The 72,089-nt window shown below is 39.5% G+C and overlaps 4 protein-coding genes across 4 annotated transcripts; 1 reads left to right on the top strand and 3 right to left on the bottom strand.

The window, feature by feature from the left end:
• Positions 1–22,529: 22,529 nt before the first annotated feature.
• On the top strand, positions 22,530–23,619 carry LOC128735766 (uncharacterized). Its single transcript, XM_053830255.1, has 2 exons — positions 22,530–22,847; positions 22,909–23,619. The coding sequence occupies exons 1-2, from the start codon at positions 22,530–22,532 to the stop codon at positions 23,617–23,619; spliced, it is 1,029 nt and encodes a 342-aa protein (XP_053686230.1).
• An 11,859-nt stretch (positions 23,620–35,478) lies between these two features.
• On the bottom strand, positions 35,479–36,314 carry LOC128735765 (integumentary mucin C.1-like). The gene is made up of 2 exons (XM_053830254.1): positions 36,297–36,314; positions 35,479–36,177 (listed from the first exon to the last, which is right to left on the bottom strand). Exons 1-2 carry the CDS (start codon positions 36,312–36,314, stop codon positions 35,479–35,481), a joined length of 717 nt encoding a protein of 238 aa, XP_053686229.1.
• Positions 36,315–37,891: 1,577 nt separating this feature from the next.
• Positions 37,892–38,875, bottom strand: LOC128735764 (uncharacterized). Its single transcript, XM_053830253.1, has one exon. The coding sequence runs from the start codon at positions 38,873–38,875 to the stop codon at positions 37,892–37,894; it is 984 nt and encodes a 327-aa protein (XP_053686228.1).
• An 8,231-nt stretch (positions 38,876–47,106) lies between these two features.
• Positions 47,107–56,653, bottom strand: LOC128735763 (nematocyst expressed protein 4-like). Its single transcript, XM_053830252.1, has 2 exons — positions 55,688–56,653; positions 47,107–47,673 (listed from the first exon to the last, which is right to left on the bottom strand). Exons 1-2 carry the CDS (start codon positions 56,651–56,653, stop codon positions 47,107–47,109), a joined length of 1,533 nt encoding a protein of 510 aa, XP_053686227.1.
• Positions 56,654–72,089: the final 15,436 nt, after the last annotated feature.

Below are 72,089 nucleotides of genomic sequence, written 5' to 3'. Positions count from 1 at the left end.
ATTATACGAACATTTTCGCATTGTTGAAGAGCCTAATTAGTATGCTCAATTTAATACTCAAACCATTTGTACACCTGTGTTCTTCTAATATGCATGGAAAATAAAAAGCATGAAGATTTGTACTTAGGGTGCGAAAGTGTGGTTGATATCAAGGTGAATAAAGATAGGTGATATAGTTTTTGCATTTTGTAGAACAGCAGTGCGCGTGCTAACCATTCGCTTAGCAACCATCGACTTTGTCACATTTAGGGTAAAGAACTAGTTTTAAGCAGTCTAAGCGGGTCACTGTTTGTTTTACCTTATTACAAGCGATGGGTTGACTAAGTGGGGGATATCAGCATACCAATCTTCTTGCTATCTTTAGTTCTTCAAGCTGTTACCATTGGAAGACACTATTGTTGAGCTAAACTTTTGATTTTTCGCTTTAAAAGTTGGAGCGGCTGAATTAATTTTGAACAGACCGAACCCATTTTCACCCGGAAGGTGCTTTTTTAAGCAATCCTGAAATCTGAATTTTTTTACGTCCCCTTAAAAAATCCCTCGAACTTTTCCCCCTATTCAGTAAGTTCGCGTTCCTATCCGCGACCTACTAATCGGCATCTGATGCGTAATCGGTATAGCGTATCGGTATTGATGCGTAAAATGCCATCTGCCTAAATTGTTTATCGGGGCATACACTCACCGCATCGTTCGGCAAACAGTATTCGTCGTCTCTTTTATTCTCTGGTGTTCTTATGGGAAACTGCGAGTTTGACGTCTCACTCGCTGTTCATAAGGATGGTGGGAGAACAAAAGAGGTAAACATAGCAGTACAAACGCAGTAGCAGTCGGATCGACTCAGAACAGTGTTGTCAAAGCAAATAACATTGAAACACATCGTTGCTTTATTAAATCACTGAGAAAATCTTCGAAAATTATTGAAAAAGCTGTCTTTTGTGTTGTTTTTAATAAAGAAAAATTAATTATGAACATACATTTCTCTTGAAAGTATTGAACCACGTTTTCACCATAGGAGGTTTCAGTTAATTTCAAACTTAAAATTCTTATTTCCAGAACCGAAACAGTGTCTTGGCAACACGATATTTCATCAGTTGTGCTGCAGCTGCTGCTAGTGGTGAACAGGTTCCGTCAATTCAGAATTTGTTTTCAGTTTTGTTAGAAAATAATAAAACTTTCGGCTAGTGACAAAGCCTTAGGTAATAGAATAAAAGAGCGTGAATAATATGGTATGTGACAATTGAGTGCTTGACTTTTAGAGTGGTTGTAATCAGTGCTGAAAAATGTGATGGATTCGTTAGTAGCGAGATGGCGATTGCTGAAGAGCAGCTGAAAACTGTACGTTTTTGGACAACAATTTTTAATTCATCATATTTCTTGTCGGAAACCCAATAAATTGTGTTTGTGTGAATCAAATGTATGGTTAAGTGATTTGTGAAGATGATCCTATCAAAAGATTTTGAAAATATGAATAAAAAAGTGCATTTTCGGCTCATTTATGTTCAACTGATTAAAATAGGTGAGACTGCTTAACTCGTTCCTTACCCTACTTACCGGTCGGAAAAATTTCATTCCCGAACGTTAGGAGAGTGTCCCCGAAATGCGCACGAAACATATCACTCGATTCTGAACTATAGTTCTCATCAGTCGCGTCAGTTTATCTGGAAAACCATTTCTCAGCAAGATCTGTCGGATGGTAAAAGTCTGGTTCGTAGTTGCGTGGGCCTCCGAGAAACCCGCCTCATAATTCCCCACGAAACCCTGTACTATCGGTGATAACCGACGAAACAGGATCTGGGAGAGTACCTTGTAGGCGGCATTTACCAGCGTTATGCCACGATAGTTAGACACTCCTTCCAGCCATTCCTTCGGTAGCTTTTCCTCCTCCTAAATCTTCGAAATAACCCAGTATAGAGCCATTGCCAGCGTTTCTCTGCCATGTTTATAAAACTCTGTCGCTAAGCGGTCTTTACCAGCGGCTATGTTGATCTTCTGTAACCCGACTTCTCGTTTGACTTTTTCAAGATCAGGTGCCGGGACATTATTATTGTCCATGGGCACACTTAGGTAAACTTCCGTTCCGTTTTTTTCGGCAACTTCGCCATTTCGCAGAACTACTTCTACCTGTCGACCACCTCGTACTCGTTTGTGTTTAGATGCCCTCCCTAGTACCAAATCTATACCTATAAAAAAGGATTTCTGTCTGTCTGTCCTGTGTTCATTATAGAATCAAAAACTACTGAACCAATCGGCGTGAAAATTTGCATGTAGAGGTTTTTGGGGTCAGGAAAGGTTTTAGTGATGGTTAGAGACCCCTCCCCCCACTAAGAGGGGGGGGCTCCCATACAAATGAAACACAAATTTCTGCATAACTCGAGAACTAATCAAGCAAATAGAACCAAATTTGGCATGTGGGTGTTTTCGGTGACAAGAATTTATTCTAGGGTAATTTGAGACCCCTCCCCTCTTTATAAGGGGAATTATAACTCCTCTCCCCTTTAAGAGGGGGGTTTCCATACAAATTTCCTCATAACTCGAGAACTAATCAAGCAAATGGAACCAAATTTGGCATGTGAAGGTTTTCGAGGGCAAGAAAATTTTCTATGTTGAATTAGGACCCCTCCTCACTTTAAGAGGGGGGGCTTCTACACAAATGAAATACAAATTTCCTCATAATTCGAGAACTAATCAAGCAAATGGAACCATATTTGGCATGTGGGTGTTTTTGGAGGCAACCATTTTTCCCATGATGAATTAGGACTTCTTACCTTTTTAGGAGGGGGGGGGGGCTCCCATTCAAACGAAATACAAATTTGCTCATAACTTTAGAACTAATCAAGCAAATGGAACCAAATTTGGCATGTGAGAGTTTTAGATGGTAGAATTTTTTTTTCTGTGGTGTATTACGACCCCTTTCCCTTTTAAGAGGGTGGGCTCCCATACAAATGAAATACAAATTTCCTTATAATTTGAGTACTAATCTAGCAAATGGAACCAAATTTAGCATGTAGGAGATTTTTGAGTCTTGAATTTATTTTATGATAGTTAGAGACCTCTCACCCCTGTGGTAGGGGGATATGGACTCTCATACAAATAAAACAGAAATTTTTGCGAAACTCAAAAACTAATCCAACTCGAGAAATTCGAGACTCTTCCATAAAACATTAATCAATAACAAGACCACAAAAACTATCTATAGTAACACTAGATCATTCAGGACGAGCCGGTCGCGAGTGTTGCCGGTGACCCGCCGTCGGAGGCGCCGCCCACTGGGGGGCTTGCAAAACTCGAGATAGTGACAAAGATCATCCGAGATTCATGATTTATGTACAACACAGGTTAATTTGTGGCAATACGAAGTTTGTCGGGTCGGCTAGTATATTATATTAACAATATAGTTCACTCTTCTACAATCCCGAGGATACGACTACTAGCGCCATAGCGGCATAAAAGGTTACCAATGTACACCGTAAATTCGACACGTCTATCGGAAACAACTCAACTTTCAATATAGAGTTTAGCCAATTCTAGATAGAATTAACAAAAGGGTGAAGGTCGCAAATGTAAACAAAACAGGAGAGGGACCAGCTTAAGAAAATCAGCTCTCGCTCGGTTTGTTCGTGCCTGCGACATTCGCCATTTTGTTGGTTCTATCTTCAATTCACGATAAAGAAGCTCTATTGCTTTTGCACCCGTGAAATAAACCAAATCATCATGCCGTCAATTGACAGATAACCGACGCCTTTGTTTACATTTTGGACTATTTTCTTTTTCATTTATACCGCATATAGCGTGTGTGTTGCACGTTTTACAAGTATAACGGCTCTTCTAATTCAGTTATGCTGCTGTTTAAATAACAAACATGCTGTTTTAACACCAGAATCTATGCCCAGTACCAGTATGGTATGGATATAACGGCCTGCCGCACCTTTTTCTTACGTATTGGTTGCACGCTTAAAAATTTTTATTACAAAAAGCTTTTAGTCACCTTTTTGTCCGCAAGAGGGTGTTACTTTTGCGTCTCTGCGGATATATGTGGGATTTTTTGAAGTGAACTATATTGTTAATATAATATATTTGCTAGTACCTACATACGTCAGGTTGCGGTGTATAGCCCTTACGAGTTTGGTTCACTTTCTCGTAAACGCGTGTGATTAGTTCGGAATAGTTTTCTAATTCTCTGTCCTCCTTTTAACACCATTTACTCCTCAGGATGATGGTCAACTGGTTCCTTGCTCTCGCGTAGTTTCATTTTCGTATTGTCTTTCGTTCGGTGTGCACGTACCAATATTCGAGTTACGGTCGTTGATAATAAATAAATTACGAAACGGTACGCACTATTTTTCGTGACCCCAAACATCTCGCCGCAAAAAAAGGATTTGCATACTATACCCGTCGGGTTCGGCTTTTTTCCGAGTTTCGGGTCTGAAAACCCGGAACCCGACCATCTCTAGTGGGGAAGCCGATTGACGACGGTCGCGCTCTCAAGCCCTAGGATTAGACTTCCGTTTGGGTGCTGTTGTCATGTAGTTTCAGGTCACTCACAACCTAATCTAGGTATAGCGTCTACGGCTTCTAACCAATCGTGTTGTAACCAACTTTGCACTTCTTTTTACTTCTGCCTATCCACTTCATACTGTCACTATTTTTCCAACTTTTCTGTACTTTATGTACTTTATCCCTACTTTTCTACTTTTATGTACAATTGCTGATGGGGTCCACAATACTTTGGTTACCCTACTTTCAACGTGCAACGATCCTACTTGAGACTTGACTACAGAAGCACCGCCCAGCCAACATTCGATACAGCGACATACCGACATACCGGTACAGCGCGGCACAGAAAAGAAATAAGTATCGTCCAACAAAGTAGTATTTCAATGTCTGCTAATGCTGTTTCTGTTCCCTGAATTGCCGCGTTTATCGTGTCCACCTTCATTTGTGAATGACTCGGTTTCATACATTTATTAATATCCAATGGTCCGTTTTCCTGTATGTTTTCGAAATGCTTCACTACAGTTAATCACTTCTTGGTCTTCTTTGCATTATAAATTAACTAAGCGCCAAGAGCCAAGCTAGTGGTGGTCCAGAATTGTAACAAGTTTTTGACGTTGGACTACGTCTTTCAGGAAGGTAGCTGGTATAGGGGGTCATTCCAGAAAATCGAAAAATGCGAGTGTCGCGAAAAATGAAAGATTTCGAGTGCTAAAAGCTTAGTGTTTTCCGATCGATTTTCAACATTTTTGCAGCAATCGCTCGGAAAATCCTCTAGGCATCAACCCCAATAAAGAAACCTATTGATTTCAAGGTACACACTATTGAAAAATTGGATATAATGAATTATTGTCCAACTGGAAATTCTCGCTTCGTGATTGGTTGAAAGATTCTTTACGATGATCTAAACCTATATTAATTTGATATCTGTGCTTGGGAAGTAAGCCAAATCAAATGACACAGCTTCCTCGTCTTTACAAGATTTCCTAACATCACGATTAAACCTAGACCATTTTGATGTTTTTGCTTGGGAAGTATGCCAGAAAGAGTGATAAAGCCCCCTTGTGCCGACAAATTTCTTATGAACGCGATTAAAGCTAGTCCAATTTGGTGTCTGTGTTAGGGAAGTGTGCTAGAAAAAATAACTAAAGTCCATTGCCCCAACAGATTGCCAATTCTTTACGGCGAGACGATTAAACCTAGGCGAATTTGATATCTGTGTTGGAAAAATGCGGAACAGCTGCATTGTTCAGTTCTAATATGATTCTGTATCGATACGCATGTTTGCCGTTGCACTGGAAGTGTAGTGAAAAGATGTGCTGTTGATAAAATGGGATTGAATTGGTAAAATCTCTTCAACGTGGGGGAACCATCTATTTATATAAGAGGCGTATGTCTGTTGCCAAAACGAGGGGCGCGATATGTATTTTCGTGGTAATAATCGCCCACATTAAGCAAAGACTCAAAACAATCATACCAGATTACATTCAAGACGAGCAAAAGTAATGTAGTTGCACCTCATAGTTACATAGCGTTACCGTTACATAGCATACCTCCAATTTGCTCTCAATGGATTTGAAAAGCTAAAAAATTTCACAGATGGCATGTTCTGTCAAACACTCTCGACGAACGTCTATGACCGACTGTCAAACTGCCCTGCAATCTGATTGATTGACCTAAAAAGACTCAACTGCTCGAATGAACTGCCTGGCTCCACTACTCGATTGGACTATTCGAATCGGCTGCTCGACTCAACTGCTCAACCTGATTGCTCGATATAACTGCTCAACTAGACTACACGATTTGATTGCTCGACTCAACTGACAGCTTGATTCTACAGCTCGACTAGACTGCACGACTTTGCCCCTCAACCCGACTGCTTGACTCAACTGCTTGACTTAACTATTTGATTCGACAGCTCAACTTAACTGCTCGATTCAACTGCTTGACTGGACTACTCAACTGAACTGGTCGACTCAACTGCTCGACTTAACTGCTCGACTAGATTGCTCAACTCAACTGCTTAACTCAACTGCTCCACTACACTACTCGATTCAACTGCTCGACGGCATTACTCAATTCAACTGCTCGACGGGACTACTCGACTCGATTGCTCGACTCGACTCGACTGCTTGACTCGACTGCTCGAATGAACTGCTCGACTCAACTGTTCAATTTAACCGCTTGACCCGACTGCTTGACTAAACCATTCGATTCGACTGCTCGACTCAAGTGCTCAACTAGACTACTCGTTTTTACTGCTCGACTGGACTACTCGACTTAACTGCTCGACTGAACTACTCGATTTAACTGCTTGACTTGACCACTCGATTCAATTGCTCGACTCAACTGCTTGTCCGGACTGCTTGACTGAACAGCTTAATTTAACTGCTCGACTAGACTGCTCGATTTGACTGCTTGACTTGACTGTTCGACTCTACTGCTCGGCCCAACTGCTTGACTCGATTGCTTGATTCGACTGCTAGACTCGCCTGCTCAACTCGATTGCTTGTCGCGATATCACATGGGCGGTGTTAAATCAGACCGAACCAACCGGATCAGACTACATAAATGTTGCAAACAGCCAGAAGTTTTTATTCAGTCAAATAAAATCCAATACGATCATAAAAACTATTTATTTCAGTTCCCGGCTATGACTCTTTTTGGTACAACTTCTTAGAGCTATATTATGCAATATAGGAACTCAAAGAACTAATACAAAGATTAAACATCTTCGCAAACACTGGCCAATGGAATGTATCCGCAGTCTTCGGAATTCTGAACAACCATTTATATTTTCCGGATCGTAAGATTCGGGCTCAACTAGTTGGTAATAAAAACAATCTTTAATTTCTGTAAGTAGCAAAACAATAGTGTGTGTTCTTGATTTTGTTAAATTGTTTCCATATGCACATAGAAATAAATCTGAAATCTATTGAGAATTGAACGTTTACACTGTTACTACTTTGATAAATGTTACATACAACGGATGTAGCATGTATATATGCTGCATATAGCATGTATACATGAAGAATCGAATGATTACATGCATGGATACATGCTAACTTCATTACAAAGAGATTTACGTAGTCCTGCGTCACCTACATATGCGGTCGTGTCTTGTACACAACCCCTCTGATTTTTTTCTCACGCAAAAACCCAACAAATATTAGCAACTTCGTAGCCGCGACTCAAAGTAAATTGATATATACCAGGTATGTGACCATTTTTGTTGTCATATATACTTTGAACAAACACAACCATACTAGTTCTGAAGTTTTCATCGTGTTGTATGGAAAAATAATTTCTTTCTTAAAAATCACTTTTGATTTGCAAGGAAAGCCTATTATTTTCACTGAACCGAGTGTTTATGTACAGCAGATTGTTTTGAATGCTTATTTTTAGAGCCATGTCAAAGTGCCACGTACCAAATTGCTCGGAGAAAATTTCACGTAGCACGGCATCAAAAGGTCTTGGAAAAGCCGGGAAGGTGTCGTTTCATCGCTTCCCTACGGATATTAAAGTAAAAAGGAAATGGCTCAGGGTGTTGGGACAAGATTACTCGACTGATACCCGAAACATTTATATTTGTTCTCGACATTTTTTGCCCGAATGTTTCAAAATTCCTGACAGCCTTCTTTCGTCTTCTCAGCGTCGTCGGCTGAAACCTCACGGTATATTATTCGATATAATAATATAAGTTCCATTCTAAAGTTTGCATTTTATTCCATTTCAGCAATTCCTACGTTACAACTGCCTAGGTCAAGTAATTCCAATTCTGTTGCTACAAAAACAAAGCGCTGCGCCAGCAAGAGGCAAGAAGTTTTAAAACCAGCTATAAGCCAACTAAATCCACTGGAAACTGCGGAAACAATGTAGATCATTAAGATTATTTTTAACTGTGGTTCAATTTCATTTATTTTTAGTGCTGAGAATAGACGAAGTGAAATCTGTCCATTGCAAGAGGAACTCAACGAAATGAAACAGAAAATTTGCGAAAAGGATTTCAATTTAGCGGTTCTTAAACAGACGTGTAAATATCAAGCCGAGGAAAATATTTTTCTCAAAAAACAATTAACAGACCTGCAAGAGGTCCATAAAAGTGAAATAGATGATGCTACGTTTTCTCGCTTGAGCCAAAAACATACACCGAATCAGGTTCACTGTATTCTTGGCACGAAAAAAAAAGTCCATTGGACAGACCAAGAACTCTCCCAGGCATTCACACTAAGATATTTTAGTGCACCCGGTTATGAGTACTTAACAAAAAATCTGTCATATCCATTGCCTAAACTAAGCACTTTACGTCGGTATGCTTCGCGAATGGATATGCGTCAAGGTTTTTTGGAAACGGTTCTTGAAATCTCTAAGTCCAAAGCTAAGACCATGCCTGAAATAGAAAAAATTTGTGTATTAATGTACGATGAGATGTCATGCAGTGAAATTTTTGAATACGATAGAAAACACGACGATGTCGTAGGAGCGCATACAAAAATGCAGGTATAGTTTGTTTGCAGCTTGATTCGTACATAGTTACGATAAATAAACTTTTTCCAGGTCATGATGATACGTGGTTTATTTAGCAATTGGAAACAGCCGATATTTGTCGGATTCGATGTGAACATGAGCATCACATTACTTCTTGATGCTGTGACCAGGATATATAATGCTGGATTCGAAGTTGTAGCAACAGTATCTGACTGTGGAGCAAGCAACGTTGGAATCTGGACTGGCAACAACTTGAAGAAAGAAGAAACTTTCATACTCCATCCAATGACAAATCGCAAAATATATTTTTTCGCTGATGCTCCACATCTGCTTAAGCTGATTCGCAACTGGTTGTTAGATGCAGGGTTCCTGCTTTCAGATGGGAGTGTTATTAAACCCGATCCTTTGTGGGAGTTAATTAAAAATAGAGCAGAGATTTCGGAAACATTTTTTTTTTTTAAAGAAGAACATTTAACGTGTCAACGAAGTCAACGTCAAAATGTGGAGTAGGCAGCAAAAGTATGCTCCAGAAAATGCGCCATAGCTCTTCAGCGGAAAGTGGGAACTTCGGAGGCAATTCTGTTATCTCAATTTATTATGGTTGTAAACAACTGGTTTGACGTGCTAAATTCTCGAAGCACAAAAGACGTTCAAGTTTTAAAAAGCCCGTACGGGTTATATCACCGGGAACAAGACGAAGCGTTGGCTGCTATGTACGATTTAATGTTATCAGCAGTACCAACGAATAAAAAATCGATTCAGGTAGGTTCCCATGTATAGATGATTATAGAACTAATTTAATTTAACCTTAAAAAACTAGCTGTTCCAAAAAGCGTTGCTGATGTCAATCTGCTCTTTGCGCGGGTTATATTGTGACATGCATGAGAGGTTTGGCGTAAAATATATAATGACATCAAATCTAAATCAAGATGCCATCGAAAATTTATTTTCGGTGGTGCGTGCTCGAGGTGGAGGAAACGATCATCCTTCGCCTATGGAATGTCTACGTCGACTTAGAGTAATTATTTTAGGTAAAAGCCTCTCAACCGTTTCTGTTGGACAAACTACAAACGATAAGGTAACCGGAGAAGAATTCCTCACGTTGGATGCGCTACGCCCATCTAAGGTTTTAAAAGAGAATATATCTCCAGTTAATGATGGAAATCAAGTCTTTAATGAAGAAGACTTTGATAATTATTCCGACAACTTATTGTTGGAAAATAAGCAAATCGAATGGGTTGAAAACGAACGTGATGGATTTGATTATATAACAGGCGCTGTAGCAAGAAAATTCAGAGAACAATTTCCGTACGTGGGTGATTATACATACAAACAACGAGTATTTAGTACGTATACTCTTTTGGACCACGATTATACATACCCTAGAAGTTATGTTCAACATCTTTCGCTTGGAGGTCTTTTACAGCCTTCCGAAAAATGGCTGGAGCAAGCTCACCGTCTTGAGCAAGTTTTCAAGATTTACCACAGAACTGGTATTTCAAAGGAAAAACCTGATTTAATCCACCTAGTGGTGAAAGCAACCTTTGTTATACGGTCTTGCTTGCTATTTGAGATAGAAATCGACACGTCTTCGGAAAATAATTCATCTATTGGTTAACGTTGCATTGTGCGTTACGTAAAAATGTTTGGAAATTGAATAAGTTTACAAAATTTGAACAAAATAGAAGCACTTATAAATTTTGATAGTTCCTTTTCTCATGAAATTGCTGAGTAAGTTGTTACTAATGTGGATAAGTGCAAGTAAAAGTAAGTTGTAAGAAGAAATATTATTCTTTAACATATACATTGCGTAGTAAAGGTCTAGTTTATAAGTTTTTAAACTATGTATAATTTCCTGTAATGCCATTCTATTTGATTCACATCAATAAAGTTTTCTTGAATTAATTTCATCAATTTTTATTAACCTTCGGTTACTCACGCTGTTGTATTTTGTACAACATGTGTAGGTTTTTGATTGCCATATTGTTATATAGTTACAAATCATTGTTTAACTAACGTATGTTCTTCAATAAATTTGTTATGAGCAAAATGGCAGAATTATTCGATGCATTACTACTTATGTTAGGAAAATAGATGAGCATAAACCGACATCACAGAAACGAAGCAAGCAGCACGTAAGGTGTACCGCAGTTGACCCCAACTGGCATTTTCTCTCGTTTCTTCATATAGAAAAATGGTGTCTGTGTGCAGCAAAACTATCAGCAAATGTAAAATGTTTCAAATGTATCCGTGTGTTGGTAGTCGAATAATTTGGAGTTAAAATTAGGGTGTTTTTTTATAATCAAAGCTCTACAGATGCTAAACAAGCAGACATAGAGCTATACTATATTCAGCAATGTTGTGTATTTTTACTATTTGTACAATGAAAAAGTCATACAACTATTACAAAATGAGCTAAAATAGAAAAACTGATTTTACAAGTGCTTGTACAATAAATAAGATTTCTCTATCTTCGCTGAAGAGATAGAAGGTTACTGTCTTCAGTAAAATTTCTTATAATAATATGCTCTGAAACTTTGCAGAACACATCAATGTGTTATATTGAAACTGTAGGAAAATAATTTCTTTATTTCACTTTTAGGGGGATTAGTCAAAATTTAAATTCTACCAGACGATAGAGCATTCAATTTCAAAAAACTCTTCCAAAGGTTCGATAAACTTGAAACCAATTTTTCTTAGTCAAAACTCTAGTACGCACGTTTTCTTTGGTTTGGGGCTATTGTGCGCGCGAGTAACCGTGTTACAAATGTTGGAGCGAGTGTTCGAGGGTTAATATCTTTTGACCGGAAAAACCAATTCTTATGAAATTTTGCATATATATTCGTAGTGTCAAAACCTCTCGTTTGACATTAAAATAATTAAAATTAGGCAAATTAACTTGGTTAAAATTATTATAAATTATAGTAAATTTTGGTGTGGTGTATACGGTTGCTCATAACTTTCAAACTAAAAGTCCAATCAAAAAACAATTCAATAGTGATCTATCCGGCCATATTACCTTCCAAATGAAACTAATAGAGCATAAATCGGTTTGGCCATCTCTAAGAAACAGGCGATCATTTGGACCTTGTCAAAACAGGTTTTTTAAGCGTAACTTTTAAACTGAATATTGGTTTTCAATGAAACTTTGTAAAAAGTTAAACGATAGCAAGAGCTTTCATTTGATACTAAGATCAATAAAATTGGTTGGGTAGTTTCGGAAAAAACCGTGTCACGTAGCTTTCACATTTTTGCCTATAACTTTTAAACGAAACGTCGTACCACGAAACAATGGAATAGTAATATACTAGGCATAAATACCTTTCAAACAAAAGTAATAGCGGATGAATCGGTTCAGCCATCTCCGAGAAACAGGCGAATGAAAATGAGCTGCACACACATACATACACACACACACACACATACAGACATTGCTCAATTCGTCGAACCCTATCGATTGGTATATGACAATTGGCCCTCCGGGCCTTGGTTCTATTTCGCGTTTTTCGACCAATTTCTAAACCTTTGTTATATAGTATAACAAAGGTAAAACGTGTTGTGAAAACTGTTTCTGATTTAATGCACACAAAATGTCCTGATATTCCTATGGTACTGATATCATATTTCTGTCGTCTCCGTACACATATTCGAATCCGAACTCTAAATAATCAAATAAAAGAAAAAAAGCGGGCTAAGCTCTCTGCTCAACGTTTAATAAAGAAAGATAGATTGCCAAAGACTGTTTTGCAGAAAAAAATGCACAAAATTATAATGTGACTTGTAAAAATTTCAAATAAAATGTAAACTGTTATTATAACTCGTTAAAAGTTGAAGAAATCGGTATAATAGACCCGACTGTTTAATTGATCTTGATAAATGATTTTTTATTTCCTGATTTTTTTTGTATGCCAGAAGGGCGTTTGGTTAAAAGGCCACTGGACAGTCTTAAAAATCGTCTTTTGTGGCAGGCCCTGATTTAATATTGGAACAATTTATAAAACACGAAAAACTAGTCATCTTTATTTTTGTTATATAAATGAGTGCTATAAATATAAATGCTATTAAAATATATTCTTAACTTTGTACTGTTGAAGATCCACGATTTTTACCTTTGTTATACTATATAACAAAGGTTTAGAAATTGGTCGAAAAACGCGAAATAGAACCAAGGCCCGGAGGGCCAAGTGTCATATACCAATCGATAGGGTTCGACGAATTGAGCAATGTCTGTATGTGTGTGTGTGTGTGTGTGTATGTATGTGTGTGCAGCTCATTTTCAATCGCCTGTTTCTCGGAGATGGCTGAACCGACTCATCCGCTATTACTTTTGTTTGAAAGGTATTTATGCCTAGTATATATCACTATAAAGTTGTTTCGTGGTATGACGTTTCGTTTAAAAGTTATAGGCAAAAATGTGAAAACTACGTGACACGGTTTTTTCCGGAACTACACAACCAATTTTAATGATCTTAGTACCAAATGAAAGCTCTTGCTATTGCTAAACTTTTTACCAAATTTCATTGAAAACAAATATGCAGTTTAGAAGTTACGCTTAAAAAACCAGTTTTGACAAGGTCCAAATGATCGCCTGTTTCTCAGAGATGGCCAAACCGATTTATGCCCTATTAGTTTCATTTAAAAGGTAATATAGTCGGATAGATCACTATTGAATTGTTTTTTGATTGGACGTTTAATTTGAAAGTTATGAGCAACCGTATACACCACGCCAAAATTAACTTTAATTTATATTGATTTTAACCAAGATAATTAACCTAATTTCAATTATTTTAATACCAAACGAGAGGTTTTGGCACTACGAATATATATGAAAAATTGCATAAAAATTGGTTTTACCGGTAAAAAGATATTAACCCTCGAACACTCGCGCTAACTTTTGTAACACAGTTATTCGCGCTCACAATAGCCCAAAACTAAAAAAACGTGTGCACTAGAGTTTTGACTAGGAAAACTTGGTTTTAAGATTATCAAACCTTTGGAAGAGTTTTTTGAAATTGAATGCTCTATCGTCTGGTAGAATTTAAATTTTGACTAATACCCCTAAAAGTGAAATAAAAAAAATATTTTTCTTCAGTTTCAATATAACACATTGTTGAGTTCTGCAAAGTTTTAGAGCATATTATCACAAGAAATTTTGCTGAAGACAGTAACCTTCTATCTCTTCAGCGAAGATAGAGGAATCTTATTTATTGCATATGCATTTGTAAAATCAGTTTTTCTATTTTAGCGCTTTTTGCAATTATTGTATGACTTTTTCATGTATTACAAAGTTGTACAGAGAGTAAAAATACACAACTTTGCTGAATATAGTATACCTCTATGTTTGCTTGTTTAGGAACTGAAGAACTTTGATTGCAAAAAATACCCTAATTTTGATCTTGAATTACTCGACTACCAACAGACGGATACATTTTAAACATTTTACATTTGCTGATAGTTTTGCTGCATACAGACACCATTTTTCTATATGAAGAAACTAGAGAAAATTCCAGTTGGGGCCAATTGCGGTACACCTCACGTGCTGCTTGCTTCGTTTCTGTGATGGTCGGTTTATGCTGATCTATTTTCCTAACAATTTAAAGTATTAATGCATTGAATAATTCTGACATTTTGCTCATAGTTTACTGAAGAACATACGTTAGTTAAACAACGATTTGTAACTATATAACAATATGGCATTCAAAAACCTATACATGTTGTACAAAATACAACAGCGTGAGTAACCGAAGGTTAACAAAAATTGATGAAATTTATGCAAGAAAACTTTATTGATGTGAATCAAATAGAATGACATTACAGGAAATTATGCATAGTTTAAAAACCTATAAACTAGACCTTTACAACGCAATGTATATGTTAAAGAATAATATTTCTTCTTACAACTTACTTTTACTTGCACTTACCCACATTAGTAACAACTTACTCAGCAATTTCATGAGAAAAGGAACTATCAAAATTTATAAGTGCTCCTATTTTGTTCAAATTTTGTAAACTTATTCAATTTGCAAAAATTTTATGTAAACCAACGCACAATGCAACGTTAACCAATAGATGAATTATTTTCCGAAGACGTGTCGATTTCTATCTCAAATAGCAAGTAAGACCACATAACAAAGGTTCCTTTCACCACTAGGTGGATTAAATAAGGTTTTTCTTATAAATATAGTCGAATTAGTAATTTAGAATTAGGGTAAATGATTTTGAAATGGACCTAGTCGAATTCTGATCTTGAATGGACCTATTTTTAAATAAGAATTTTAGGATATAATTATCAAGTCTTTGTACTGTATTTAGCTTTTATGTTTATCTTTAATCATTTCTGAACGTAAATATACTAAAATTAAATTAATATTATAGCCAAAACTACTTTATTGCCGCGTATTTAAAAGTTGCTGTTTTTCAGCGTTTTGGCAGTCACCATAGAGTATTTTCAAACTGTTACTACCCGGAACCCTTCTGGTTTGAAATAAAACAATGCTCTTAAAATGATGCTAAAATATTTGTAATTTCGATTTAGGTATTTAAAAGTTCAGTAAAACCAGTAAAATCTTCAAATTCCTTAAAAATGTTAACCCCCTTTTTTGATCTTGAATGGACCTAGTATTGATTTTAGAATGGACCTAGTTTTGCGCTCCGAGACATCACTGCCGGTAGCTATCATTGCCTACCACCAACGAACACGCCGTTCTATATTCCATAAAACTGCTTGTTGTCACTATAGTATCTGCGTTTATAATTAATCTATAAGCACGGGATATTGAAAGTAGGCTTGATTTATAGCCTAAATAAAAACTTAATTATATTGATAAAACTAACTATCACTCATCCTTTTTTGTAGTTGCTTCATAGTGTTTGTACATTGTAGCCTCTAGTTTTGAAACTAAAAAGTCTTCCTAATTAGTTAGCTAACATATGTCATTTTATGCTTAAAATAATATAAACTTAATTTGTACAAAATCAGTATTGTACAAAAATTTTAACCATCATTGATTAAAAGATAAGATGGATCAAAAGATAAGAGGGATACTAACTGCCTTCTGTTAAGGGACTATGCCCCCTTTTCAATTTTTTAAAACCTAAATTTTTTAATTGATTGTTTCGAAAGATTAACATTTTGACCATATGTGTTTGAAGTCGTTTGCATGAATTCCAAATATTGACAAAGTTACAGCTATTTGTACCGCGCATGTCTGGAGCGATTAAACAACGAGTAAAAACTTCAACGTCGTTTTTCTCGAAACCAGGTTTTGAAAGTCGGTACCATAAATATCTCAAGAACGGCTCAAGCAATTCTTATGATTCTTTTTTTGTTTGAAAGCCAACAAACTTATCTAGTGTTTGACCCATCCTTTTCTTGATATTGTAATTTTTGTATTTTTTAGAAATGTTTAAAGTCAATTTTTTCGCTTAAAAACCATACTTTTATGTATCAATGTCCGCCATTTTGTTATGTGTTCGGATTCTAAAAAAGGATGGATCAAACACGAGATAATTAAATGTTCTTTCATGTCGTTTTGGAATTTTTCAATTCGGATAAGCCCCCAGCGCCAATCCATGGTATCGCAATTCATGGTTTTTTTGACCGACTATCTTCAAGGAGCCGTAGGGGCAAGGGGAAGAGGTTCCCTTATGAAAACAAAATCGGTCTTTTGGTCGATTGACAGATAGATTAAAAATCAGTTTAGTAAAATATTCAAAATCATGCAACCGGACTAACGTTGTAGTACGCGTCATCCATGGTCGTATCTTATACACAACCCCTCTGATTTTTTTTCTTGGGGATGTAAAGTTATCTTTAAGCACCTCTCCCCTCTGACTTGTGACAAAATTAATACCTCCTTGTCCACCGAAATTGAGTGACCCTGAGATCTAAAATATTCAACTGTACCAGATAGAAAATAGGAAGGTTCACCTATTTTCTATCTGGTACAGTTCTTCATCCACTATCATTTAAAATTAAAACCTAGTATCTAACCTTACCTTTAAACCTAGTAGAATTACCAAGTTTAATTTTTTCAAGCACCATTTACAGTATGATTTCGAATTTGACAACAGATGCGTGTCGCCTATGTTGCCAAAATCGAAACCGTGGCAAAACCTAGACCATTTTTTAACTGAAAAAATTGCATATAAATGTGTCAAAAATTGTATAATTACCACTAATTAACGAATTTTTCACGATTGCAACGGTTTTATATTCAAAATGTTCGACAGGGGCTGTCGCAAACCTTTAGATACTTTGCAGTAAGACGTAGTCCTACGTCAGTAAAAGTCTGACCTTTCGAAATATGTAGTCACTAAATAAAAATTCGAACCCCACTGTACTTGATAAACTACGTTTAATACAAGTTATATTACATATTTTTATTGAATGGTTTAAATTTTTAAAACTAATAGGCGACATAATTTTTTTATGACGTAGAAATCGTTTCAACCATATCTGAACAACAGGTAATAATAAATTCCCAATATACAAATGTCACACACAGATACATACTTAACGCAGATCAAGTCACTGAAACATTGTTCAATTGTTGGGCTGACATAAAAACAAGACCCTCGGCGACTGTGACTGATTTCAAATTTTTCAACCGACTTTCATACCTTTCTAACAGAGTATAAGAAAGGTAAAAGCTGTTCAACCTTGTGTCCTATTAATAAATAACAGTAGTGTAGTTGTACTATTAAAAAAAATTCTTTGTTATTATTTTGTTCATTTACATGGAAGAAACTATGACAAATTTAGGTCCATTTCAAAATCAAAAATAGGTCCAATTCAAGATCATGTTGGGTCCATTCAAGATCAAAAAAAGGCTTTGGCAAAAAACGATATATTTAATAAAAGTTTCATCAATTATACATTTTTAAAGTACTGATAATGTCGAAAAAAGGTGGTACTTTCCAACAAATATTAACATCACCACATATTATTTATAAATGACGAGTAAATTGAGCAGGAGTGCGAGTGGTGGTATTAAAAAGCGCTAAATAGGTCCATTCAAGATCAATTACCCTAATTTTGTTTTATTTTCCTTAGAAATCCCACCATATTTCAGAACTATTTCTTCTTCTTGCTACACATACTAATGCAATGCTCGATAGTCACATACCTGATATATATCAATTTACTTTGGCCGCGACTCGCGAATGTGGATACAATCTGGCAAAAGGAAAAGATTGTTGCTCACCTTTCTGTGACGTTTCACCTTCAGAACATAAATTTGGACTAGATTCAACGTTTAAAAATAGGTTGAAAGGAAGGGGTGATTTTATGCTTTAACAAAATTGTTTACTTTCAGGACATCAAACTAGACTAGGTTTGTCGCAGTCCTAAGAAATCTTGTTAGGACGACAGGTATCAGCATCTTTGACTCGAGCAGCACACTCCTCACAATCATGTGGAAGATTTGTGCCTTGCCCATCTTGCCCGTGTCATCATTTAAGTGATGAGGACGCGAAGGAAAACAGGAGGAATAGGAAGGAGTGGATGAGGAATTTGGACCAACACAAACATATACATACCGAGAGATTTTTGTACCCCCGAGGGGATACTGCAATCCTTGGTAGTTAACTTATCAATACCCCCTGGGGGGGTATACTCATGATAAATAAGAGCTTATAGCTCAATACCGCTTTAGCTAAGAAACATCAAAATGTCTCGTAATTTTAGTTTCCTAAAATCCGATGCATTTAAGACGTAGGATCCAAAGATCCTATGACGCAATTGTGCTACTGCAGGACAGTTGCAAATTACGTGATATGGTGTACCGTAGTCGGATTCACATAAATTACAATGAAACGATTCAGCACGCTGAATCGTAGCCATATGATAATTTAGTCTGCAGTGACCAGTCTGTGATCTGACAAGAATACTGCAATTTACCTTTGAGTGATGCAAAAGAAATTTCGCACCCTTCTCACAAGGCTTAACAATGAAACTTTTCGTTTGACGACAAGTTTCAAGATTTTCCCAATAACGTACATGTTCAGATGAAAACCAAGATCGAATCTTTTGTTGTATCCAACATACCACAATTGGTAAAGCCGGTTCCGGTCCGAAAACCGACTTTTCTGCTCCAGATCTTGCTAGTTCATCAGCCCATTCATTTCCGGTTATACCAGAATGGCCAGGAACCCAAACCAGATGAACGGCATTCAGAATATTTAGTTCTTCTAATTGGGTGTGGCAGGACGACAAGAATTTATCACTCTTTCTGGCATACTTCCCAAGCACAGATATCAAATTAGTATAAGTCTAAACTTCGTAAAGAATCTTCGACCTATTGCGACGAGGGGGTTTTGTTGCTTTTTTCTAAACAGTAATCGTAACTATTCAATACTCAAGCATTAATTTTTTTCGAAAATGATGGAGAAGATAAGGCAGAAGGGATCCGTAGTGGTGCTAATGTTTATTTGACCGTTAACTCAGTATAAGGCAGTAAGGTACAAAACATTTTGCAAACAACTTTAACTTAACTATTAGCCGTCAATCATTAAAATGATCTGAAAAATTATCGACTTGCAAAAATTTGGATTTCTCAACATGTAGCACCGTCAAGCCATTTTAACATAACAATTTTTTGATATCGTCAAAATGCATATATATGTAAATAGTGTTTGATATAAACGGGAGAATTTTGTTAATAACTGGGTGCGAGAGGGAGATACGGTTCGTTAATTGGGTGTTCGTTAGTTGGGCCATGCTCCAACTTGAATGTCAAAATTCTATTGAACTTTTGAGTTTAAAAATTTCAATCAACTGTCAGTCGGCCCAATTAGTGAATCAGCTGAAGTGCAGTCATGATCCAATGAACGGATTCAGGCTATACTCCGATTCTGGCACTGGTAAAAATATTTGTTTTTGGCATCACAAATTACACAAAATACATACCAAAAATACTATACAATTATTTAGCACTATTATTTACGTAACACTATTTTACGCCACACATACGTCAATATGGTGTGGAAGACAAGTCAAGGTTTCTTCGCAAAAACCCGCCTAAAGTAGTTCTACGCCAGCTACGCGGTTGTGTCTGGAATACAACCTTTCTGATATTTAAGAATATTCCTAGGACATCGCGCAATTTAGTAACATAACACATGGAACAAATGGAATTCTCTCTTTAGGAGAGGAAAATCAAAAGGTTACCATTCGTTAAGATAGTTTAGCTGGAAGGGAAAAATACAAATACAAAATTTATACGGCCGTCAAATGGGAATACTATCGGAAAAAAACGTTATAAAGGATAAAAGGCTTTCGAAGATTGTCAAAACGTACGATAAAGATAACATAATAAATTACCTCTCGCGTTACAATGATTTTAGTTTTTTTATCCTTGTTGGGGACCTTGGACCACTGCGACCAGTTCTTTGACCTATTGTGGTGTGTCCTCTTTTGCTGTATGCCTTTACTTATGAACAGCTACTATGTTGTTTAGTAATTGTTATTTTAATTGAAGGCATCATCCCAACACGGTAATATGTTGAGAATAAATTGTACTACGTTCTGAGGAGAACTAGCCCATATTTCCGAAGGCTCCAACAGTCTTTTATCAAGAAATTTGCCCCTTTTATTGAATAATGCCGTGCATTCGCACAGTATATGATGAGCACTTTCACACTCTAGATTGCAGAAACGACATCTATCATCATTAAGCTTTCCTATTACCTTCAGATGATATTTGCTTGGACAATGACCAGTAACCACTCCGCTAAAAGTACTCAAATCTTTTTTTGAAAGATTCGAAAGCTTTTGCGTGATTGAGGCATTTGGCTTAATAAACCGTTTTGCATGACTGGCTGATAGAGTATCATTCCAGTTCAATATGCCCTGATTCTCTTCCCATTTTTTCAGTTCCATCTTGCACGTACTATTGGATACCCCACAGAAAATGATTTTAGTTAGCTCTCAAGTTATTGACGTAGGACTACGTCTTGCCACAAGATGTCATTCAAATTTTCAAGTACAGAGGCAAGCGTCATGAAACAATGAAAAAGATTTTAAACATCAATAACTCGGCCAGTTCTGAATGATTTTTAATGATTTGTATATGAATCGATTCATAAAAGATGCAGCTATTGTATGGTAATTACTATAACATTGGCTTTAAGTAGATAACTAGTGAAAATCAACGACAAGTTTCATGTCCAAATTTCCCCATACATTTTCAGTATAATCATCTCACTTCCCAAGCAAAGACGACCATTAGACACACATCTTAGCTACTGAAATTCCAGTCATTTCTATTAATGAAAAACAAAGTTACCAAACTTCTTCGTTACAACAGGACGAATATTATTTTTTTCGCTTGATCCTAGAATAATATGATGTCTTGAAAATAAAACGATTTGAGAAAGTGCATAACGATACCACCACTTTGAACGCTTGTATGGATATGCTGATATAATATGTTCAAAACTTATGTCTTGTAAGAAAAGAGCGATGCAAATAATGTTTACCTTCTGTTTTATCTTCATGCTTTCTGATTTACTTAAGCTATTAGATGTAACCCAGAATCAAAAATGAATTGAAATGATTTTTTTTTATTCAATTGAAATGCACAATGTTAAATGTTACATATTTGATTGGCCATCGACCAATTGGCACAACAACACCAAATCGCAGGACAGGAGTTTTTCACCGAAAAAGACAATATCAAAATGGACGATCGTTAAAAAACCCGAAAATTCAAATCGATTTATGTCATTTGCTCAAAATTGTTGATTTCACAAAAAAAAGGTGAACTGCATATATAATTATAAGATCAAAACAATTTCGAAATAGATTTATGTGGTTTATACTGTGGGAATACTAGTTATCAATTTGCAACACTGGCTAAAAATATTTTACACTCAAGTCGCTTTTTACGCGCAGCATACGTCCCGCGTAAAAAAACCGCGTAAATTCCAAAAACCGCGTAAATTCCGAAAGCCGCGTAAAAAAACCGCGTGAATTCCGAAAACCGCGTAAAAAAATCCGCGTAAATTCCGAAAACCGCGTAAAAAAACGCGTAAATTCCGAAAAGCGCGTAAAAAAACGCGTAAATTCCGTAAACCGCGTAAAAAACCGCGTAAATTCCGAAAACCGCGTAAAAATAGTCGCGTAACAAAAACCGCATAAAAAGCGACTTCAGTGTACTGTTTTTCATTTATTTTGCTCAAAAAGTCAACCACCAATCAAGCTTTTCTCTTCAGCTCATGTCATGGGTATAGATACGACTTTCGTCAGTTCAACAATTGTCTACCGCCTGGGGTTTTTACCAAACATTGAAACAGTGTAAATAAATTCTTTCATACTCAAACTATGCTTATCAATTATAAAGTATCAACGATATGAATTAATATAACTCTGAAAAGCTTCAGTATGCGTCACACTAGCATGTGATCGCCATTAAGATATGAAGGTAAAAGCTTGTACCATTAATGGCGTTAATGCGCCATGAAACGGCAGTCAACGTATAAATATGGTTGAAAGTCAACAACAGAATTCAGTGGAAAGGAGAATTTCATTTGATTGTAAGACTGAAAAAATGATAACATTTTTGCTTTCGATTTTGGTAGTGTCGGCTGTGGCCGCGCGAGATCCACGTTGTGTGCAATATAAGCTAAATTCAGAAGCGATGACTTTACCACATAAAACTGATTGTAGAAAGTTCCACATTTGCGACATACAAGGAAATGCACTAGAAATGAAGTGTCCACCGAATACTTACTTCAGCGCTAACGATGGGGTTTGCTCCTTCGATAGTTCTGCATGCAATGATGCAGTGATCATGCCTGATGTCAAACCACAACCCGAAAAAGAAATTACAAATCAAGTCAACAGTGAACAAAGTCCTCTCGAGATAGTAAGTACATAACGTTGTACGAAATATTTATTATCATTCATCTAAATTCCATCATTTCTAGGCCTGCAAAAATTTGCCATCAGGCACAACCTTGCCATTGAAGGGAAATTGTATTTCGTACATAGTATGTCTACAAGCAAGACCGATCGTCGTGTCTTGCCCTGAAGGTCTAGCTTATGATAGTCGAAATAGAAAATGTGAATTTAAGGAAGCAGCTGACTGCTATGTGAACAGTGAACTCAATAATCAAATGAGACCATACGCAAACAATAATTTGCCTTCAGCGTCTGAAACGTTAACTGACAACGCCCCGCCAAGAGCAGAAAATCAACCATTCAAACCAGAGACCCTTAAGCCCAGTGTTCCGAGCGATGCAGATGTTCCTCAAAAGCCAATCGTACCCATACCGCATGTACCGATGGTACCTCTACCCATGCCACAGGTACCGATGGTACCTCTACCCATGCCGCAGGCACCGGTGGTACCTCTACCGGACCCCATCGAGCCAGTTATTATTGATACTCCCAATTACGGTGACAACAGTTATGAGTTCATGCCGTATCAACAGCAAATTACCCACAGCGATCCACGTTGCCTGAACCGAATTGATGACAATAATCCTATCCTGCTTTCTCATCCAACTGACTGCGAAAAGTACCTCGTATGCGTTGGCAATGTTGCCGTAGAGAAACAATGCCCCGTTGGCCATCAGTGGAGCACCGAACACAGCTGGTGCGATTTTCCGAACCGAGCTAAATGCAAACTGCAATAAGTTTCTTATATTGACAGTTATATTCTTCTTACAATAACATATAAAATATTTCTCTCAGAATGTCTTCGAACCATCTGGTTTAAATTGCAAATAAATGGAAATAATTACTATTTAAAAATAAGTTGGTGTTCGTATGTCATGATTTAACTCAAGAACGGATTGTCTTGATTGGTTGATTCTTTTTTTGTTCGTTTCCACTCCAGCCCGGAAAATAATTATTCCTTGATATGATCGGGAATAAAGCTACCGTGAGAGCTCGCCGACTGACATCACTAACCATAGAGCCACGAGAACCACCACCTCGTTACCATCACGCAATACCGATTTCCCTTCCGTACAGATAACGGTCCTTAATCCTAAGACTACATAGATACTGTTTGGAAAAACTCTTTGGTTGGCAAAGAGTGAACATGTGCAAATCTATCAACACTGTTCAATAACTTCTATCCCTAGTCCCTATCTCTACGTGATGCCGGTTGGGAAACGTAACCTTGGTTGTCACACGCAAACAGAGAAGGGGGGAACAGCGGCTCCCGCCACTCTAAGATGGCAGTCTCATCAGCAGAATAAGAACTTTAGGCTAACAACCTATTGTACCCAAAGTTTAAATACGTTACAGAAAATGAAACCAGATCTGAATTATTGGCAACGACAGCATTGCATGAAAACACGGACACGAATTGGAACATGGTATATACTGACCCTCGCCCAGCATGGTATGCTAGCTCAACTTGTAAGAGAAGCTAGCCACCTGAAGCTTGAAATCCTGGAACTGAGTAAAGCGCATTGGCCGGACTAGCGAATCCATACTAGCACGGTTGTTACAAAGTTGTTGTGGTACTATGACTAATGTCAGTCGTAGTCCGGTTGCTTGAACCAAATAGACCTATGGTGTGCATGCGAGGTAAAAATGATACACGAGAGAGAGAGAGAGAGAGAGAGAGAGAGAGAGAGAGAGAGAGTAGTTCGATTCCTACTAAGCCCAGGGGCACATACAGCGCTGATGAAGTGGGAACCGATAAATAAAAGAATAATCGTTGCCAGATTTAGAAGACAGGTTAGAAACCTTACTGCAATCCGGTTCTATGCGCCAAAAGATGCTACCTACCTGCAGGATGAAGAGAGTTTCTATAGTCACCTGGAAAGCGTAGTTGAGAAAATCCCGAAGGAAGAAAATCTGCTCCACTTGAGCGACTTCATAGCAAAGATTGGTTCAAGCAACGCGGATTTTGTACGTAACAAACGCAGCATTGATATTTCATCCGACCAAAATCCGTCGATTAGAGAATCCCGAAGAGCAAAGGACCTTTGTCGAACAAATTGAATCCCGAGCCTTGGAGTTGCCAACAGATGAAACTGTCGAAGAGCAATGGACCGGCATCAAGAATGTCTTCATCACGACCAGTGACGAAACCCTAGGAAAAGTGCATACCTTTGATGCGCACGGAGGAAGTGTTAAACTAGCTGGTAAGCGAGGCAAGAGAGCATGGATTAACTCCCTAGCCGAAGATAGAGAAACCGCCGATGATATCCGTTTTTTGTACGATGTTCTTAACCACCTTAGTGGTGCCAGGATGAAAACCAAGATGCCTCTAAAAAACAAAGCTGGTCAGTTAATGACTGGCCGTATAGAGCAGCCAAAGCGATGGACTAAACATTTTTAACAAGTCTTTTGAGTTTCAAATGTCGAAGACCAACAAAATCAGCAGCGCATGACGCCAACGCAGCGCCGACTGTGAGACGTCAACGCCGTGTCGACTGTGAGACGCCATTACTGGATGAAACTCAAGAAGCAATCAAAGGTATGAAGTCCAACAGAGCGCCTTGGACAGACTGCATTTCAGCCGAGATTCTCAGAGCTGATCCATCTTTGTCAGCCCAAATTATGCTTCAGCAATTCAGCAACATATGGTCAACCGCAACTTTTCCGGTGGACTGGATGCAGGGCATATTGGTTCCTAAGCAAGGTGACCTAACTGAAAGTGGTAACTGGCGTGGTATCGCATTGCTCAATATTACTCTTAAAGTGCTCAACCAGTTCCAGGAAAAGATCGACGCTACTCTCCGGTAAGCTGGATTTCGTGCTGACCGACTATGTATAAACTATTGTTGTAGGCCAACGCCAAACTATGCTTTATAGACAGAAATTCTACAACAAAGTTATTCTATAATAATCCTATTATATAACAATCTAAATGTATTTAACTAAATCTAAATTGTAACGATCTAAATCATAATTATCATGCATTAACGCCTAAATGTAGCCTTAACTAAACACTTAACTAAAGATCAAATGAAATTCACGCTGAATGTGACTTTTCTGTATTTGATAGTAAAGGTAACCCGATCATCATGATCGTGATCCCTTTATCGTTATCTCGAGAGATAGCAGCGTAGTGTACATGAGTCAGTCGAAATATAAATCTGATAGCGTACGTAGTAGTCATTTTGTGCGACAAAAAATGAAGCCGTGTTCGTGCGGAATAAGTTCTGCTATGCGGAATAAGTTATCAATCCGGTCAATTTGTGTTCGGATATCTTTCTAAGTGCTGGTGCGGCGTTTATTTTTTCCGGTTGCTATCGCGTGTTCCCGGCGCCAATTTATTAGCAAAGAAAGACCTTCGGTGGCCGACAAATCAATTCGATCGTGAACAACTATATCACAACGCACCGCATCATATTCGAGCAAAACGAATTCCACTACTCTCTTCTGCTGGTGTTCGTTGACTTCGAAAAAACGTTGGGCCGACTCAACCAAGAAAGTATTTGGTGCGCATATAGACGTAGAGGAGTTCCATCTCATCGAGGCTCAGTACGAGGGGACACGAGGCATACAGATGTTAGGCATACGGACGCAAGGCATAGTACGCTAGGCATACAGACGTCAGGCATAATGGATATGAGGCATACTGGATGGAAGGCATACCCCAAAAGGCATAATGGACGTGAGGCCGAATGGATGCAAGGCCGAATGGACGAGAGGCCGAATAAACGTGAGGCCGAATGGACGCGAGGCCGAATAGACATTAGATCACCTACACAACAATGAGAACTGAAGTGGCTAGTCAGCTTACTAGCCAGATGCTGCAAACGCTTTTAAGATGAGTCAGGGCGAACCGGTTCGCTTTCCTAGGACTACTGACCCTAGTTAGTTTTTCCTAGTCCTCGCATCGACGACAAAGCCGATTTCTGTTTTTTTTTCTAGCTAAAGACACAGTTGTGTTCTGCTGGCACAGGGTGCGTCACCTGGCTTTGCATTTCATTTCGAAATTTTAAACAGCGTGATAGATCCAATTAAAATCTTGGCCTAACGCGAATTTTATTTTCTGTGATTTTTTTGGTAACAGGGCTTTTGCGGAGGGTTTTATCACAGTAGCCTGAATACCACATGGCCGAAGGGCACTTGCCTAAATGTGACAGTAGCCCGAATGTAACACTAATCCGAATGTATGACAATTTTCCCAATAGAACGCTAAAAACATTTGAGGCATATTCGCCAATTCAATTAAATTGAAGTGACAAAAGTAAGCTCGGTTAACCGTGTTATGAGTTATGCTTGTCATAAGATATGGAACTTTTTTACCATGTTAGTACCGCACGTTCCCTAGATGATTCAGGGCGAGCCGGCCGCAGGCAACGGCGAGTGTTCGCCGGTGACCCGCCGTCCGAAGCGCCGGCCACTGCGGGGGGGCAGCCCCCCCGCAGAAATCACATCTGTTTAGGTCTACTCGTTTTCCTAGGTCTGCTGACCTCTAGTTAGTTTTCCCTAGTCCTCACATCGATTTAAGTTTTGGGAAATTTAAAGCGGCAAAGCCGCTTTTTGCGTCTATTACACTGAATAAGCGGTGATCTTTTGATTGAGCATTTATAAATTAGGTTAAAGCGGCGCTAGTTTTCAAATAAAGCTTACATAACAATTAATAACTTTAGTTAGATCACTGTTGTTGTGTGTCTTATTCTTGAGTATTCTTGGGATTCAATAAAACCGAAAGCAAGCCTGGGTGCTACACTCCGTTTCAAAACTTAATCTTAACCGTTTTTATACAACATACTTCACAGCCATCAGCTAAAAGTTAATAATTGCGTTTCTAATAGTAACATTCACGAAATCAGATATATTTTTATAAAAAAAAAAGTATTTTTAACTTTATTATTATAGACAACAAGTTGTCTTAGAGAGCGTAGTTGGGCTGCGAATATTTGATACTTTCAAAGGAATCATTTATGTTTAGAATTGGTATTCGATAAAATTATTACATCTATATAATTCTGGCGAGGCCGCATGAGGTTATGATGGTTGGTTGGTGCGTTCTCAATAGCTCATCTTACCTGTATATTAACTCTATAAGAAGCCATCATTGGGATAATATAAAATTCAGCACGAAGGATCGGTAATGAGTGACCTGAGAATAATCCCATCCTTAAGTAAAATGATTTTGTTTCTTCTAAGATTCGCTCATCAAGCAGATTCTGCAACCTGGCGGTTACGAAGCCCTTTATGTTACATTCGGACTTGTTATTCGGGCTAGTGAGCTTTGGGCTAATGGCATGGAATTGTTGCGGATGGTTACTTCTTACTTAATAAAAAAAATAAAATTTGGATATTAGAACATTAATACCCAACACTAGAGTGACTATATACAGAGTGGCGCCAAGTCATCCCAAATGTATGCAATGCGGTTTATCCTAGGTTTTTCACAAAAAAATCGAAAATGGAAAATGGCACCACTGATTATTTTCAGTGTTTTAACCTTCCTAATGCATTAGAAAAAAGTTACATATTATGCATTAAGGGTCGAAAACGACCCAAGTTTTGAAATTGCTCTCATTCATCCATTTTCAATCCGAATTTCGTTTTCTTTTTCTCGTTTGAAAGCTATGGCCAAAAACTAGCATCCAAAGTATGTTAGGGAATATTTGTTGACTGATGGCCACTTCTGCGTCGGTTCCGGAACACCCACTACCAGGTCCCGGGGAACATTTTTATATTTTGAGATAATTCATTTTGCGGCACATCAAATCACATTGGCTTGATAAAATAAGATTAATGGAAGTACAATGGGAACATTTTGGACCCAAGCGGCCATTTCCTCATTGGTTCTGGAACATCCGGTACCCGGTTTTTGAGGACAATTTTAAATTTTAGGATGATTTATCTTGCGACACGTCAAATTACATCAGCTTGATAACGTAAGACTATTGAAAGTATAATAAAGACATTTTGAAGGCAAATGGCTACATCAGCATTGGTCCCGGAACATCCGGTACCCGGGTTTTGGGGCCATTTTTGTATTTAGGATAACCCATCTTGCGACACATCAAATCACATCGGCTTGATTAAATAAGACTGATGAAAATAAAATAAGGTCATTTAGAAGCCAAATGGCCATTTTACCATCGGTTCCGCAACATCCGGTACCTGGTTCCGCGGGATATTTTTGGATTATGAAATAATTCATCTTGCGGCACATCAAATCACAACGCCTTGATCAAATAAAACAGTTACAAGAGCTATGGGAACCATTTGAAGACAAATGGCCATTTCATCATCGGTTCCGGAACATCGGGTGCACGGTTTATGAGAACATTTTTGGATAGGATAATTCATCATGCGCCACATCAAATCACATTGGCTTGATGAAATAACACTAATGGAAGTACAATGGAAAAATTTTGGAGCCAAAATTACCATTTCACCATCGGTTCCGGACTATCCGGTATCCGGGTTTTGGGGACATTTTTGGATTACAGGGTAATTCATCTGCCCCGAGTTACCCCGTTTTACGGTTCATTATAAATACCGGGTACCGGATTATATGCGACTGACGCCATTATACATTATATACTTCCATTATACATTATATATTATATACTTATAGACATTATACTTCCGTTGTTGTTATTTTATCAACGCGATGTGATTTGAGGTGCCGCATGGTGAATTATCTCAAAAGCCAAAAATGCCCCCCGAAACTGGTACCGGATGACCCAGTACCGATGGTAAAGTGGCCATTTGGCTTCTAAATGACATTGTTTTACTTCCATCAGTCTTATTTTATCAAGTCGATGTGATTTGATATGTCGCATTATGAGTTATCCTAAAATACAAAAATGTCCCCAAAAACCGGGTACCGGATGTTCCAGGACCGATGCTGATGTGGCCATTTGCCTTCAACATGTGTTTATTATACTTTAAATAGTCTTATGTTATCAAGCTGATGTAATTTGACGTGTCGCAAGATAAATCATCCTAAAATTTAAAATTGTCCTCAAAAACCGGGTACCGGATGTTCCAGAACCAATGAGGAAATGGCCGCTTGGGTCCAAAATGTTCCCATTGTACTTCCATTAATCTTATTTTATCAAGCCAATGTGATTTGATGTGGTTGGTAAACGGCTGGATAATGCGGAATATAGACCCCATAGTGGTCGTTAGCCTCTTATCCAGCCACTCCGATCCCGACCTCCTCGTGGTACCAGCCGGAATACGAGCAACCTTAGCGGAGATCGGGTAACCAACCCCGGTGGAAACTAAGGTCGTATACTAACCGGGAAGGAGGTAGTGAGTCTCGGCACTATAAGATGGCAGCCCCATCACGAGACTCGGTAGTGTTGCCCCAGTACGGCTACACACCTAAACAACACAAACTAACAACATTCAAGCATTTACGGAGCGGAATATTCGGCATCGACCTAGGCGACGGAATAAGGACGACGAATGGAGACTCGGGACTTGGAACTGCAGATCGCTAAATTTCGCAGGTTGCGAGCGGGTGCTGATTGAACAGCTGGAACCCCGCAAACTCGGCATCGTAGCTCTGCAGGAAATCTGTCGCAAAGGAGAGAAGGTATGGAAGATCCGTGGCGGAAAGGCCCAGTTTTACCAGAGCGGTGGCGCTACCAACGAACTGGGGACGGGCTTTGTAGTGTTGGGCGGAATGCAGGATCGCGTGATTGATTGGAAGGCGATCAACGAGAGAATGTGTGTACTGAGGATAAAGGGCCGTTTCTTCAATTATAGCATCATTAACGTGCACTGCCCGCACGAAGGTAGACCCGACGATGAGAAAGAAGCGTTCTACGCGAGGCTGGAGGCAACGTACGACAGCTGCTCGTCACGGGACATCAAGATCGTCATCGGGGATATGAACGCCCAGGTCGGTAGGGAAGAAATGTATAGACCGGTGGTAGGACCCCATAGCCTGCACACCGACACAAACGATAACGGCCAACGATGTATAAACTTCGCAGCTTCCCGAGGCCTGGTGATCCGAAGCACCTTTTTCCCGCGCAAGGATATCCACAAAGCCACCTGGAGATCACCTGACCAACGTACAATGAACCAAATTGACCACGTTCTCATAGAGGGCCGGTTCTTCTCTAACATCACGAACGTACGCTCCCGTCGGGGTGCGGATATTGATTCTGACCATTACCTAGTAGCAGTACATGTGCGCTCAAAGCTGTCCACCGTATACCGGACACGTCAAAGCCGCCCTCCTCGGCTGAACATCAGGCAGCTAGACAACCCACAAGCTGCCGAGAACTACGCGCGAGTACTGAATGAGGCACTGCCCTCTTCCGAGGAGTTAGGCGCTTCAAACCTCGAAGACGGTTGGGGCAGAATACGCTCGGCCATCGGAGAGGCCGTTACCGCGGCACTAGGTATTGAGCCTCGGAGTACACAAAATGATTGGTTTGATGGGGAATGCCAACAAGCGGTGGAAGAGAAAAAAAATGCTTGGAGAAATTATCTAAGTATTGCCACTAGAGAGAACCTGGCCAAGTACCGACGAGCTAGGAACCAGTTGACCACGATCCTGAGGAGAAAAAAGCGCCAAAAGGAGGACAGAGATCGTGAAGAATTAGAGCAACTATTCCGAGCTAATGACACGCGCAAGTTTTATGAGAAGGTGAACCAAACTCGAAAGTGCTACACACCGAAACCTGACGTGTGTAGGGACGAGGGAGGGAATCTAATTACAAACGAGCGCGAGGTGGTCGACAGGTGGAAGCAGTTCTTCGATGAACACCTCAATGGCGAAGTCGCAGAAGGAGGCGGAACGGAAATTAACCTAGGAGCGCCCATGGAAGATAGTGATGTCCTAGCACCTGATCTCCAAGAAGTCAAACGAGAAATCAGGCTGCTGAAGACCAATAAAGCCGCTGGGAAGGACCGCCTACCGGCAGAGCTTTATAAACATGGCGGAGAAACGCTAGCAAAGGCTTTACACTGGGTTATTTCTAGGATTTGGGAGGAGGAAAAGCTACCGGAGGAATGGATGGAAGGAGTGGTTTGTCCCATCTACAAAAAGGGTGATCGGCTAGACTGCTGCAACTATCGTGGTATAACGCTGGTAAACGCCGCCTACAAGGTACTCTCCCAGATCCTGTTACGCCGGCTGTCACCGATAGCACAAGGTTTCGTAGGGAATTATCAGGCGGGTTTCATGGGGGCTCGCGCAACTACGGACCAGATTTTTACTATCCGACAGATTTTGCAGAAATGTCGGGAATACAACGTGCCCACGCATCACATCTTTATTGATTTCAAAGCAGCATACGATACAGTCGATCGAGACAAGCTATGGCAGATAATGCACGAATACGGTTTTCCGGACAAACTGACGCGACTGATCAGAGCTACATTGGATCGAGTGATGTGTTTCGTACGCATCTCTGGGACACTCTCGAGTCCCTTCGAGACGCGACGAGGGTTGAGACAAGGTGACGGTCTATCCTGCATGCTGTTCAACATCGCTCTTGAGGGGGTGATCCGACGAGCGGGCATCGAAACGAGAGGCACGATTTTTACCAAGGGTAGCCAACTTCTAGGCTTTGCAGATGACTTCGATATCATTGCCAGGAACTTTGCGACGGCGGAGGCAATCTACGCCAGACTGAAAGCGGAGTCTAGGAGAATTGGGCTAAAAATAAATGCATAAATGCATGAATACATGAAAGGAAGAGGCTCAAAGGAAACAAATGCGTGCCTCCCACGGACGGTAACCGTTGACGGCGACGAACTGGAAGTGGTAGAGGAGTTCGTGTATTTGGGATCGCTGGTGACCGCGGACAACAACACTAGTAAGGAGATCCAGCGGCGCATCCAAGCGGGAAATCGGGCCTACTTTGCCCTTCGTAAAACGCTACGATCAGGAAGCATACGCCGCCGCACGAAGCTAACAATGTACAAAACCATTATTAGACCGGTAGTTCTTTATGGACTTGAAGCCGTGACGCTGCTGACGGAGGACATACGCGCCCTTGCCGTGTTTGAGCGGAAAGTGCTGCGGACGATATTTGGCGGAGTACAAACGGAAAGCGGAGAGTGGCGGAGGCGTATGAATCACGAGCTACAGGCACTGCTTGGGGAGACTCCCATCGTACATCTAGCGAAAGTTAGCAGGCTACGGTGGGCCGGACACGTCGTAAGGATGCCGGACGACAGTGCGACGAAAATAGTCCTCTTCAACAACCCCACCGGCACCAGGAACAGGGGGGCCCAACGTGCACGATGGCTCGACCAGGTCGAAAACGATTTGCGACTTCTGAGACGACTAGGAAATTGGCGACGAGTGGCCCAAGACCGAGTTGAATGGAGACGAGTGCTTGAAACAGCACGAGCCACCCCGGCTCTATGCTGCTGAAGAAGAAGAAGAAGTCTTATGTTATCAATGAGATGAAATTTGACGTGCCGCAATAGAAATCATCCTAAAATTCAAAAATGGCCTCAAAAACCAAGTACCGGATGTTCCGTAACCGATGGGGAAGTAGCCATTCGGGTCCAAAATGTCCCCATTGTACTTCCACTAGTCTTATTTTATCGAGCCAATGTGATTTGATGTGCCGCAAAATGAATTGTCTCAAAATATAAAAATGTTCCCCGGGACCTGGTAGTGGGTGTTCCGGAACCGACGCAGAAGTGGCCATCAGTCAACAAATATTCCCCAACATACCTTGGGTGCTAGTTTTTGGCCATATCTTTCAAACGAGGTAAAGAAAACGAAATTCGGATTGAAAATGGATGAATGAGAGCAATTTCAAAACTTGGGTCGTTTTCGACCCTTAATGCATAATATGTAACTTTTTTTGCTGTGGCTCTTCTAGATGTCGCTGAAAGCTGAAACTCCCCCACAATGCTAATTTTCCAAAGTTAGGAAAAGTCAGAAAATTTCAAGTCTCTAGCTCGTACCGTTACTGAGTATCAAGCTTTGTAAGTATGCTGATGGGTCGAAAACGACCCCAATGCACTAGGAAGGTTAAGTGACACTGTGTTTTATCCACCCCATCGGCAGGCAACCATGTTTTCGCCGCCAACATCTCGTATGTGCGAAAATGAGATAGCATGTCAGCACTGCGTTTCACTCAACTGCCAGTAGTCTGATTTGGGCCCGCTGTCAAATTTTGAGCTCAGGACATGCTATCGCTGACGTTCACTGCAGCTCGATATAGAGATGTCTATGGGGTGGTTTTATCAAAGAAGTCATTCCGTTTTTTGTTTTTGTAAACAAACGGTTGGTATATTACATTGAACCAATCGGTAATTGGATCAATTTTGGATTAACCGTGCTAGGCGTATGCTATATGCTTTGCTCTTGCTCTGCACATCTTTAGGCCATCGTATCTATTCTGCCTAGCATGCATTCGGCCTCGTGTCCATTCGGTCTCGTGTCCATTCGGCCTCGCATCCATCCGGCCTCGCGTCTATATGCCTTGTATCCGTATGCCTTATATCTATTATGCCTAGCGTACTATGCCTCTCGTCCGTATGCCTAACGTCCGTATGCCTAACGGGGTGTCATCCAGTACAAAGCGTTTTCATACAAGGTGTTACACAATGGCGTCTTGTCCGGCCCTTTAAGGGTAAGTACACGACTTGTATACACAAGGGCAACAAAGAAAAGGCAGACCCAGCGACTCATGACACACCTTAAACAGCGACATTCAGGCTGTTTACGAGAACCTGAAAGTCATGGCGTGTAACCCTCGACAGTGAAAATCTCTGATTTTATCTCTTTGCTCTGCCGGACCAGCGGACATGAACCAATAAGTAAGTAAGTAAGTAAGTAAGTAAGTAAGTAAGTAAGTAAGTAAGTAAGTAAGTAAGTAAGTAAGTAAGTAAGTAAGTAAGTAAGTAAGTAAGTAAGTAAGTAAGTAAGTAAGTAAGCAAGTAAGTTTGGAGAAAACCTAGTCACCGCTTCTGGAGCGGCAGGTATTTTCACGCACGTCGTTGGCAACATTAATACTTGCGCAAGAATCAGTCAGTGATCGACGGGGACGAATCGATCACAACCTTTGTGCTAAGATAGTGCATTAATTAAGGGTGCAACCGTAGGAAAACCATTTAGTTACAATAACACCAAAAGAACTCTGGTTTGGAGTAAGCCAAAAGCTACGTTTCATAATACTAACCAGACATACACCAATCCGGAAACCGACATTAAACGACTTCTTTCAATTCTGCTTTCAACATAAGTATTTTATTTCACTACAACTAAATGTGCTAACTATTGGTTCGGCATTCAAGTTTTTCAAAAAGTGACAGAGCCACGCACCAAAACAGATCAGTGATTATTTATTTTTTATTAATGGAATAGAGATTTTAAAATGGTTCCACACTCATTTACAGCTTTTCCAATGACGTACTGTTTTTCGAAACAATTTAGTTATTTTGAGATTTGCATGGACGCTTGTACAAAATGTTGAACCGAATCGAAACATGTAGATTCGGAATCTCGTCACTTACCCTCAGTTATCACTTCATTCAGACCAAAAAAATCCTCGACGTAAAACTTGTTTACTTCATCATTGTTCATCATTATTACATCTATAACACCAATACTACAATCACTACGATCATGGACATGCGGCATTGTCACAGTCGCACCCCGGAGGAATTGTAGGATCGCAGCCAGCGCATCTAGGCCACTCGCACCGGTTTTGTTGTACGCTCCAGTGAAGTCCCGCCGGACAGTGCATTTCGCAAGCGAATCCATGTGTACATTTAAGGAACATTCCACATTGGTCTGGATGGGGCAGTAAAACTGGCTCACATTCATTGCAGCTAATCGGGCAGCGGTCGTCGGGCTTGCATACCCCCGGTGGACATGTGGGACAACCCGGATCAGGTGTAGTTGAACTGATTGTCTCAGTGGTCGTAGTAATCGGGGTAGTTGTTGTAGTTGTGGTAGTTGGAGTGGTCGTAGTAATTGGAGTAGTTGTAGTAGTTGTGGTAGTTGGAGTGGTCGTAGTAATTGGAGTAGTTGTAGTAGTTGTGGTAGTTGGAGTGGTGGTAGTAATTGGAGTAGTTGTTGTAGTTGTGGTAGTTGGAGTAGTCGTAGTAATTGGAGTAGTTGTAGTAGTTGTGGTAGTTGGAGTAGTCGTAGTAAGTGGAGTAGTTGTAGTTGTTGTGGTAGTTGGAGTAGTCGTAGTAATTGGAGTAGTTGTTGTAGTTGTGGTAGTTGGAGTAGTCGTAGTAATTGGAGTAGTTGTAGTAGTTGTGGTAGTTGGAGTAGTCGTAGTAATTGGAGTAGTTGTAGTAGTATCAGGATCAAGCTTAATCAAAGAAAAAATAGTAATACGTTAATTCGGATAACAACAAAAACAAATAAGTAAATAATCATATGGTAAATTGATGCACAATATCGGAATTAATCCATACCATAGATCTGTACCATGTAACCAATAAACATTACCAATGCAATTCAAATGCAAGCTAATGAGCTTTCAACTCACCTTAAATGCTACATGAAAACTACTTTGGCGTAATATACACCTACTAAGCCTAGTATCGACCTAAAAAGAAATGGGCAAAAAGATAGTCCAAGAAATGCTAAAGAAAAGATTTTCCGTTTGCGATTTCTTTACCAGTATGCACCTCACAAGAAATATTATTTCACTTTCAGATGGCGCAGTTTTACATGCAAGTGAATTGAAACGTTACTTTTCCGTACGGAATAATATCCGGCACAATTATTACCACAATAAAAAATGCTAGATAATTGCTTGCCTTGTAGTTGTCAAAATTTCTTCGATAAACATAAACAGCAGGATTTTTACTTGAGCTGTTTTCTTTTCAGGTGGAAACTAGACTTAAACCCCACTTATAGTGCAGACAATGCTTATTAGCTGCTGATTACCGACAAGAGAAATTTAAAAGGAATCATGGATGACAGACTAACAGACGGATACCTCACTCGCATGTCCAGTTAGCGAAATCATTAAAAGTGGCGATCAACTATTACCAACGTAACAGAAATGTTCGGGGAGGGACGCCAAAAAAGTTGTCAGCGCTTTGAAGCGTAACCCCAATCTCTTCGTCCGAGAGTTCATAAGCAAGCGGGGAGTGCATTGAGCTAATAAAAAATTCGAACTGTCGTCTTATAAGAAGATAGCGGTGGCGGCAAGAACACGATCCCGGAAGCTGTACACCTCGATACTGATGAAGTTCAATTGCATGGTGGTGGACGACGAAACCTACGTTAAGGCAAACTTCAAACAGCTTTCTAGATAAAAGTTTTAAATGGCAACCAGAAGTCACAGTTCGCTAAGAAATATTTGGTTTGGCAGGTTAACTGTACCTACGGCTTGAAAAGGAACAATTTTATAGCAACGGAACCGTCAAACAGGAATAAAAACCATGAAATGGTATGCATCCATTAACGTGCAGGAGGTGCCCAAGGACAAGCGCGCTCCCAACAACTTTTGAAATCGAGAAGTAGTTTAAGGCGATATGACATAGTGGACGAGATGACAACATGACATGAGTTCAATCCGGATTCAATCACCTTTAAATCCGGATTCGAATTTTTTTGTATATTTTATATTGAGTAAACCTCAAACCGAAACCAAATCTTGTTCTTAACAGCCGTACTATGTGCGATGTGTGTTTCAACTAAACCTTTTAAAAAAAACTGAAATGATTGTTTATATCTCATAGCAGTTATTTTGTAATTAGGAAGCATTTAAATGCGACCAAGACTTAAAAACCCCTACTTTGGGTTTAAATAATTCCTTTTTGAATTAGTTTACTTGAATTTCATAACAATTGCTACAGTTGAAAGGCGAGGTCATACCGCTAGTTCGATCAAGCCAAACTGTTTGTTACTGTTGTGACAGTCCTGATATGTAGCCTAGTTTGTAACCAATATCAAAACGTGTCGCAAATTTGATGTTATCTTGCAATGTCTCCTGATGGGGACTCAAAGTTACTCGCAAAGAATAAAGCGTTGTGATCCAATGACCTAACTAGAAAACTATACATGCTCAACTATCCAGTACTTACAGGTGTCGTATCCGGTGTAGGAGTCTGGGTCTCGCATTCCACATCTTCGTTGCATTCATTGGCCTCAGGATCAAACTCGAGCCCTTCCGGACATTCAACCATGCAAATGTGTCCCTCGACGCACTCCCAAAAGACATCACATCGCTCCTCGTCTGGGAATCGGATAGGATTATTCGGGTCATCATCTAGCGGGCAGCGCTCATCCGGTACGCAAACGGGACAATCTGGACGTTCTGTTTCTACGCAATCAGATCGGTAACGCTCCACACATCGTCCGAGGGCTGTACTCCACCAAAGATCTGGCGGACATTGCATGAAACATGCGCATCCTTCATTACATTGGAGGAATGCATCACATTTGCTGGGATGGGGTAACATGATTCCTACTTCAATTTCACACTCAAGCGGACAACGTTTATCTGGAATGCAATTTGACGGACAATCGCCATCATCACCACCACCACCACCACCTCCGCCTCCACCACCGCCACCGCTAGTACAATCAACGTTTTCAGGCCAGTCGCACACGTTACTATCGGTGTTGAACAGTGTATTTCCCGGACATGTAAATAACACTGGACCAGATGGAGAACAATGATAGAACATATTGCACTGCTCCGGATGCCTTAATTTTGTTCCTAAACGTTCATCGTTACAAATAGTACTGGTCGTCAATACACCCTCGGTAGCTTCCATTATATTCCAGGATGAGTACAATTCTGAATCGAGTGCAGACTCTACGTCGCAGTCATGGTACATAGCAAAATCACAAACTAAGGTTTTGGGATTGAAGAAACTTCGCTCCGGGCATTCAAACACTACAGAGACATTTTTTCCGCATTCGACGAATTTTCGACAATCCGACCAATGGTTTCTAATCGATCCTTTCCCGCAAACTCCTGCCGTTTCCGCACTAACGATGATAGAAGCCGCCAGTACCAAGGCATACAATGCCTTCTTTAATAACATCACGTTTTCTGATTACCTTACGTATTTAAATATTTGTATTTAAATTTTTTTCGTGTTTTAGTCGCTAGCCACAATTGCTCTACTATTTATCTGCTTTACAGATAGAAGGCATTTTATAGAAATATGCCACCCAGCCAGTGAGTATCACAGAATCTGGATAGTGTAATTAGGTTGTTAACTGTCAAACTCATGCGATGCAATCGAATTTCTCCAAACACATGTAAGTAGGGGAATGTGCTGTGCTTAAAGTATTTGAAAATTTAGGAAAAACTCACCTAATGTTGAGAAAAAATCTTCACTGTTACTGTTTTATAACTCCGGTTTATTGTGTGGGATATTTCGGCACCAACTTTTCAAAAGGGCCTAGCTGCAAAATGTAAACAAACCCAGCGATAGTTCATTTCTGCTGGACAAGCATAGTAAAAGAAACTCTCACCCGGTTTGTTTATATTTAGCAGTTAGATCTGTTTGAAAAATTAGTGCCGATTTGACGAATACATGTTAGTACATTACGCTTACATTATAGTACAGCCTGAGAGAAAGTTTACTACAGTATGACACGCAATAGAAAAGTACAATCGTACAGTTGAAAACAATTGGATAAGAATACTATCAACAAAAATCATTATAGTTTATCAAACAAATAAATTTATATTTAAGCTACCTAATAAAAACCATTCCAAGTAAATCTTTGTGGTACAAAAGCAAACAAATATTATGATAATGTAAACTGGTTTGTTTTACAAGTAGAATACCACAGCTTAGCGTTCTTTGAAGCCTAGGTACACTTCATAGCCCTACATACTTTCCAAAAAGGCATAAATCGATGAGATCATTTTGTGCATCTGCCAATGACGATTGTGAAAATAATTTCTAGAATTTGCGGTAACTGGAATGGTGATTTTGAATCACCACTTTCTAATGCAATTGTGTTTGTGTATTCCATATAATTCAATTCGAGCATTAATTTCTTTGCCATGATTCTTCACTTTTATGTGTGCGACGAAATGTAAATACACGTAGGCATATCAAGGGAAGGGACAATGAAGTGCATTTGAATTTTTTATTACTTAGCATAGCGACATGGGAACTGTTATTTGATATTATCATAGTTTTAATTGAATTGGATGGGAACATACGTTGATTAATTTGGCCATCAAACGACAAACAGATCCGGGAATTTTTAATTCCAGTGCAGTGACCGATATATTGTAAGGTATAGCATGTATTGAAAGAATATCGACTATGTGGTTATCAATAATCTTAAAATTGAGAATGTAAACTTTCTTTTTTTTATGTACGAGTAATAACATAAATCGAAGTAACGAATCCAATATTCGAAAATTGGATAAAGCTGGACGAATATGATAAACGGGGTACGTTACAAGAATGCCAGATAAGTACGGCGAGCAAGATGGTTAGACCAGTTGAAAAGAGATCTGGCGGCAAGTAAACAGTGTTCAAGAAATTGTAGAGCGGCAGCCCACAACCGAGTTAATTGGAGAAAATTGGTTCATCAGACTATGTCTGAAGACCCCCATATACGTACGCATATGTTGGATTGGAAATGAACAAAATGTTAGCGGCATTCAGGGCGAACGCCGAGCCCCACATCTTCTTTTGCCAGCTTGGTTCATGGTACTCACAGACAGCCGAACGTGTTATCCAAACATGAATTCTCCCACATTTTCGGCCAACATATTCGTACGTCTAAGGGGGCCTTTAGTACGGAAAATCAACTAAATGAAATAAAAGAATAAATAAGATAAACCACTCACACCAAATCGGATTGGTCGCTCTGAAATGGATAGTCTGATGGTGGCCTAAAATAAAATAACTCTCCTATTACTTAGCCAGATAAAATAAAACGGATAGCAGTATTCGCCGTGATTATATAACATTTCGCCGAATGGAATACCATTTCGTGAAAAACCTTACGCGGAATGTACCATTTCACGGAAAACCTTTTTGTGGAATGCACCATTTCGCAGGGGTGATTCTCTTCTTACTCGCTGTCGCTCGTTCGGACCCAAATGGAGGAAAGTAATAGAGGTCAGTACACCTAGGAAAACAAATAAACCTAGACAGTGATGATTTTCGTGGGGCGGCTGCACCCCCCCGCAGTGGCCGGCGCTTTCGACGGCGGGTCGCCGACAACACTCGCGGCCTGCGCCCGTCTCGCCCTGAAGCATCTAGTGTTACTATAGATAGTTTTTGGTGGTCTTACACGATAAAATAATTTTCGAAATTCTCTAGCGTCTTCTGTAATGAAACACTTACTTCAAGCCAAATCGACACTGCTGCTAACAATGTTATTCCTACCGGTCGCGCAATCTCATCTATTGATTTTGACGACCGTGTCGTACTCTCTGCAACTGCCAAAATGAAGCATTCGATTTCTCCCGGCCCCGACGGAATCCCTGCAATACTTATAAAACATTGTATAACTGGTTTGCTTGCACCCATCTCACATCTGTTTCGCCTATCTCTGGCCAGCGGACGTTTTCCTGAAGCATGGAAACAAGCCTATATGTTCCCAGTTTTCAAAAAGGGAGATCGAACAAAAGTCGATAACTACAGGGGAATATCACATCCCTGGCACGAACGTCATTCTCATACATTTTTCTTGAAGCCGTTTGAGCCAGGCTTGCTGGCTCGATTTTTCGTCAAATTTGACAGCAGCTGTAAGAATTACACAATCATACGGTTTTATGCTTCAGAAAATTTGTTGCATTTGGGATGTAGATAATGATACATGTTTGTTTTTGTCTGTTATCGGCAACATAAAAAAGGAAAAATTCTGACTTTTGATAGTCTTATTTTTTACCATAAACGAAAGATGGGAAACAACACGCTGCATTCGTCATATTGCGCAGCATTGAATACATGCGTTGTCTCGTATAAATTTTGTTTCAAAATTTGTTGTCTACCTCTATTACCACCACTATCGGAGGGCGGCTTCAGCTGACAGCTATCGTGACAGGGATCTGGGGAATATCTGCCTTATGAGCTGTATCGAAGCTGTTCGAGTTAGTAATCATCGAGCCAATCTTCTTCCATTGCCAACAAACGTTAGCCAACGAGCAGCACGGTTTCCTCCCAAAGCGATCCTGCGCTACGAATTTGCTTTGTTTCACTAGTTACGTGACTGATAGCTTCACTGAACGTTCGCAAACTGACGCAATATATACTGATCTCTCCGCTGCCTTCGACAAAGTCAACCATCGTATTGCCGTCGCCAAGCTGGACCGCCTCGGATTCTGTGGGAGCTTGCTGAACTGGTTTACATCCTATCTGACAGGACGAACTCTCCGAGTGAGGATCGGCCAGGAGATCTCGGATCCATTCTCCGCCTCGTCTGGGATTGCACAAGGCAGCCATCTGGGTCCGCTGGTCTTCTTGCTCTATTTTAATGATGTACATAACTTGCTCGATTGCCCGCGACTGGCGTTTACAGACGACCTGAAGTTTTTCTCGAAAATCAACTGCATCGGCGATGCTCATCTCCTCCAGAAACAATTGACATTTTCGCGCATTGGTGTGAACTAAACCGCATGCTACTCAACCGTCAAAATGCTCAGTAGTGACGTTTACCAGGAAACTGCAGCCACTGAACTTTGTTTACAGCCTTGATTCAACCCCGATCCCACGAGTCGATCACGTGAAGGACCTTGGCGTAATACTGGACTGCCGTCTCACCTATAAACAGCACATGTCGTTCATTGTGTCTAGAGCCTCTAGAATGCTCGGTCTAATTATTCGCATGACAAGAGAATTCCGAAACATACAATGCCTTACCGCCTTATACTGCTCATTAGTGCGATCTCCTCTTGAATACTGCTCGTCGGTGTGGAATCCACACTACAACAACGCTGTTTTACGGATCGAAAATATCCAACGTAGATTCGTTCACTATGCTCTACGCCTTCTACCTTGGAGACAACCTATGCAGGTCACTCCTTATGAGGAACGTTGTCAACTTCTTCGACTCGACACACTCCAGCTTCGCCGTGATACCTCTCGTGCAATGACTGTCGCAGACGTTTTAACAGCCCGTATCGACTGCCCAGACATCCTCCAGTTGATAAACATAAACGCCCCCTCCAGAACTTTAAGGATGGTTCCAACACTACGTCTACCGCTCCGACGAACCAACTATGGTGCCAACAGTGCGATTATAGGCTTACAAAAAGTTTTCAACAGAGTGTCAGCCGTTTTCGACTATCATTTGTCCCGTAACGTGCAACGCACAAAAATTATTTTAATATTAAGACGACTCTTTTATCATTAGGGCAACTGTTTTTTTTTCATACGGTCACGTCTTTGTACATTCCATTGCAATGCGGACCAAGGATGGAACTTTGAAGAACTTCTGCCGTGACCCTTGCACAGTTTTGTTCAACTGACGTATTGTAGACCAACACTCGATTCTGAAAATATCTCCTCAGAATTCAGCACAGATAGTCGAGGACTCACATTTTATGCAGTGCTACGGCGATTGCTTCCCAGATGGCACTGTTGAAGGCGTTCTTGACGTCTACCGTTATCATGGCGTTATAGCGATCTCGCCGCCACTTCTGCGTTGCCGGTTTCTCGGCTTTCCAGACTGTTTCCGGAAGTTTTCCGAGAGTGTCCAGCAAACATATAGGCCTTTCAGTTTTCTAGGCGTGATTTTGTCACAAGCTCTCGCTAGCTTTTGTCAACTCATCTGCGTTGCAGACTAAAAGTCTATTCTCTGTTCGAAGTACTTCAACAAAAACATCGCTGTTGAAAACAACCCGAGTTAGAATTATTTTCTTCTGGACTAGCATAGAGAAAGAAGCGCTGGTACCGAATAGCCGAAGCACAGAAGGCCGAATCATGAAAGGCCGAATCACCAAAGGCCGAATCACGATTAGCCGAATCATGAAAGGCCGAATTTTTTTCGGAATGCCTAAATAACTACTCAATAAAAATAAGAATTGACAAGCATTCAACTACTAACTTTAATGAAACAAAATAAGCAACACAACTATATACTATAGGGTATAGATGATTGAAAGTTCTTTCTTCCCCTAAGCGCAAATGCAAGACCTGTTTACCGTGTCAGTAGCAAAAGTTTCCTAGGTGATTCAGGGCGAGACGGCCGCAGGCAGCAAGTGTGCGCCGGTGATCCGCCGTCAGAAGCGGCGGCCTCCGCGGGGAGGGGGGGGGGGGGGTTCAGCCCCCCCGCAGAAACCACTACTATTTGAGTGCATGCATTTTCCTAGGTTTAACCCCTCTATGATCTGCATCATTTTTAGCACCCGAAAATTTACTAAAATGGCCATAACTTATTTATATTTCAATATTTTTTCACCAAATTTGGGAATTTTCCCGACAATCTTATTTATTTTTATAATCTCTACAAATCATGGCCACATGTCGCATGGTTCCGGAGTTATTCCGGTGTTTCTTGGGGGACCGTGACATCCCTTTTTTAGATAATGTTGCCAAATATTTGAAATTTGTTTGAAACATGTTGATTTTCTTTTACAGATCATCGACTGTGGTCATATTAGTTACATTGCTGCAGTTACAAGCCGCGGTGCGCAACATCAGGATCAGGGAGACACTAGGAATCCGAAACCGGTTCTCATAGAAGGACATTTCAGCATCAGTAAAATATGTCATGTCGCATATCAAAAAACATCCGCACTCGACAAAATAGCGATTAGTGATCATCTCATGTCTCTGTCCTGGACAAGTTCCTTCGAAATCCGTACCTGCATGGATCAGAGATTAAAATCTCCCCGAGCCCGGAAGTGGCTATATGGCCTCTGAGAGGCATCAGATGGTCACTAATCGCTATTTTGTCGAATGCAGATGTTTTTTGATATGCGACATGAAATATTTTACTGATGCTGAAATGTCCCTCTATGAGAACCGGTTCCGGATTCCTAGTGTCTCGCTGATCCCGATGTTGCGCACCGCGGCTTGTAACTGCAGCAATGTAACTATTATGACTACAGTCGATGATCTGTAAAAGAAAATCAACATGTTTCAAACAAATTTCAAATATTTAGCAACATTATCTAAAAAAGGGATGTCACGGTCCCCCAAAGAACACCGGAATAACTCCGGAACCATGCGACATGTGACCATGATTTGTAGATCTTATGAAAATAGAAAAGATTTTCGGGAAAATTCCCGAATTTGGTGAAAAAATATTGAGAGATAAAAAAGTTACGGCCATTTTAGTAAATTTTCGGGTGCTGAAAATGATGTAGACCTTAGAGGGGTTAAACTGGTTAGGGATTATCCCTACTATCCCAAATATGAAGTTCGGCCATTCGAGCTCCGGCTTTTTGTGATTTGGCTATTCGTGATTCGGCCATTAGATATACAGTGGTAACCCGATTTTGTCACTCCCCGATTTTATCACTCCCCGATTTTGTCACCCCCGATTTTGTCACGGTTTTGACCCGATTTTGTCACCCCCGATTTTGTCACGTTTTTTACCCGATTTTGTCACGCTTTTGATTTATCAAAAACTTGGTTTGAAAATCATTTTGAAACATGTCAAATGTGTTAAAACACTGTGAAAAGAACTGTGTTGATTATCGTGGAGTTTTTACAAAAGTTGTTTCTTATCTCCACAACTATAATAGCTAGAAGGTCACTTTCTTTGGCAAAGTTCTTTATAACAATCTTCTCAAAAATGTTGTAGAACATTGTTTTGCTCTATCTCTTACTGCTTGAAAAATAAATTTTCTATCTTACTTTTAGGGGGGTTAATCAAAGAATCTTTCACACCATAAGAAAGAGCTTTTTATGCTATGAAATTTCTATGAACATAGTTAACCAGTATAATCAACCATTTCGGCGAAATTAAAAAACGCGTGTTTTCATACCTGTGGGGCTGCTGTGAACAGGTAACAAATGTCCACAGAGAGGTAGATGTAAGTGCGAAATGTCCTAAAAGTAATCAGAATGAAATATATGTAGTTCGTTCTAAGTTATCTGCAAAAAAATAAAAATTGAAAAAATACCCGATTTTGTCACTGTCCCGTTTTTGTCACCCCTAAATTCATCATGGGGGTGACAAAATCGGGTCATTACTGTATTATGCCATTTGTTATTTCGGCCTTTTGTGTTTCGGCCATTCGTAGGTAATCTGAGAAAGAAATCCTCACTCGGTTTATTTACATTTTGCAGTTTATACCTTTTTGAAAAGTTGGTGCCGGATTATTTATTTTTTTAGGAAACTATACCTATAAAAATTAATTTCTGTCTGTCTGTCCGGTCAGTGTGAAAATTTTCATGCAGGGGTTTTTGGAGCCGGGGAAGGTTCTTATGATACCCCTTCTAAGAGGGGTGGGCTCCCATACAAATAAAACACAAATTTACTCATAACTCGAGAACTAATCAAGCAAATTGAACCAAATTTGGCATGTGGGGGATTCAGCAGGCAGGATTTTTTTCTTTGGCGAATTATGACCCCTTCTTCCTTTAAAAGGGAGAGCTTCCAAAAATTTACAATCACAGCGAATATTGCTATCAGCTTTATTTTATCTGGCTAAACAATGCAATGGGGGAGTTGTTTTCTACTTTACGATTTATGTACAACACAGTTTATATTGTGGCAATACGAAGTTTGTCGGTTCAGTTAGTGTAAAAAGTTTTTTTTAATTAACCCTCCGCTCTCCCCCACACCAAAACGCTTTCGTGGTAATGGACACTCAATCACTAATTAATCACTAAAGCTGAAAATATAATTTATTAAAATGTCGGTACTCGAGTATTCTTTACAAACCAACGTAGGATATAATTCTCATTCTAGAACAAAATCCGGATCAATGCACTAGGTAGATTAATTCCTTTCGACTAGTTTCAACTAGCTGCAACTAAACTACTACTAAGTACCGTAAAACGGTGTAACATTGATAATCGGAGCAACAATGATCAGTCCAAGCAAATTGGCAGAAGTTGTTTATTTACCATATTTATGAGTAGAGTCTAACTGCTTTTTTATGTTGAAATATTTATGAAAATTGTAACCCGAATATAAGACGTAAATATGTTGAAATATAATTCGGTTTAGAAAAGAGCAATATCTTCGATATATTTCAAAAAATCTCTTCTGCTGCTATATTTCACAAAATTACATTTAAGTCTAGGAACGTTGGGATTTGGGTCGAAAAAGTCAACAGTAAACCAAAAACTTGCTTACTTTCATCATTATTTCTAAGTCATTACTACAATTAATATAATCATGGACAAATGCCACATTCGCATCCCGGTGGAATTGTTGGATCGCAGCCAGCGCAACTGGCCCATTCGCAACGGTTGAGTAGTACGCTCCAGTGAAGTCCCGCCGGGCAGTGCATTTCACAAGCAAATCCATGTGTACATTTGAGGAACATTTCGCAATTATCTGGATGCGGTAGTAATACGGGGTCGCATTCATTACAGCTGATGGGACATCGGTCATCGGGTTTGCAGACCCCCGGTGGGCATATGGGACAACCTGGATCTGGTGTAGTTGGTGGAGCGGGGGTTGGTGGGGCAGGTGTTGGTGGTGCAGGAGTTGGTGGGGCAGGGGTAGGAGGTGCAGGAGTTGGCGGGGCGGGAGTTGGTGGTGCAGGAGTAGGTGGGGCAGGAGTAGGAGGTGCAGGTGTTGGTGGAGCGGGGGTTGGTGGTGCTGGTGTTGGTGGAGCGGGGGTTGGTGGTGCTGGTGTTGGTGGAGCGGGGGTTGGTGGTGCTGGTGTTGGTGGAGCGGGGGTTGGTGGTGCTGGTGTTGGTGGGGCTGGGGTAGATGGTTCAATTGTTGGATCAGTCTTAAAAAAATGATAAAGAAATATATTAATTATTATATTACTTATTCTGATGAGTTATTTGATATATTCATGTTCTGAATAGTATACTATGTATAGTCTGCAATGTACCCGTTTCATGCAAGTATATAAAAATATAGGGTATTGTCGTTATCGTCGGGCCACTGTTATGGTCGGGCCATCACGATTTTACAGTTTTAGTAACTCATGATATCTATGATACAACCATTGTAAAACTTCTTACTGTGATAGCTAACTTTCGACAATATTGTGAGTTTCAATCGTGTATTCAAAACACCTGTACTGAATTCATTGACTAAATCTGACAGAAAAAGTTTTCCAGGCGCAATGAACTTTTCTTCAAGAAATAATTCATTAAATGCAATTAACGAGATAAATTTTGAAAATGTATGAAATGTGTTGTTTGGGAAAGCTAAGGTGAAATACTAGAAAAGCGCTATTTCCCTACTAGCACGGTTGTTACAAAGTAGTTGTGGTAACCGAAATGTGACTAATTTTAGTCGTAATTCAGTTGCTTCAACTAAATGGACCTAAAGTATGCTACTTGGGTTGTAAAGGTCGGGCCACTTGAGTAGTCATGGGTGGGCCACCATAATTTTAAGCGTAGAAGCGCAATAATCGCTAGAGAATGTCAGTCACGTAAAATGTGATGAAATAAAGCAAAATTAATACGATAAAAACCTAGATTTTTGTTGATTTTTTCAATGTAGTTGTACACTTCGGAAAAGGCGATTGTAGCAGTATTGATTTTACAAGATCGCCAAAATTTCGCAAAAATGCAATTAAAAATAAGGTATTTGTACCTATATGAGCCGTTGTTCACGGAATTCAGTCTTTCCATGTCTCTATATAGAATTTCAATACGTATGTCTTAGATTTTCTGCGGTGGCCCAACCTGTGCCGAACTGTGCCGAATATCGAACTAAATTGTCTAAATAATGAACCATGAAATACTATATTGGAACTACACTCAAGTACTTATATTTTTACCATATATACCCCAATGAACTAAAAGACCTAACTAGGAAACAAAACACCATTTATGAGAAAAAACATGTAACTTGTTTTTTGGAAAGCGAGGAAAGGTCTGGTGCCTAGAATGTTAAATTGGATGAACTGGAAAACTTTGGTATACAGGCTAAAAATGTATTGGGCCGTTCAATGGCAGGTGGGGCTCACACTCACGCGCTTTCAGTTGGTACCCGAATGTTTTACTGACTTAACAACTACCTTTAGATGAGGTGGTGTAATACCTAGTTCTGTGTCTCCAACTGCCCTACCGCACTTACTAAGTAGATAACAGTCTATCTTCTCGGCAGCAGAAACAATATATGTTCTATATGAAATGGGAATGTTATACGAGTAGCGGCAGTATGGGCCTTATGGTTTTCTGCGGCCACCAGCTGTGTTGAAGTTTTATTACTACAATCGCAAGCTTGAATTTAGCCAATCGGGGAGCCAGCGCCTTTTTAATCAAAAATCGGCATCTTTGCAATACCACTTGTCCTGTTCTAGTCATGGACCAGGAATAGGCAAAACAAATATACGGGTCATTCCACGGGAAATTTACAGTCAAAATTTTTTTTCTCTTCGGAATATTTTTTTTACGTTCTTTGTTCAAAAAAAATCGACACGTATTTTTGTATTGCGATGTTACTGTTGGAATTCGCAAGATATGATTTTTTAAAGTATTGTAATCCGAAAAAATCACTATTTTTTAAATACTGATTGTAAACGTAGTTTGTAATATCAAAAAATGACTTTCTACCAGATGTGTTCACTATTCCACAGGCTTTCAAAATTGGTATACCATACCTCCTCTCGATTGTTTTTCAATAGTTAAATAGTGCATTTTTATAAACAATTGCAATTTTTTCAAAGTTGGAACTTTTTTTTCTCGATTTTTTTTACTTTAAAATATTTGTTCATCTTTCTCGAAGAAGCATGCAAAATTTGGAAATGGAGAAATGAAAACTCTAGAAGTTATGAATTTTTATATCGAAGCGCGCACGTTAATGCAAACGAGCGGACGAACACGCGTGCTTCAACGACACGTTACACTTAATAGCATCAAAGGCGGCCTCGTTATGAAGCTGCCCGTGGGTTAGAACATCGATTGAGCTTTACTGCTCGCTTCACATTAACACACGCGCTGAGACATAAAAATTCATAACTTCTAGAGTTTTAATTTCTCCATTTCCAAATTTTGCATGCTTCTTCGAGAAAGATGAACAAATATTTTAAAGTAGACTAATCTCAAGATTTTAGTCTTGACCTTGGAATGAGGTCATACATATATTAATATTTTTTTTGAAACGATGGTTCTACAATTGATGAAGGGACGGTAGGGGAAAGAAATGAAAATTTTGGTGAAGGAGGGGAAAGAGCGGAAAGGAAGGGGGGGGGGTATTGGTAGCTATGCTTGACAAGTAGTCATTTTGACTCCTACCTTTTGTCCAATACTGGAAGGTGCATGAGTCGAATCAAGCTGTAATCTGAGATTATAACCGGATTCGAACCCACAACACCCTCCAGGGCATGTGGTTCGCTGGTACTTGTACCTTTGAACCATAGAGGCGCTGGACAAAAGGAGACCGCAAAATCCACTTCTCAAGGATAGCTACGCGTGTTGGTTGTGTTATCGACACATATTGTGCCGCTTCCTGCATCAATTGCAGATTACCACCGAGCGAGAAGTTTTAATCTAACTACTATTTACTTTCAGGACGACGACACTGTGCCGGCCCTTACGACTTGCAAGGTACTGCACGTGACGCTGTTCGTCCGTCAGCGTATGTTAGCCGCGTTTCTCGGCGCGGGTTTTCGAGGGAAGGCCCCGTTCCTATGTAATAGACTAATCTCAAGATTTTAGTCTTGACCTTGGAATGAGGTCATACATATATTAATATTTTTTTTGAAACGATGGTTCTACAATTGATGAAGGGACGGTAGGGGAAAGAAATGAAAATTTTGGTGAAGGAGGGGAAAGAGCGGAAAGGAAGGGGGGGGGGGGGGTATTGGTAGCTATGCTTGACAAGTAGTCATTTTGACTCCTACCTTTTGTCCAATACTGGAAGGTGCATGAGTCGAATCAAGCTGTAATCTGAGATTATAACCGGATTCGAACCCACAACACCCTCCAGGGCATGTGGTTCGCTGGTACTTGTACCTTTGAACCATAGAGGCGCTGGACAAAAGGAGACCGCAAAATCCACTTCTCAAGGATAGCTACGCGTGTTGGTTGTGTTATCGACACATATTGTGCCGCTTCCTGCATCAATTGCAGATTACCACCGAGCGAGAAGTTTTAATCTAACTACTATTTACTTTCAGGACGACGACACTGTGCCGGCCCTTACGACTTGCAAGGTACTGCACGTGACGCTGTTCGTCCGTCAGCGTATGTTAGCCGCGTTTCTCGGCGCGGGTTTTCGAGGGAAGGCCCCGTTCCTATGTAATAGACTAATCTCAAGATTTTAGTCTTGACCTTGGAATGAGGTCATACATATATTAATATTTTTTTTGAAACGATGGTTCTACAATTGATGAAGGGACGGTAGGGGAAAGAAATGAAAATTTTGGTGAAGGAGGGGAAAGAGCCGAAAGGAAGGGGGGGGGGTATTGGTAGCTATGCTTGACAAGTAGTCATTTTGACTCCTACCTTTTGTCCAATACTGGAAGGTGCATGAGTCGAATCAAGCTGTAATCTGAGATTATAACCGGATTCGAACCCACAACACCCTCCAGGGCATGTGGTTCGCTGGTACTTGTACCTTTGAACCATAGAGGCGCTGGACAAAAGGAGACCGCAAAATCCACTTCTCAAGGATAGCTACGCGTGTTGGTTGTGTTATCGACACATATTGTGCCGCTTCCTGCATCAATTGCAGATTACCACCGAGCGAGAAGTTTTAATCTAACTACTATTTACTTTCAGGACGACGACACTGTGCCGGCCCTTACGACTTGCAAGGTACTGCACGTGACGCTGTTCGTCCGTCAGCGTATGTTAGCCGCGTTTCTCGGCGCGGGTTTTCGAGGGAAGGCCCCGTTCCTATGTAATAGACTAATCTCAAGATTTTAGTCTTGACCTTGGAATGAGGTCATACATATATTAATATTTTTTTTTGAAACGATGGTTCTACAATTGATGAAGGGACGGTAGGGGAAAGAAATGAAAATTTTGGTGAAGGAGGGGAAAGAGCGGAAAGGAAGGGGGGGGGGGGGGGTATTGGTAGCTATGCTTGACAAGTAGTCATTTTGACTCCTACCTTTTGTCCAATACTGGAAGGTGCATGAGTCGAATCAAGCTGTAATCTGAGATTATAACCGGATTCGAACCCACAACACCCTCCAGGGCATGTGGTTCGCTGGTACTTGTACCTTTGAACCATAGAGGCGCTGGACAAAAGGAGACCGCAAAATCCACTTCTCAAGGATAGCTACGCGTGTTGGTTGTGTTATCGACACATATTGTGCCGCTTCCTGCATCAATTGCAGATTACCACCGAGCGAGAAGTTTTAATCTAACTACTATTTACTTTCAGGACGACGACACTGTGCCGGCCCTTACGACTTGCAAGGTACTGCACGTGACGCTGTTCGTCCGTCAGCGTATGTTAGCCGCGTTTCTCGGCGCGGGTTTTCGAGGGAAGGCCCCGTTCCTATGTAATAGACTAATCTCAAGATTTTAGTCTTGACCTTGGAATGAGGTCATACATATATTAATATTTTTTTTTTGAAACGATGGTTCTACAATTGATGAAGGGACGGTAGGGGAAAGAAATGAAAATTTTGGTGAAGGAGGGGAAAGAGCGGAAAGGAAGGGGGGGGGGGGGGGTATTGGTAGCTATGCTTGACAAGTAGTCATTTTGACTCCTACCTTTTGTCCAATACTGGAAGGTGCATGAGTCGAATCAAGCTGTAATCTGAGATTATAACCGGATTCGAACCCACAACACCCTCCAGGGCATGTGGTTCGCTGGTACTTGTACCTTTGAACCATAGAGGCGCTGGACAAAAGGAGACCGCAAAATCCACTTCTCAAGGATAGCTACGCGTGTTGGTTGTGTTATCGACACATATTGTGCCGCTTCCTGCATCAATTGCAGATTACCACCGAGCGAGAAGTTTTAATCTAACTACTATTTACTTTCAGGACGACGACACTGTGCCGGCCCTTACGACTTGCAAGGTACTGCACGTGACGCTGTTCGTCCGTCAGCGTATGTTAGCCGCGTTTCTCGGCGCGGGTTTTCGAGGGAAGGCCCCGTTCCTATGTAATAGACTAATCTCAAGATTTTAGTCTTGACCTTGGAATGAGGTCATACTTCACCAAAATTTTCATTTCTTTCCCCTACCGTCCCTTCATCAATTGTAGAACCATCGTTTCAAAAAAAAATATTAATATATGTATGACCTCATTCCAAGGTCAAGACTAAAATCTTGAGATTAGTCTATTACATAGGAACGGGGCCTTCCCTCGAAAACCCGCGCCGAGAAACGCGGCTAACATACGCTGACGGACGAACAGCGTCACGTGCAGTACCTTGCAAGTCGTAAGGGCCGGCACAGTGTCGTCGTCCTGAAAGTAAATAGTAGTTAGATTAAAACTTCTCGCTCGGTGGTAATCTGCAATTGATGCAGGAAGCGGCACAATATGTGTCGATAACACAACCAACACGCGTAGCTATCCTTGAGAAGTGGATTTTGCGGTCTCCTTTTGTCCAGCGCCTCTATGGTTCAAAGGTACAAGTACCAGCGAACCACATGCCCTGGAGGGTGTTGTGGGTTCGAATCCGGTTATAATCTCAGATTACAGCTTGATTCGACTCATGCACCTTCCAGTATTGGACAAAAGGTAGGAGTCAAAATGACTACTTGTCAAGCATAGCTACCAATACCCCCCCCCCCTTCCTTTCCGCTCTTTCCCCTCCTTCACCAAAATTTTCATTTCTTTCCCCTACCGTCCCTTCATCAATTGTAGAACCATCGTTTCAAAAAAAAATATTAATATATGTATGACCTCATTCCAAGGTCAAGACTAAAATCTTGAGATTAGTCTATTACATAGGAACGGGGCCTTCCCTCGAAAACCCGCGCCGAGAAACGCGGCTAACATACGCTGACGGACGAACAGCGTCACGTGCAGTACCTTGCAAGTCGTAAGGGCCGGCACAGTGTCGTCGTCCTGAAAGTAAATAGTAGTTAGATTAAAACTTCTCGCTCGGTGGTAATCTGCAATTGATGCAGGAAGCGGCACAATATGTGTCGATAACACAACCAACACGCGTAGCTATCCTTGAGAAGTGGATTTTGCGGTCTCCTTTTGTCCAGCGCCTCTATGGTTCAAAGGTACAAGTACCAGCGAACCACATGCCCTGGAGGGTGTTGTGGGTTCGAATCCGGTTATAATCTCAGATTACAGCTTGATTCGACTCATGCACCTTCCAGTATTGGACAAAAGGTAGGAGTCAAAATGACTACTTGTCAAGCATAGCTACCAATACCCCCCCCCCCCTTCCTTTCCGCTCTTTCCCCTCCTTCACCAAAATTTTCATTTCTTTCCCCTACCGTCCCTTCATCAATTGTAGAACCATCGTTTCAAAAAAAAAATATTAATATATGTATGACCTCATTCCAAGGTCAAGACTAAAATCTTGAGATTAGTCTATTACATAGGAACGGGGCCTTCCCTCGAAAACCCGCGCCGAGAAACGCGGCTAACATACGCTGACGGACGAACAGCGTCACGTGCAGTACCTTGCAAGTCGTAAGGGCCGGCACAGTGTCGTCGTCCTGAAAGTAAATAGTAGTTAGATTAAAACTTCTCGCTCGGTGGTAATCTGCAATTGATGCAGGAAGCGGCACAATATGTGTCGATAACACAACCAACACGCGTAGCTATCCTTGAGAAGTGGATTTTGCGGTCTCCTTTTGTCCAGCGCCTCTATGGTTCAAAGGTACAAGTACCAGCGAACCACATGCCCTGGAGGGTGTTGTGGGTTCGAATCCGGTTATAATCTCAGATTACAGCTTGATTCGACTCATGCACCTTCCAGTATTGGACAAAAGGTAGGAGTCAAAATGACTACTTGTCAAGCATAGCTACCAATACCCCCCCCCCCCCCTTCCTTTCCGCTCTTTCCCCTCCTTCACCAAAATTTTCATTTCTTTCCCCTACCGTCCCTTCATCAATTGTAGAACCATCGTTTCAAAAAAAATATTTTAAAGTAAAAAAAATCGAGAAAAAAAAGTTCCAACTTTGAAAAAATTGCAATTGTTTATAAAAATGCACTATTTAACTATTGAAAAACAATCGAGAGAAGGTATGGTACACCAATTTTGAAAGCCTGTGGAATAGTGAACACATCTGATAGAAAGTCATTTTTTGATATTACAAACTACGTTTACAATCAGTATTTAAAAAATAGTGATTTTTTCGGATTACAATACTTTAAAAAATCATATCTTGCGAATTCCAACAGTAACATCGAAATACAAAAATACGTGTCGATTTTTTTTGAACAAAGAACGTAAAAATAATATTCCGAAGAGAAAAAAAATTTTGACTGTAAATTTCCCGTGGAATGACCCATACATATACATGCATCACATATGTACAACCAAAAAATTCACGAGTTTGAATGACATGTGTGAATTAAAATAGTTTTAATAAAACTTTTGTATACTTTATAAAATAAAAGTAAATGTTACTTTGAAATTATTGAAATTCACTTCAAGTTTGATATAATACCACCGTTCAAAGATTTAGCATAAGTACAGCAACCCTTGCAAAGCCAAAGTGCAAAGTTCTACATTCCGCTTTCGGAACTTCTGTTATTCATTCGACAGCTTTCGGAGTTGGCTGATTAAGTACAGGACAATTGCGTGGGTAGTTGACACCTACAGTTTCTTCCAGTGGAGATTTAAACATGCGATGATGGGTTTTTTAGACCAGTGTACATTACTGATTATTCAGTTGCCTTATACTTACTGGAATCGAAGGAGGCGTTACAGTGATCACGCATCCCCACTCAATATCGCACACTTGTGTTTCGGGATTAAACTCGAGCCCTTCCGGACATTCAACGATACAAATATGTCCCTCGACGCACTCTTTGTAAGCATCGCACCGGTCAGGGTGGGGAAATCGGATCGGATTATTCGGATCATCATCCAATGGGCAGCGCTCATCCGGTACGCAAACGGGACACTCAGGACGTTCTAGTTCTACGCAATCAGATCGGTATCGCTCCACACATCGTCCAAGTGCTGTACTCCACCAAAGATCTTGCGGACAATTAGTGAAACAAGCGCATCCTTCATTACATTGAAGGAATGCATCGCATTTACTGGGATGGGGTAATTTGATTCCTACTTCAATTTCGCACTCAAGCGGACAACGTTTATCTGGAATGCAATTCGCCGGACAATCGCCGTCATCACCACCACCACCACCACCACCACCGCCGCCACCGCCACCACTAGTACAATCGACGTTTTCAGGCCACTCGCACACGTTACTATCGGTGTTGAACAGAGTGTTTCCCGGACAGGTAAATAATACCGGACCAGAAGGAGAACAATGATAGAACATATTGCAATGATCAGGATGTCGTATTTTCGTTCCTAAACGTTCATCATTGCAAATGGTGCTGGTAGTTAATACTCCCGCGGCAGCTTCCATCATATTCCAGGATGAGTATAGGTCCCGATCTGTCGAAGATTCTACAACACACTCATGGAACATTGCAAAATCACAAACTAGTGTTGTGGGATTGAAAAAACTTCGCTCCGGGCATTGGAACACTACAGAGAGCTTTTCTCCACACTCGACATATTTGTTACAATCTGACCAATGACTTCTAGCCGGTGCATTGCCACAAATTCCTGCTGATTTTACGGCGCCGAAGACAGACACGGCTAACACGAAAGTGTACCATGTCTTTTCTAGTAGCATTCCGCGTTTTAAACTGGTTTGTTTATATTTATTTAAAAAAATTTACACTTTGACCAAATACACAACAGTTCCTATACTAGTCAGCTACGCTGGAGAATAAGGATTTTATAGAAAAATTGACACCAGACTAGGTGATATCTCTGAATGTTGACCGTGTAATTGGGTTGTTACCTGTCAAGTTCGTGTGATATTATCTAAATTCCTTAGACATGCGTAACTAGAAGAAATTACTGTACCTACGTAATTCATTTGATATATATAGCGATGCAAGACTCGAAAAATCTACGCTACTCTGTATAAATCTATGATACGGCTTTTAAACTAATTTGAACCAACTATATCTTTTTGTTCAAAAAATCTATTTTTACATGTTTTTTTAAGTTTATTTAGAATTTTATAACCTTTCCTCTTTTTACCAATTTTTAATGAACTTGACACGAAAATTTTTGTAAACATTTTATTATTTGATGATAAAGAAAGTGAACAGATTTTATACACCCATGCATACACATACACCACACATATAGCTACACAGAGAAACTGACTGGTTCGTAGAAATTTTTCTATTTATCGATATATTTATATGACACCAGGGTAGTGATCGACATCGGACCGGGTAAAGTCCGGAAAGTCCGGTCCGATACCCGGTCCGAAGTCCGATCGGAACGAAATTTTTGAGTCCGATTTTTTATCGGACCGGAACCGGAACGAAGCGTTCCGGAACCGGACCGGACCAGGTCTTCCGTTGAAAGTCCGGAAAAGTCCGGAGCACTTTTGATCGTAAAACTGACCGCAGTGGAAACGATGACTAGGACTTGCTTTCTATGTTTAAAACTAATTTCCTTTCACTTCCTCAGTATTGAGGAAAGGCAATAATTTCGCTAGCAATAATACACTTTCTGTTGAAGGCTCCAAAACAAGTCCAGCGAATCGATTTATTTTTGAAAAATTAGAAAATATCTGTGGGTCTTAAAACCGAACGTTTCGCAGCATCGGTTCGTGCCTTATGATCCCTCAAAATTTAATTTCAAAGGTAACCGATATTCACGCTTATGGTCCAATATGAAAGATAACTCAATAGTTTCATCGGATTTTTCAAAATTATCGTATAGGTTTAGGCCGAAGAGTCTCAGATTTTCATGAAATTTTGCTTACGAGTATAGGATGTTAACTTTTTAATGAAAACAATATCCTGTCCTATTTTCCCAGAAAACTCCACTAGAAATTTTTCGATTTTTTCGAACACAGCTCATTTCGAAAGTTTATAGTTTTAAAACCAAGCATTGCAGAACAATTTTTTTTATGAAAATGCTATAAAATTTTCTCAGCAATCCAGGAAAAATATTAGTTGGAACAAGCTTTCCACATCATTTTCTATGACGGTGCAAAATTCTAATCAAATGTTGGAAAGCCCATGTTCTAAGTCTTAAGAAATTTTGAAATATAGTGGACTCTCGGAAAAGTTAATCGATTGGTGAATGGGTCGATTAACTTTTTCGAAATATTACCTTTTGTGAGTAGTCCTAAGAGTCATTGAAAATGATAAACACAAAAGCGAAAAATATATTCTCGGATGCAGAATACTCATTTTTAAGTATCTGGAAGTTGTAACATAAAGAAATATGTAGCAAGATCTTTATGAAATAATGCTTCCCTACGATAAAACTGAACCTTGTCGTGGTGTAGGGCTTTGTGGGTATATGTCAAAATACTTTTGTGATTTCAAGAGGAACTCGGGGTGAAAATTTACCAAATGCGATTGTTGCGTTGTTCAGAAAGTGCTTTTATTCCGTTTAAGAATAAGGCCAGTATGGGGATCTCTGATAATTAATAGATGAATGTTTTTGGGATTCATCCCTATTTACAGCTGTCACAAATATGTCCGAAAAATGTCGGATTGGTTGGCTTAGGGCTAGTAAGGGGATGTAAGTGGGATACCAGATCCTGTTGGATGCCGAAGGACCACTCTATAATGATTACGGGTATAATAATAGAAGTGCTTAGATAGCAGATGGGAAAATTAGGTCAATTCGTGTCGTGTGTTCGAGTCTCGGCTGGGCGGTGCTGCTAAATAGTCAGTAGGATTTTTGCACTGACCCCGTGGCTGACCTGTGCTCTGATGGCCGGCCGCGGGGTCTGTCGATAGGGAGGGGTTGAGTCTTAGAGAGACGTTTAAGCCCACAGCTTTACTGCACTAGCTCTTTGGTCTCGAGGGTAGGAAGGCGGGTGCGTCTCTATAAAGCTTTATAAGCTCTAAAACTTCTGTCGACTACCGCGAACGTCCGAGTTGTACTGCGCTCAATTTACTGTGTATCTTGGGACAGTGCATAAATGCTGGGGGAATGAAAGATTCAATTTGCCCTGATAAGTTGATAACCGCCAATGCTCCGAAATTTGTCTTTCCTATTAGTTCATTTGTCGTTGTTTGTGTTAGAAAATAGAAAGCGGCCGCGCGGTTGATGACCGGTGTCAGACGGGGCTGACGAATCCTCCACTTCACTATACTACATTTTACAACTCAAGTATGACCGCATTTCAAGGTCAAGAATAAAAATATGAGATTAGTCTAACTCAAGTAGTACAAAAAGTCCAAAGCACATTTACAAATTCGATCTATCATTTTTCTTCTCATCATCATCATCATTATCATCATCATCGTCATCATTATATTTCAAATATGGCATTCCGGCCTTTCGCAGAGAGATCTTAGAGCCAGTTCATGGAGTCTGCGCAGGGCCGGAACGCCTCCGCCTGCGGGCAAAGGCGTGACGGCTATGCTTGGGACTCTACCTGTTTTTAAGTGGGCGACATTGCCTGCCTCGTCAGGTATAACTGATGTTTGAGGTCTCTCTGACACTTTGTTAACATCACAAAAGGGCTCAGCGCAGAGTGTTATATGCTACTAGCTGACCCGGCAAACTTCGTATTGCCACAAATTAAAATGTGTTGTACATAAATCGTGAATCTGTCACAATCTCGAGTTTAGCAAGTTTCTGAGGAGCTCAACCTAAGATAACTCATTTTGGCAGTTACGTCACTATGAGAGCATGGGTATTTTAATTTACAAATTTTCAATTTTTCCTAACAATAAAGTAGAAAACAATCCCCCTGTTAAGCGTTATAGCACTTAAATATGCGCCGTGATTGTATAACATTTCGCTGAATACCATTTCGCGAAAAACCTTACGCGGAATGTCCCATTTCACGGAAAACCTTTTCATGAAAAGTACCATTTCGATCCTCGGGGTGATCCTCTCCTCACTCGTTGTCGCTCGTTCGGATCCAACTGAAGGAAAGTAATAGAGGTAGACCTAGGAAAACAAATCAACCTAGACAGAGCTGATTTCTGCGGGGGGCTGCAGAAAGTTTTTGGTGGTCTTGTTATTGTCTGTTATGTTTTATGGAAAAGTCATGACAAAAAAATCCTGTCTACAAAATCCCCCACATGCCGAATTTGGTTCCATTTGCTTGATTAGTTCTCGAGTTATGAGGAAATTTGTATTTCATTCCCCTAAAGGGGGAGGGGTCATAATTCCCCTCCTAAAGAGAAGAAGGGTGCACCATTAAAAAAAATTATCTCCAAATATACCCTTATGTCAAGTTTTAATCTATTTGCCTGATTAGCTCTCGAGTTATGCAGAATTTGTGTTTGATTTGTATGGGAGCCCTCCCTCTTGGTGGGGGGAGGGGTCTCTGACCATCATAAGAACCTTCCTCGGCCCCAAAAATCCTACAATGCAAATTTTCACGCCGATCGGTTCAGTAGTTTTCGATTCTATAAGGAACTTACCGACAGACAGACAGACAGAAATCCATTTTTATAGGTATAGAAGATTAAGCGACCAGTTAGATAACCCGAAAAAAAGAAAAAAAAAAGAAAAAAAACCTCTTTATGGAATAATACTTAGTTCCTTTCAGTAAATTTAAAATAGTCGGTTATACTAGTTAACTTTTGATTTTTCGAAATCAACGCCAACGTTTTGGTAATGTTCGTGTTTATTTTTCGTCCCTGCTGTTCCTTCTTTAGCATTTAAAATTCAATCTAAGTTTGCGCTTTTCTAGTATGTTATCAAAAATCCTGAGAAAAGTATGTGCCCGTATTGAACTGTTGCTACAACTGTCCGGTACAAGAGTTTAATTAAATCCCAGTTATGATGAGACTCTGTAAGAAACTGTGAAAAGGCGTTAAGAAATCGAAAAAGGAGAATTAAAGATAGAAGGAAACCACACGTGTGTGAATGAACGCTTTGGATAACCAAAAAATTTAAACTCTCAGAAAAGTTAAGGCAAAAATTGCATGTGTTGCATGGGAGCTAATATTCGCTTAACTTTTCTGAACAATTAACTTTTCAGAGAGTTAACTTTTCCAAGAGTCCACTGTATTTTTTTCTTATTAGATAATTCATTTATCTGTTAGTGTCAAAAATTTCACTGCAGTGATTTTTTTTTTCTTCAGGAGTTTTCCACCACCGTGAGAAATATTTTTTCCAACTGGTATTTTTGTCAAGTGGCTAAGAATTTTTTGCCGTTTCATAAAACAAATTGTTCAAAAGTTATAAACTTTTGAAGCAAGTGATGTCCGAGAAAACTGTAAAATTTGATTGGAAGTTTCCTGAGAAAATAAAAAATCGCGAATTTGAATTAATTTTCAAATTCAAAGATTCAGAACATAAACTGGCGATTGACAGGCAATTATTTAATTAAAAGCTGACTTTCATGTCTTAAAGTGTACCATTCCAAGATTGGTAAGCTACCAAGCATCAGTTAATGGTGTCGCATTTCCATTTTTTTTAAATTATCCGTTTCAGGCCGGTTAGCGTTTAGTAGTTACGGAAGGTTCCACACATTCAAAGCTTTGCCTTTGACATTTACCTATTTTTTAAAAATTGGTCAATTTTGCATCCGGACAATTTCGGACTTCCGGACCGGAATCGGACCGGAACCGGAACAAAGCTAAATCGGACCGGAACGAAATCGGACCTAAAAAATTCGTTCCGATTTTTTACCGGACCGGACCGGACCGGAACCCGGACTTCAATTTTCGTTCCGATGTCGAACACTACACCAGGGCCTCCGGATCTCGCATCAATTTCGCAATTTCCGCTAATTTGTGTATGTCATGTTGAATATCGTAGCATAACAAATAAATTTTACTTTTCATAGTGAGACATGGAATTAATTCTAGGCTTATTTCATTTAGCAAAATAAATAATGTTGTCAAAAAGTTCTCGATATATTTCTTTATTTCTTTATTTCTCTGAGAACGGAAAAGCCTGCTGCACGCCATGTACGAAGGCGATTATTATTTAACTTTCATGCACCTCAGATTTTTCTTCACAGGATGTTAGTATTGGTCAAACCAATTAATTCAGGGAAGGTCTTAAAATATTCTATCTTGGGTTTTTTGTAAAATTCAATTTTCAAGCTTATATACGGGTCATTCCCTCTCAAGTGATCATATCCGTTGTAATCGACCATTTCCGATTTCAACCAAATTTTGTATAATTACTCATTCCGACCCCACTTTCAATTACCCAAAGTTTTGTAGGGATTGATCAATCCCCCTTGCAGTGACATGCAATGAAAAATGAGTTTTTTCGAAAATCTACACTGATAATAAAACTTGGTTTATAGTACGAAAACGAGCGTTTGCTTTACGAATTCTTTCGTTGTTTTCTACCACGAAGTAGATTCGTAAAATCAATCCTGAATGTTTTGTACATAGTAGCAAAGCTATATTCGTACGAATTATTGCATTTTACAAAATGGTGCGTAGATTTTACGTTTGCGCGAAAAGGCTGTCGATAAAAAATAATACTAGATTACACTATTTTCCGATAGGTGACAGCATGCTACATTACCGACACCTATCGAAAAATAGCGAAATCTTTTTTATCTCCGATAAAAGCAGATTTTATTGGAAATCGAACTGAGCTCGTTTGTCATGCTTCTTTACGAACAGTCGACGGCGCCGCAAACCACTGAACCACAGCTACTGCATACCAAGAAGGTCATAATTGCACAAGTCTATTTTCTCTTCATACAATCTTCGCAACCCGCTTTCGTCGATAACGAGGCCAGACAACAACCGTGCATCAAATGGGTCTTAATGCAAGACAGCTACGAATGTAATCTCGTATAAAATACGAACCATTCGTAATAACAACATTGGCGGTAGACAATAAGCCTACGAAAGTTTTTAAAAGGTATGAAAATATTTGTATCAGCTACGAATATAGTTTTACGAATGTTTTTTCAAAAAAAGTACGAAATTATATTTTCAGTGTAAGAAAAATAGAGAAGCGTCACTGCAAGGGGGATTGATCAATCTGTACAAAACTTTGAGAAATTAAATGTAGGGTCGGAATGAGCAATTATAATAAATTTTGTTGAAATCAGAGGTGGTCGATTACAACGGATTTGATCATTTGAGAGGGAATGACCCCAATATACCATGCTGCATCAAAATCCGGACGGTACCAATATCCGGGCACCTTCTCTAATTTATCCTTAATAAGCAATAATATATACAATTTATGAGGTGTACACTGAGAATATAATTTCCTATTTTGTTTGAAAAAACATTCGTAAAACTATATTCGTAGCTGGTACAAATAATTTCATACCATTCAAAAACTTTCGTAGGCTTATTGTCTACCGCAAATGTTGTTATTACGAATGATTCGTATTTTTTACATTCGTAGTTGTCTTGCATCAAGACCCATTTGAAGCACGGTTATTGTCTGACATCATTATCGACGAAAACGGGATGCGAAGATTGTATGAAGAGAAAATAGACTAGTGCAATTATGTCCTTCTTGGTACGCAGTAGCTGTGGTTCTGTGGTTTGCGGCGTCGTCGGCTGTTCGTAAAGAAGTATGACAAACGAGCTCAGTTCGATTCCCGATAAAATCGGCTTTTTTTCAGAGATAATAAAGATTTCGCTATTTTTCGATAGTTGTCGGTAATGTAGCATACTGACACCTATCGGAAAATAGTGAAACATAGTATTATTTTTATCGACAGCCTTTTCGTGCATTCGTAAAATCTACAAACCATTTTGTAAAATGCAATGATTTGTACGAATATAGCTTTGTTACTATGTACAAAACATTCAGGATTGATTTTACGAATCTAGTTCGTGGTAGAAAACAGCGAAAGAATTCATAAAGCAAACGCTCGTTTTCGTACTATAAACCAAGTTTTAGTATCAGTGTATATTCAAATTGCGGCTGGAATGTGTAATTGTTATGTTAATTGCCGTCAAGATTTGTTCTGTTAGCGTTTGTGCATTCACCCCAATTATTATGTTTTAAATTAATTTAATTTAATTTTGTAATTTTTATGTTTTAAATTATTCAGCCATTTTTTGACACCTTTAAGCATATTTCCTCTATCCCAATCAGAGCTTCGTTTCGATTTTCACGGTTATTTTTAAGTCAAAGTTCATCATTCTGCTATGTATCCGATGTCAATAGTCATCAGATCTTTAATTTTACTTGATTCATTAATCGATTGGAAAGAATTGGGCTGCCGATTTTCAGTGTATGTTATTCTCAATCAACTAATACTGTTAGTATAATATTATATTACCGAACCGAAAGATTTTAATATTTTATAAAATATGTTACATTTTAAATTGTTAATTTCATTTCCAATTGGGCTCTTCAAACATGCGAAAATCCAAATAAATGTAAGTCTTCACCTTAAATCCTTGTTTGTATGCTCTATTGCATTGGTATTTTACTCGTCAAACAATTTACAGTTTTGTACTTTTAAGTAGTCCAATTAGAAGAGAAGTGAGCCTAAAGTTTTTTAAATAACTTTATTAAATACTAATGATTCACTGCTTTTGTACAACTATCACACATATACTTTCACTGCAACTTTATTCTACTATATATTCACTTGACGGACAGGTCATTTCATGGCTCAAAACATCAATTTGTAAATGCATGTTAAATACGCATCCAAATAAGAAATAGGGGAATTGTGTATAACGTGCCCCCCAGGTCAATTTGCCCCCCCCTTCGTTTTTCCTAAACAAACGAAATTGAAATGTAAAATCACCCAGAAACCATAGTATTTGATGGAACCAGCCTACTATGCAAGTATGACAGTTGTCACATGCTGTAAAAACAAAACAAAAATAAATTTGGGCAGCTTCCGAAGTAACTTTTTGCGTCGTTTCCATAAGCTATTTTCATGCCAAAATCTGTAAATAACCGGTTGTTGCGATTCGATTGCGTGAAGTGAGCTTCAAAACGATATCCCTGCCGAAAAAAGGCGGTATGAAACACTTGATTTGCTTTAGCATTTCAAATTTTTCAAATAAGTAAAATCAGGCCAATATGCCCCACTTGCGGTGGTGCAATTTGCCCCCTTGGAAATGTGGCTATAAACATAGGTAAACAGATCTAAATTGAATTCAATTGCCATTATTTTTTTTATTAGTATTGTAGAGTAACCGTGGTGGGAATAATTTATTACCAACGTCCAAATTTCAGGTAACTCAACTACGCGGTGCAAAATACCACAGTTATAATGTATAATGTGCCCCATGCAGAAAAGAAAAAGTGCACCAGAAGGCTGAAACTAGGTTTATTTTATATAAAAATACGATATTTTGAAAACAACGGAAATAGTTTTACTTTCTACAAAATAAAGTTGGTCTGTCACTGGTAGAAATACTCAAATTACCGCATTGGGCTTATTATACTGCAGGTGGGGCATTTTACCCCGCGCAAACGAGAAATACAACATTTAGGTGCTATTTTTGTATAATCCCTAGCATATTTATTCCACAATACTAAATGAAATATACAATTGCAATTGGTTTTAGCTCAAATACGAACAAATACTCGTAGTTGTGACGTTAATTTGGGGAAGCATAACGGAAATATATCCATTTATTCTTAGGGGGGGGGGCACATTATACACATTTCCCCTATGTCAAAAGCAAACATTCGTTGGAGGTATATGCGTCGTTGCTGCAAAAGCTCTAACCTTATCAGTAGGTATCGCAATTATCGCAAAATTAGAATGTAATGTTCCAACCAGCTCTATTCTCCAGAATTCTCGATATCAGCAACAAAACAACAAAACTTTTTGTTTTATCGTTATCAAACTGTGCTCGAGTATATCTATTAGTATTCAAACGTCCTAATACAGCAAGTCCCAATACATCAATACCAATTTTTTTTATATAATGCAACATAACTTTTTTATAAAACCATTTATTCAACCTTTTATTAATCAATTTCCTGAAAATATTTTCATATTTATAAACAACGCAAAACTGCTTGGCTCTATACTACCATTCACCGTCACCGTTGCCAATCCGGAACCGCCGTGGTTGTTGTTGACGTCATGGTTGGTGCCGTTGGAATCGTCGTACTGGGTTGTGGGGATGGTGTCGGTGCTGTCGGAACTATGATACACTGTTGTAAAACATGATTCCACCTCTGATTTTCTGGACACGTAAGGAATATCATGTGCTGATGAATGGACTGGAAGTGCGGCTTATCACCAATTTCAACATCTTGTTCGAACTTTAGTTCACTCGGCAGTTGACAACTCAATCGACTAGATAAAAGCGCACTAGTTGCGAGCAATATGATTGCTTGCTGTACAATTTGCAAAAGCGTCATTATTTCTGCGTTGTTCAACGCACTAATGGCTGCTTGGACCATTTTGCTTGAACGACTTCGTTTCCCTAATCTATGAGTGATTAACCATATCATCAAAAAGCTCTTGAGATAATATAGCTGAGAAAAAAACTGACTCAGGTTTGCGCAATTGGTAGTTTTGGCATGAGCAAATATCAAGGTTTGTGCAATTTGGTTAATTGGCTTTGGATGACACACTAGAATTTTTAGCTAGCTTTGTATTCAAATGATAAAGGTCATTCCAATCGAAACACGTTGTCATCAAACACAAACCATTTTAACCGTTATGTGTTCGACAGGGTACCCGGGTACCTTTTCAGCTTTCAAAGTACGAAATTCTAAAGTTTTCTTTGATCAAGGATACTGAAACTCTGTGACATCTAAGAACTAGTTGAATTGCAACTTTTCATAAAATAAGTTTTCATGTAGCACTTAAGGGGGTGGAATGGGGGGGCTTCGAATTTTTTTACCCCTTAAGTGCTCGACAAGGGTACCCGGGTACCCACAAATTGAAACGCTTGTAACTTTGGCAATTTTTGACCGATTCGGACACTTTTACCACCAAAAGATTCAGGAACTTATCCACTTCCAGTGTGGTTATAACAGAGCCGGAAGTGGTTCATCTGGTTCCCGGAAATCTGGCAGTCCGAGGATGTGTTCCGGAATTAAAGCACTTTTTATATTTTTGGATGTAATTATAGTAATATGGGTGTCCAAAGTTCTTCCAATTACTCCGACAGGTCATTCTTCATTGTTTTAAGACAATACAATGATATATCCTCGGAATGGCCATTCTGCGACAAGTTCCCGTGGGACCTCCTGTGGCCATAAAACTGTTTGGTTTGCAACACTGGCAATATGGGTGTCTAAATTCATGAAATTACTCCAGAAGATCAGTTTTCATTATTTTGATTCTATCTGATGATTTTGCCACGGCACGGCCATTCCGGAACATATTCCCGTGGGGCTTCACAGTTGTCCAAAACCAAAAATATGTGCGCATTAGAGTTTTGAGTGGGAAAACTTGATTTTAGGTTTATGGAACCTTTGAGAGAGTTTCTTGAAATTAAAAGTTCTATCGTATGGTGAAATTCAAACTTTGAATAATCCCCCTAAAAGTGAAATAAAAAATTTATTTTTCTGCAGCTTCAATATAACACATTGATGAGTTCTGCAAAGTTTTAGAGCATATTATTACAAGAAATTTTGCTGAAGATCGTAACCTTCTATCTCTTCAGCGAAGATAGAAAAGTCCTATTTCTTATATGTGAATCTTCAAAATCAGTTTTTCTATTTTAGCTCTTTTTGTAGTTGTTGTATGATTTTTTCATGTTCTATAAAGTTGTACAAATAGTAAAAATAAACAACTTTGCCGAATGTAGTATACCTCTATCTTTGCTTATTTAGGAGCTGTAAAACTTTTGTTATAATAAATACCCTAAATCTGACCCCGAATTACTCAACTATGCACAAACAGATACAAATTACATTACATGAATCTGAAACTAAATAAAAAAATACAAAAAGTCAGGAAGTTTCATTTGTATCCGGCTGCGCATAGTCGCGTAATTGGGGATCAAAATTAGGGTATTTATTATAACAAAAGTTTTACAGCTCCTAAATAAGCAAAGATAGAGGTATACTACATTCGGCAAAGTTGTTTATTTTTACTATTTGTACAACTTTATAGAACATGAAAAAATCACACAACAACTACAAAAAGAGCTAAAATAGAAAAACTGATTTTGAAGATTCACATATAAGAAATAGGACTTTTCTATCTTCGCTGAAGAGATAGAAGGTTACGATCTTCAGCAAAATTTTTTGTAATAATATGCTCTAAAACTTTGCAGAACTCATCAATGTGTTATATTGAAGCTGCAGAAAAATAAATTTTTTATTTCACTTTTAGGGGGATTATTCAAAATTTGAATTTCACCATACGATAGAACTTTTAATTTCAAGAAACTCTCCCAAAGGTTCCATAAACCTAAAATCAAGTTTTCCCACTCAAAACTCTAATACGCACATATTTTTGGTTTTGGACAACTGTGAAGCCCCACGGGAATATGTTCCGGAATGGCCATGCCGTGGCAAAATCATCAGATAGAATCAAAATAATCAAAAATGACCTTCTGGAGTAATTTCATGAATTTAGACACCCATATTGCCAGTGTTGCAAACCAAACAGTTTTATGGCCACAGGAGGTCCCACGGGAACTTGTCACAGAATGGCCATTCCAAGGATATATCATTGTATTGTCTTAAAACAATGAAGAATGACCTTTCGGAGTAATTGGAAGAACTTTGGACACCCATATTACTATAATTACATCCAAAAATATAAAAAGTGCTTTAATTCCGGAACACATCCTTGGACTGCCGGATTTCCGGGAACCAGATGAACCACTTCCGGTTCTGTTATAACCACACTGGAAGTGGATAAGTTCCTGAATCTTTTGATGGTAAAAGTGTCCGAATCGGTCAAAAATTGCCAAAGTTACAAGCATTTCAATTTTTGGGTACCCGGGTACCCTTGTCGAGCACTTAAAGGTGTTTTTTTTGTCGAACACATAACGGTTAATACTAGCATTAGCATTAGCATACGAGGTTTTACACATTATATAGATGGCTTTATAAACGCATTACATACCTGGCTACATCCTTGCAACTACAGGAGAAGAAGAGAAAACTGGGTTAAAGAAATATCCGTCCAAACCAAAGGACATGCTAACCGGCGAACCGAGACCGACCGACGCCGCATCGGCAGTAGTGTAACGATCGACGGCCATGAATTCGAGCTAGTTGGCGAATGTTTACCTTGGAGATTCGGAGGAGTATTATCAACGGAAGTCGTGCTTACTATGGATTTCACAATACGCTCATTATATCGATTGTTTCCAGAGCAACTTGATTAGACTAGGTTTAGCGAGATCTGGCGGAGAGTACACGGTGTCCGAGAAATTGAAGCTCAGTACCAAGCTAATTAGAGAAACGATTTTTTCCGAAATATTAACAGAGGACAAACGAAGACTGAATTTATGATTTTTATTAGGTTAGATCGTTAATCATTCACTGAATAAAAAATACTCATCATGACATAAAACTTCCAAATATTGTTTGGCAAGATTACTAGTATAATTCAATCTGCGATTTTTAGGAAGTCACGAGATTAACAGCTATTTGGCTGATAGGAAGCCCATGTCACATGGCACCCAAGGTGAGTTAACTTGACTAACCTTGATGGCACCTACACGTGACATTAATTTGTAACCTCAATTCAATACAATTTGTATTTTGTAATACCTCTCGTGATTTTCGAACTACTTTCTTTCCATTTTTGTCACATGAAACAACCACAAATATTAGGTAAATAGTTTAACAACTTTTTTACCATACTTTTAATTTTATAAGTCTCACGGGTATCGAAGAAAAAAGTATTCTAGGGGTATTTCGCAAACTGTTAACACTGTATATGTAATAATAAGAAAACTGATACTTTAAAAAACATTCACTTTATTTAATCTTTAATCACCATCCAGGGATTATAACAAATACTGTTTTTTTTTGTTTTGGGTACAAGAGGTAGTTGCAATAAATTATCGATATATCTTATCATTTTGAATGTAACTAATCAATTGCGTTGCAGAAAGTAACTTAGGTTATCGTGTCGTGGTTTTCGGTAATTCACTAAGCGTGGTTCTTCAGAACAGAATTTGTTCAACATAAATAATATTTGCAATAAAAGGTTTAACTTTTCGCATCATCAATAATATCAACTGAGTGATAGCAATTCCCTGTAGTTCAAGAACACAGTTGATTTATTCGAAATTCATCTATAGTCCCACCGTTGGAACCGTAGGCGGGGGAATCGTTTCAACGGTTGGGGGTCCAACAGTAGAGGTGGTTGTCCCGGTTGACGGAGTTGGCGCAGATGGAACAATTGATCCTGGAGTCGGTGCCGACGGAACGATCACTGTTGTAGGTGTCGGCAATGTAGTCCAGTGAGTAGTTGGCGTTGTGGCCGGCGTTACGGGAGTTGTAACAGGTGACGGCGGTGGTGTTGTTGCCGGTGCCTGTGTTGTTGGTGGTGCCACCGTCGGTGTTGTTACCGGTGCAGTGGTTGGTGACACAGGGGAAGGTGCCGTTGTTAGGGTAACTGTACAAGATGACTGAGGTAATGTACATCCAACAAATGCTGGGTGTTCACACCGCTGTAGTCCACTGTGGAAATGTTGATTACTGGGGCAGGACTGTACATGAGCCCACCCAAAATTACACGTATAAAACAAGCAGCAATCTGTCTCGTGAGCTAGGTGGGTAGGAGTATTGGGATTTTCCGCCACCGGGCACTTGTCTGGATTCCAAATTGGGTTAGAATATACCAGCGCCCACACACTGGCAAAGATTATTAACGCTGATTTCATCACAAATTGATCTTTCACTGTGATTTCAAAATGATTTAAATTAAAAATTACATGAAAACTGTGCCCGCGCAAGTTCGAATTAAGTCTTTTATAGCATTAGTCGTACCCGCTATCTAATCGACTTTATACCATTGATATGGGCATATCAGTTCATAGTAAGCAATAGCTTTAAGAAATGCGAAGCTTATATATCATCTTAATCCCCTGCAATTTCCGCAAATTTCAATTCAATCAACATATACTATTACTTTGAATTGATACGCTTGTACGGTAAAAAACCAAAAGAAATTCATAAATAATTCAATTTCAAATCAAACTTCTAGCATTCATATGAAGTTAAAGATCGACAGTAACTTATCTAGATCAGATGAATTTAGTTTATGTTCTTCGCTCTCTATTTTTCTCTTTCCAATTAGATACTAGCATAAATGTATTCAGGACTATGTTCAATAATGGTCTCAATCGTATTGATATGGTAAATTATCATAAATAATAATAAGTCTTTTTGGATTGATAAAAACCAAACACATGTCGTCATTTAGCTTTTGATGCCCGAGTTTTTCACATGGGTTTATACTGTGCTCCCGGATATACAGAAGAATGTAATAAAAATGATCATTTACAATAAAAAATAAGTTTCATTTACATTTTTTTCCTCTGAATAAATAAAAGCAAATACCTTCTTGTAATAGTAGTAGTTAGTGCATTGAGTCTCTCCTTATAGATTTATGGTTGTTCCAAATTCAAGCGCTGTGATATACAATAGATTAATTTTCTTCTAAAAATTTATACCATGGAACATTTTTTCGCTAGTCACTAGTTCAAGGAAGCTGGCAAAGGGTGAACATGTGCATTCCATAACCTTTGTTCATTAACTCCTATTTCTACCTCCACGAGGTGCCGGCTGGGGTACGCAACTTCGGTTGTCGTATGCTAACAGGAAAGGGGGCACAGTGGCTCCCGCCCACATTAAGATTGCAGCCCCATCAGCGCGATAAGGACCTTAGGTTAACAGCCTACTGTACCGGAACACAAAAAAGTTACCGAAAATGAAAGAAGAAAACTCTCTGGATTATTGACAACGACCTTTAGCATGAAAACACAGACACGAATAGGAACATGAAATATACTGACCCTTGCCCAGCAAGGCAAGCTGGCTCAACTTGCAAGGGAAGCTACCTTTAGCAGAGTTGGATTCCTACTGAGCCCAGGGGCACATGCGGCCCTGATGAAGTGGGAACCAATAAATGAGCGAATAATCGTTGCCAGATTCAGAACACGGGTTAGGAACCTTACGGCAATCCAGTGCTATGCGCCAACAGATGCTGCCGACCTGCAGGA

Source organism: Sabethes cyaneus, chromosome 2, assembly GCF_943734655.1.
Source record: "Sabethes cyaneus chromosome 2, idSabCyanKW18_F2, whole genome shotgun sequence".
Taxonomy (NCBI): Eukaryota; Metazoa; Arthropoda; class Insecta; order Diptera; family Culicidae; genus Sabethes; species Sabethes cyaneus.
The sequence above is the reverse complement of the archived record's forward strand: the minus strand, read 5'-3'. Positions and strand labels throughout refer to the sequence as shown.

Bases quoted from the DNA above. Each gene is read 5' to 3' on its own strand.
- LOC128735766 (XM_053830255.1), top strand. From the start codon at position 22,530: ATGATAACATTTTTGCTTTCGATTTTGGTAGTGTCGGCTGTGGCCGCG. The intron at 22,848-22,908 runs GTAAGTACATAA...CATCATTTCTAG, and splicing joins AACAAAGTCCTCTCGAGATA to GCCTGCAAAAATTTGCCATC.
- LOC128735764 (XM_053830253.1), bottom strand. From the start codon at position 38,875: ATGTTATTAAAGAAGGCATTGTATGCCTTGGTACTGGCGGCTTCTATC.
- LOC128735763 (XM_053830252.1), bottom strand. From the start codon at position 56,653: ATGCTACTAGAAAAGACATGGTACACTTTCGTGTTAGCCGTGTCTGTC. The intron at 47,674-55,687 runs GTAAGTATAAGG...CATTTTTTTAAG, and splicing joins TAACGCCTCCTTCGATTCCA to ACTGATCCAACAATTGAACC.